The following is a 72089-nucleotide window of genomic DNA, read 5'->3' on the forward strand; positions in this document are numbered from 1 at the left end:
ACCATAAGTGCTTTCCCTTACCCTTTGAAGAGGTTGGAGTTGAATCCTTGGAAGTACTTGGCACTTGAATCTTGTTATTCCTTAGTAGGTTTTCCAACTCATTGATTCTTTTTTTCTTGCAATGATGCTCGTCATGATTTGGCTTTTTGCAATATGCACAAAAGAGTTTGTCCTTCTTTTCATTACTTCCCTTCTTGTTTGAAGAAGAATTACCTTGTTTAGAGGGGGATTGTTGTGTCTTAGATTGTGTTTTCTACTTCCACTACTTGTTGTTGTTGTTGCTTTTCCCCCCTTGACTTGATTTGTGCTCATCACTAGCCACCAAGGCTTTGGTCTTTGATGACTTGAGAAGTCTTAAATCCATCAAGTGAGATTTTTCAAAAATCAACATCTCTGTAAATGTGTCAAAGGAGGGCTTGTGGTAAGCAGATCCCATGGTCAACCTGTGAGTATTAAAACTTGAAACAAAGTTAGTGTACTCAAAAGGTAGCCTCTTTAGGATGTGATGAATCAACCTATCATCCTTCAATGGATTTCCACAATCTTTTAGAAGTGCCCTATACTCATTGGCTTTGATGATGTAATCCTGAATTGCGTCAAAATTCTTAGGATCCAAGAGAAGTAGATCATCCTCAATCTAAAATCCCTTTTTTTCATCCACCTTACCATACAACTGTTCAAGTTTATCCTAAGCTTCCTTGGATTCTGAACAATTTTTAATGTGAAAGAGAAGATCCTCTTGTACACAACTCCTGATAGCACCCAAAGTTTGTTGGTCTTGAGTTTTTCAATTAATGAGTTCTTTAGCATTAGTAGGTTTGGTAATTGTACCATCAACATAAAGAATATATCCTTTTTCCATTAATCTACTCCATGCAATATATTTCCATGTAGAATAGTTATGTGAAGTTAGAGGAGGACATTTAAAACCCATGATGCAGAAAAATGAAAAGAGTATAATAGAGAGACACAAAAACATAGTACACACCCCCCCTTTTTCACTCAATCAAAAGATCCCTCCAAAAAAGATTCTTTTGGCACTTTATAAGTAGTGTTTTTACAATGGGCCACTTGTCAAAATTAACAAATTGGACCTTTTGATTTTTCTTTTACAATTGCCTTATGAGGCTTAAATATGTCACTTAAGCAGTATAGCTCAGATTTACAACAATTCTGAAAAAGAGTCAAAGCTTTACAATGCCGAAAAAGGCCTAATTCTGAAAGTGAGATTTTGGTCCACACAACCCTAGAATCTAACTTTAGATCTAGAAAGTAGATGAAAAAATATGCACTTTCAAGAAAAGAAAAACCTAAAAAAGTAACTAGATGTGCTTGTACAGAGCATTTGAAGTTGCAAAACATAGGATTATGCAAGTACAATCGCCAAAAAATGCAATTTTTGCAAAATCTATGCACTAAAAAAAGAAAACAACACCACTAGAAAATTTAGAAAATTCTATCCAATTTCAAAAAAAATTGTAGCTGGATTGGTGTTCGTATGTCTAAGTTATGGATTGGCAAAGTTAGGCTACCAAACTAAAAAGCAATCTGGAGTAAAAATTGTCAATCTAAATTTGATGGTCAAACAACTATCATTGTAGTTAGTAAACACCTAGTTTTGACAATCAAATGACCATCAATTTTAACTTAGTAAAAGATGACATCAACAAAAAATTTGGGCCCCCTACTAACGTGTCAGGCTGAGTTGGCATATGTATGGATGTGTATGCAGTAAAATCTATATGGATGATGTGGCAATCTAGGTTGGAAAAAAAATTTGAGTTCCATGTGGTAATGTTGCAGTCTCGGCTAACATGTCAAAGTCTACACGTGTGTTTTATTGAGCTATACGTGAGTGCCGACATGGCTTCCAAGGATTTAATGACTATACTCTCACGTGTCCATAGGCACTGATGTGGTGCATACACATGTCAGTCGAGTGGGAGGTCAGCAGGTTACCACATGGCATTTTGTGGTTAGCAATTTGCTATCTACATAGCAGGGGCAGTATACATAGGCATAGGAAATTTGAAACCATATACCTAAAAATTAAAAGATGCTCGAAAAGAAAGTCATTGTCGGCGGGCAGCAATCCAAGCGCTAGGAAATGACTATTCTGTGCATGCCAAAAAAAGTTTAGATGTGCTGGAGAATTGGATGTGCATTCATTGGAGACAAAAAAAATACTAGCCAAAAAATACTGTGGCTAGATTCTTGCATGATCTCTAGAGTTCACAATGTCGTGGCTAGAGAAATTTATCCGCGTGGGTGGGAGGGAATATTCTGCCAAAAAAATGTGTACGCGTGTGCCAAATAGTCTGCAAAACATGCAAGAGTTTTTTTGTAGTCATTGAGTTTTGTATGGAGGCACTAAAATCAAGGAATATGCCACCAAATTTTAAAAGAGAATCCCACATGCAATGTGTGGGGAACATGACAAGGGTTTTAAAGAAGGAAACCACCAATTGCAAACAAACAAGGAGCTAACGGAGGTAGAGAGTGACCAATTTTGTGTTAAGTGGATGATGGTGACTTTCTGCCCGGGTTAATGATTTAGGTCATATATCAGACTTTGACTGTGTCAATAATGTAGCCCCCTAAAAATGTGCACAATTGCAGATTTCTCTATAGAATAAAATGTATTTCTCCTATGAAAAAAATAATAAATTCCTCTAAATGGTAGAGCTGGGATCTAACAACCCAATTTTGCAAAAAAGATTTCTCTGCTAGGAAATAAATCCAAAAAATTCTTTAAAATAAGAGAAAAATAGATCTGAATAATTAAATTATAGATCTAAAAAGGACCATACCTGAATTGCAAATCAAGGACTCTAGGTTCCAATTTGCAAAAAAAAATTGCCTCATGGTCAACTTTGGGCCAAGATAGCCAAGTTTATAGTCGATCTACATCGATTCAACATTTTGGACACAATGGCGAGGTCAGACCTTGCTCTGGATGCTCCTAATTTTTGTAGCACTCCAGATTTAGGCTGAGGTGATGAAGCAAGCGTGGTCTCAAATGGCTATGTGATGAGAATTTCTCCAAGCTCTTATACCACGTAAGAATTTTCCTAAGGGAAAAATTTAACCAGGAACTAAGAACTCAAACACAAGAACAACTATAGACCAAGAGAGAGAGTGTGATCAGAATGACAATATACTCAATATGCCAAGTTAAGAGTACACTAGGAGTGCTTGTATATAAAGGCCTCTAAGATACATCTAGAATGCCTTGTAATTAGCTACATGATAAGTCATACAACTAGGTAGATGTCCACTAGATATGATTTATCCTACATTAAGCATGAAAGTATGTGCGATGATGTGAGGATAAGCCTACAAGGGGGTCATAGGAAAATCAGTGTTGTAGACACCATGTGCTAAAATAGAGTTGCGTACTCTTGTACAGTCTACATGACAACTCAAAAAAGAGCACAAACTCCTAAGTGTCTCACAAACATAAAAAATTAAATAATGCATTAACCTAAGTAAACTTAAGTACGTGTAAATAGTGGATACTTATTTACACCAACAGTTATTATATCGACTTTTTTAGCCATATGGAGATTACTTTGTTGAGGAACATCATTTTAACATCATCTCTATCATCTAGAATGCAACTCATCTGGGACTTGGAGGGTGCTAGCAGGAAGAAAGATGTAGCAAGTTCCTATCTAGGAGTTGCAAGTGGGCTTGGGGACCCAAAATGAATTTGAATTGGGGAACAAGAGGAAACAAGGATGCATGATTGAAAATAGTCTTTGAGAACTGAAAGAGTAGTGAAAATATAAAATTGACATGGTATAAGAATTAAAAGAACTATTAACATGCATTCTAAAGCACTATCAATGCATGAAGAAGTAGAAAGAGCTCTAGACTTAGGAATGTGCCTTATTGAGTACTGAGAAGGCACATCTAGGAAGATGAGCACAAGCACCTATCAAGCCCTCACAGTGCACCATTGATGTTTTAGCGTTGTAAGACTAAGTCACCATGTTCCAACACTACATGACAAGAAAGTGACTTGAGGTACCCAAAATAGACTCAAGGACTGAATCAGGTTTTGGGATAGAAAATGGGGAACAAGACTAGAAGGGAAGATGCATGCTCAAAAAGGGCTTCAGAGAGGCAAAAAAAAAATGTAAGTAATACGGTTGTGAGACCAAAGATTGAAAAAAGGGTGCAACACTGGGACTTCCTGAGAGGTCACCCATCCTAGTACCAGTTCGGCCCAAGTGCACTTAACTGTTGAGTTCTGATGGGATCTGGTGCACTAACACTAGTATGATCACAAGAAACATCAAACTCTTACATCATCACCTTAGGACATGCATTTGGTTGCATGTCATCTAGGATGCACCTTATCCAACACTTTGAATGTCCCTTATGGAGCACCTAGAATGCACGAGCAAGTAAAGAGCACACTAAAATTAAGAACTCACCTTATCTGCCACTCAGAAGGCACTAATAGGAAGAAAAGTGTGAGTTTCTATGGGGATATCATCTCCTAATGAATCCACATTGAAAATTTTAAGAAGAGCAGAGGAGTAGGTCAAAAAGTTATGACCCTCGAAAGTTCTTGAATCAACTTTCGAATCTTATAGGCTTTTTTCCATCATAAGAAAACATTTTTATTATATCGACTGTTTTAGCCATATGGAGATTAATTTGTTGAGGAACATCATTTTAACATCATCTCTATCATTTAGAATGCAACTTGTCTAGGACTTGGAGGGCACCAATTGGAAGAAAGATGCAGCAAGTTCCTATCTAGAAGTTGGAAGTAGGCTTGGGGACCCAAAATGAACTTGAATTGGGGAACGAGAGGAAATGGGGACATGCGATTGAAAATGGGTTTTGAGAACTAAAAGAGTAGTGAAAATATAACAATGACATGATCTAAGAAGTTAAAGAAAGGTGCAACACTAGGACTTCCCACGAGGTCACCCATCTCAGTACTACTCCAACCCAAGCGTGTTTAACTGCAGAGTTCTGATGGGATCCGGTGCACTAATGTTGATATGATCACACCCAACATCAAATCCTCTTGCCCTAACCTTAGGACATGCATTAGAATGTATCTAACCTAGGATGCACCTTATTTAGCACTCTGAACGTGCCTTCTAAAGCATTATTAATGCATGAGGAAAAAGAAAGAGCTCCAGACTTAGGAATGTGCCTTATCGGGTACTAAGAAGGCATCAATAGGAAGACAAACACAAGCACTTATCTAGCAGTCAGAGTGCACCATTGACATTTTAGCATTGTAAGGCTAAGATGCCATTTTCCAACACTGCATGATGAGAAATTGACTTGAGGTACTAAAATGGACTCAAGGACCGAATCCAATTTTGGGATAGAAAATGGGGAGCAAGACTAGAAGGGAAGATGTATGCTCACAAAGGGGTTCTGAGAAGCAAAACAATTGTGTAAGTAATATGTTTGTGAGAACAAAGACTGAAAAAAGGGTACAATGCCAAGACTTCCTGGGAGGTCACCCATCTCGGTACTACTCCAACCCAAGCATGCTTAACTGCAAAGTTCTAATGGGATCTGGTGCACTAATGCTGGTATGATTGCACTGAACATCAAATTCTTACGTCCTCACCTTAGGGCATGCATTAGGTTGCACCGTATCTAGGATGCATCTTATCCATCACTTTGAATGTGCCTTGTGTAGCACGTAGAATGCACAAGCTAGTAAAGAGCACTCCCACATTAAGAATGCACCTTATCTTGCACTCAAAAGGCACCAATAGGAAGAAAGGTGTGAGTTTCTATGGGATAACATCTCCTAATGAATCCACGTAGAAAATTTAAAGAAGAATGAAGGTGCACGTCAAAAGCTTCGGCCCTCGAAAGTTCTTGAATCAACTTCCCAATCTTATAAGCTTTTGTCCATCATAAGAACACATTGTTGTTATAGTGACTATTTCAGCCATATGGAGATTACTTTGTTGAGGAACATCATTTTAACATCATCTCAGTCATCTAGAATGCAACTCTTCTAGGACTCAGAGGGCACCAGCAAGAAGAAAGATGCAACAAGTTCCTATCTAAGAGTTGGAAGTAGGCTTGCGGACCAAAAATGAACTTGAATTAGGGAACGAGAGGGATGGGGATGTGCGATTGAATACTGGCTCTGAGAACTAAAAGATTACTGAAAATATAACAATGACATGGTCTAAAAAGTAAAATAATGGTGCAACACTAGGACATCCTAAGAGATAACCCATCCCAGTACGACTCCGACCCAAGCGTGCTTAACTATGGGGTTCTGATGGGATCTAGAGCAGTAATTTTGGTATGATCACCTCCAACATCAAATCCTCTTGCCTTGACCTTAGAAAGTACACTAGAATGCATCTAACCTAGGATGCACCTTATTTAGCACTCAGAAACTACCTTCTAAAGCAATATTAATGCACGAGGAAGTAGAAAGAGCTCTAGACTAAGGAATGTGCCTTATCAAATATTGAGAAGGCACTGCTAGGAAGATGAACACAAGTGCCTATCCAGCACTCAGAGTGCACAATTGACATTTTAGCATTGTAAGGCTAAGATGCCATTTTTCAAAATTGTGTGATGAAAAATTGACTTGAGGTACCGAATTGGGTTCTAGGATAGAAAATGGGGAGCAAGACCAGAAGGGAGGATGCATGCTCAAAAAGGGGTTTTGAAAAGAAAAATAGCAGCATAAGTAATACAATTGTGAGACCAAAGGCTGAAAAAAGGGTGCAACACTAGGACTTCCTGGGAGGTCACCCATCACAGTACTAGTCTGGCCCAAGTGCACTTAATTGAGGAGTTCTGATGGAATCTATTGTACTAACACTGGTATGATTGCACCGAACATCAAACTCTTATGTGTTCACCTTAGGGCATGCATCGAATTGCACCTTATCTGGGATGCACCTTATCCAACACTCTAAACATGCCTTATGGAGCACCCAGAACACATGAGCAAGTAAAGAGCACTCTAACATTAAGAATGCACCTTATCTAGAGCTCAAAAGGCACCAATAGGAAGAAAGGTTCAAGCTTCTATGGGGATAACATCTCCTAATCAATCCACGTTGAAAATTTCAAGAAGAATAGAGGTGCGGATCAAAAGTTATGACCCTTGGAATCTTATAAGCTTTTTTCCATTATAAGAACAAATTTTTATTCTATCAACTGTATAAGCCATATAGAGATTACTTTGTTGAGGAACATCATTTTAACATCATCTTTGTCATGTAGAGTGCACCTTATCTAATAGTCAGAATGTACCTCATCTAGCACTTAGAATGAAAGGGCAAGTAGAAAGCACTCCAACATTAGGAATATAACTCGTCTGGGATTCCAAGGATACCAAAAAGAAGAAAGACACAACAAGTTCCTATCTAGGAGTTGGAAGTAGGCTCAGGGGCCCAAAATGAAGTTGAATTGTGAAACGAGAGGAAATGGGGATGTGTGGTTTAAAATGGGCTCTGAGAACTAAAAGAGTAGTGCAAATATAACAATGACATGGTCTAAGAAGAAAAAGAAGGGTGCAACACTAGGACTTCCCAAGAAGTCACCAATCCTAGTACTACTCCGGCCCAAGCATGCTTAACTATGGAGTTCAAATGGGATCTGATGCACTAACTCTAGTATGATCGCACCCAACATCAAATCCTCTTCCCTGACCTTAGAACTTGCATTACAATGCATCTAACCTAGGATGCACCTAATCTAGCACTCAAAATGTGCCTTCTAAAGCACTATTAATGCACGAGGAAGTAGAAAGAGCTCTAGACATAGGAATGTGTACCAAGAAGGCACTGCTAGCAAGATGACCACAAGAACCTATCCAGCACTGAGAGTGAACCATTGAAATTTTAGCATTGTATGGATAAGATGCCATTTTGAAACATTGTGTGATGAGAAATTGACTTGAGGTACCCAAAATAGACTCAAGGACCGAATTAGGTTTTGGGATAAAAAATGGGGAGCAAGTCTAGAAGGAATGATGCATGCTCAAAAAGGGGTTCTGAGAAGCAAAATATCAGTGTAAGTAATATGGTTAGGAAAACAAAGACTGAGAAAAGGGTGAAATACCAAGACTTCCTAAGAAGTCACCCATTCCAATACTACTCTGGTGCAAGCACGCTTAATTGTGGAGTTGTGATGGGATCTGGTGCACTAATGCTAGTATGATAACACCCAACATCAAATCCTCTTGTGCTGACCTTAGAACATGCATTAGAATGCATCTAACCTATGATGTACCTTAGCACTTAGAACATGCCTTCTAAAGCACTATTAATGCACAAGGAAGTAGAAAGAGCTCCAGACTTAGGAATGTGCATTATCTAGTACATAGAATGCACCACTAGGAAGGTGAACACAAGCACCTATCCAGCACTTAGAGTGCACCATTGACATTTTAGCATTGTAAGGCTAAGACACCATTTTTCAACACTGCATCACGAAAAATTGACTTGAGGTACCCAAAATGGACTCAAAGATAGAATTTTGTTTTAGGATAGAAAATGTAGAGCAAGACTAGAAGGGAAGATACATGCTCGAAAAGGAGTTTTGAGAAGCAAAATAATAGTGTAAGTAATACGGTTGTGAGACCAAAGACTAAAAAAGGGTTTCAACACCTAGACTTCTCATGAGGTCACCCATCCCAATACTACTCCAGCCCAAGCATGCTTAACTGAGGAGTTTTGATGGGATCTGGTGCACTAACGCTGGTATGATGGAACCCAACATCAAACCCTTACATCCTCACCTTAGGGTATGCATTGAGTTCCACCTTATTTGGGATGCAACTTATCCAACACTTTGAACATGCCTTATGCAAGACATCAGAATGCACAAGCAAGTAAAGGGATCTCTGACATTAAGAATGCACCTTATCTAGCACTCAAAAAGCACCAACAGGAAGAAAGGCATGAGTTTCTATAGGGATAACATCTCCTAATGAATCTATGTTGAAAATTTCAAGAAGAATGGAGGTGCAAGTCAAAAGTTACAACCCTCAGAAGTTCTTGAATCAACTTCCCAATCTTATAAGCTTTTGTCCATTATAAGAACAAATTGTTATTATATCAACTATTTCAGCAATATGGAGATTACTTTGTTGATGGACATCATTTTAACATGGTCTCTATCATCTAGAGTGTGCCTTATCTAGCACTCAAAATGTACCTCATCGAGCACTCAAAATGAAAGTGCGAGTAGAAAGCACTCCAGCATTAACAATGCAACTTGTTTGGGACTCAAAGGGCACCAACAACTAGAAAGACACTGCAACTTCTTATCCAATAGGTTGAAATAGTCTCAAGGGCCCAAAATGAACTTGAATTGAGGAACAAGAGGAAATGGGGATGCACAATTGAAAATGTGATCTAAGAACTAAAAGAGTAGTGCAAATATAACAATGACATGGTCTAAGAAGTAAAAGAAGGGTGCACCATAGGGACTTCCTAGGAGGTCACCCATCCCAGTACTACTCTGGCCCAAGCCCACTTAACTACGAAGTTCTGATTAGATCTATGCACTAATGATGGTATGATCACACCCAACATCAAATCCTCTTGTCTTGACCTTAGAACATGCATTAGAATGTATCTAACTTAGGATGCACCTTATCTAGCACTCAGAACATGTCTTCTAAAGTGCTATTAACACACAAGGAAGTAGAAAGAGCCCCAAACTTAGGAATGTGACTTATTGGGTACCGAGAAGGCACCACTAGGAACATGAACACAATAGCCTATCCAAAACTTAGAGTGCACCATTGAAATTTTAGAATTGTAAGGCTAAGACACCAATTTCCAACACCATGTGACAAGAAATTGGCTCTAGGTACCCAAAATGGACTCAAGGACTAAATCGAGTTTCAAGAAAAAAAATGGGGAGCAAAGACCAAAAGGGCGGATGCATGCTTGAAAAGGAGTTCCAAAATGTAAGACAACAACATAAGTAATATGATTGCAAGATAAAAGACTTAAAAAAGGGTGCAACATAGGGACTTCCCAGGAGGTCACCCATGTTAGTACTACTCTGGCCCAAGCGTGCTTAACTGGGAAGTTCTGATTGGATCCAGTGCACTAATGCTATTATGATCGCAACCAACATCAAAATCTTAGATCCTCACCTTAGGGCATGCATCAGGTTTCACCTTATCTAGGATGCACCTTATCCAAAACTCTAAACATGCCTTATGGAGGACCCAGAATGCATGAGTAAGTAAAGAGCACTCTCAGATTAAGAATGCACATTATCCAGCACTTAGAACGTACCTCTTCGAGTAATCAAAATGAAAGGGTGAGTAGAAAGCACTCTGGCATTAAGAATGCAACTTGTCTAAGACTTAAATGACACCAACAGGAAGAAAGATGTAGCAAGTTCCTATCTAGGAGTTGGAAGTAGGCTCAAGGACCCAAAATGATCTTAAACTAGGGATTGAGATGAAATGGGGATGTGCGATTAAAAATGGGCACTGAGAACTAAAAGAGTAGTGCAAATATAACAATGGAATAGTCTTAGAAGTAAAAGAAGGATGCAATACCAAGACTTCCTAAGAGGTCACCCATCCTAGTGCTACTTTGGTCCAAGCATGCTTACCTATGAAGTTTTGATGGGATCTATTGCACTAATGCTAGTATGATCAGACCCAACATCAAATCCTCTTGCCCTGACATTAGAACATGCATTAGAATGCATCTAACCTAGGATGCACCTTATCTAGCACAAAGAACATGCCTTCTAAAGTACTACTAATGCATGAGGAAGTAGAAAGAGCTCTAGACTTAGGAATGTGCCTTATCAAGTATCTAGAAGGTATCGCTAGGAAGATGAACACAAGTGTCTATCCAACACTCAGAGTGTACCATTGACATTTTAGCATTGTAAGGCTAAGATGTCATTTTCTAATATTGTGTGATGAGAAATTGACTTGAGGTACCCAAAACAGACTCAAGGATTGAATTGGGTTTTGGGATAAAAAAATGGGGAGCAAGACTAGAAGTGAGGATGCATGCTCAAAAAGGGGTTCTGAGAAGCAAAAAAATAGCATAAGTAATACAATTGTGAGACCTGTGTGCTAAAATGTTGTCACACTTCTATGAATCATTACATGTAAGAAAACTCAAGAATGAGCTCTCACAAATCGATCCATAGCTCTCTACTCATAGAGTGCAAGGGTTTGCAATGGAGGCCCTCAGTTTGACCTATTTTTGTGCCCATGCAAGTACACCATGAGATGAGAGATTCAAAGAGAAAAAGCAAGAATGCTAGTCTCCATGATCTTCAAATATGCATGAAAATAAGATCTAATCTATGAAAGCAAAATCTAATCTATAAATGCAAGATCTAAGCTAAAAGCCCATGATGGGTGCAAGAGAGAAAAAGACAAGAAAATAGAAGTTCTCCACAAAAAGCTTTTGTATTCAAACTCCTTCAAAAATTGGTTTTCAAACCTGCAGCATAACGATAGCATAATCATGGGTGTCTAACATGAGGAGAGGGCTCTCCCTTATAAAGGAAATTATGGAGGTGAGAGGCTTCTCACAACCAATATGGGATAATTGAGCTTGATCCATGTGAGACAAAATTCCACCAATGAGAAAAGAGGAGTGGTTGAGGAGAAAGTGGAAAGATAAATCCCACTTAGATCACATTTTTAAGTGTAGAGAAATTAAATAAAAAGAATTTATTTTATTTCTTTTTTTCATCAAAAGAGATATTTAAGTGGGATTTTTATTTAATTAAAAGGGAGCAAGTTCTTTTTAATTAAATAGAAGATATTTAATTAAATTAAAAGAGAGGTTTTTCTCTTAATTAATTAAATGTGGATGAACTGTTTAATTAAAAGAGAGGTTTTCTTTTAATTAAATGGGGATTTTATTTTATTTAATTAAAAGAGAAGATTTTCTTTTAATTAAATAAGACTTGGAATAAAATGATCAATCTTAGAAATGAAATAAATCGAATTTGATCAAAGAAATTGATTTGAATTGATTTAATAAAATATTACAAACCATTGATTCAGAAAATTTGATAAATTGATAAATTGAATAATGGGGGCCCATAGTCTAGGCGACCATTTTTGGGTGCATACATTTGCCCCTCTTTGACTAATGTGTGATCGATTCGGGAACACATGTAGTCAAAGAAAGAAATTGAAGTGTGAGGTCAATTTGGGATCACAAAACAACCCAGATGTGTGGTCGACTCGGGAACACATCAGGACAAAGAATACAAATAAATTTTAACTTGAAAAAGTTGAGGATAAAATTGATAAAACTGAATCAAGGATTGAAATTGATAATTACTGCCCCCTCGTGATCGAAATCGAAATGAGATAGAGGAGAAACAACAAATTGATAAATTTGATCAAATCGAACAAAAGATAAGGTTCTTGATGTAAGATGAAAGATATAAGAATCATAGAACCAAGGTAGATCATCAAGCATGAAATATTATGCCCCAAAGGTGATTTAGAAGAAAAGAAGTGGGGAAAAAGAAAATGGAAGATAGAAGTTTGAAAGATATGGAAAGAAATAGAAATAAGAAAAGAAAATGCTCCAAAAATCAATCAACTGTTTAAGATAGAAATTTTGATTGAGATCACGACAGAAAATAAGGAAATGAAGATCAAAATGTGATCACAATTGATTAAATGTCCACAATAAAGATGAAAGGAGAACCCTCTCAAACTCATAATGCAGCCTAAAAATGCAAACTAACATGAAGTCTAATAATGCAAGCTACATGAAATGCAATGGTGTACTTGCAAAAGAGCAACTGTAACATAGGATTTTGTGTTCATCATTCATTAGAGAATGTAAAAGAACTTATTTTCATCATTATTTTCTTTGATAGGAGAACTTAAAGCTTGAGAAGACTTAGGAAGAGTAGAAAGTGGAAGGGAACATGGTGTGGTAGAACAAGAAGATGGAAGACTTTGATCTTGACAAGGATCTTTGGATAACATAAGCATAGAATTTTTTTCTTGATTTTCAATAGGCTCAACATTGGAAGTAACAACATCATTTTTAATAACCTTAATGGAAGTATCATCTTTGGAAGGAGAAAGTGTACTAAGGCCATTTTTATTGTCAATAAGCTCAGTGGTGCAAACAGTATCTTGATCTTTCTTCGGAGAAGACTTAAGACATGGTGGACTGAATGAGAAAGGGCATAAGGGATCAAAAGAACCATGAAACATATCAAAGACATCGTGAAAATAATTGGATGACATTGAAGGTTCTTGATCTTGATCTTTCTTTATATTCTTTTCTTTATCATTTTTAGAGTCCTCTTGACATGAAGCCACTCCTAAGGAGAAGGAAGCATGTTGGAATTGTATGGAAGACTTTGGAATAGATGATGAAAGACTAGCTGAAGTAGGCATTATAGCGCAGGAAGGCTTAGGCTCTTTAGGTTTAGCATTGTCAAAGGTATTTGCATCCAAGTGAAGGTTAGCTTGAGTTTCTTTAAGAGGTAGACTTTGAGGATAACTATAGGGAACCAAATGAAAAGCATTAGAATCTTTGTTGGATGAAGGATTGGTAGAAGACTTGAGAGACTCAGAATCTTTAGGGGATGTATAGACCATGGAGGAAGTAGAAGATGGAAGAGAACTATCATGAGACAAAGGTTCAACATTAACATGATCTTGCTCAAGAGTGTAATCTTTATTTTCAGCATGAGGCTTCTTAGAAGAGGAACTCGTATCCCATTGATGTTGTATTTCAGCACAAAAAAATGCTTTCTCTTCATCAAAAAATGTAGATTTATCATTTAGGTATTGTTCACAAAATTTATCAATGTTGTTTTCAAGATTTGATTCATGTGAATTACCATCAATATCTTTTCTTGACTCATCCCCTTTAAGCACAAGCATAGGACTAGGAGGACTTTTAGGAACTGTTGGAATGTAATAATCATCACCATCATAATCATTGTCACTAGAAGAATTATAGATAGGCATATCACAAGACTTTTCATGTTGTTCATTATCATATGTCTTAATAAGAGGAACAAGACTCTTGGTAGAAGTAGAAGAAGAATGATATCGTGAAAAAGAGGTAGGTGAAGACCTAGATGGATGATATCTAGAAGAGTCATGGTAAGATTTAGAAGATGAAGTATGTGAATGATATTTAGAAGAATTATCGTAAGACTTAGAAGATGAAGAATATGAAGGATATTTAGAAGAATCATGATAAGACTTGGAAGATGGAAAATCTGTATGATATTTAGAAGAATCATGATAAGATTTGGAGGATGAAGAATCTGTATGATATTTAGAAGAATCATGATAAGACTTGGAAGATGGAAAATATTTGGAAGAAGGATATTGTGATTTGATCTTGCACATGATCCTAGAAAAGGTGTCTAATTTATCTATTTTTTTAATCATTTTTGTTGCAACGTTAGCATCCATGCATCTATTGGAGTGACAACACTTTTCAAATTCAAGAAGGAGGTGAATTTCATCTGAGCTCAAATGAGGATCCCTAAAAAGATATCCAAGATCCATGGTTCTAGAAGAAGAAGAATCAAGTATGGAAGAAGAGAAAGAATGAATAGAAGAAGGTAGACTATATGATAATAGGAGGAAAAGAATCAAGAAGACATGAAGAAGAGGAATAATGGAAATGAGAGACTAGAAAGACATGGAAGATGAAGAAGAAAGAAGACCAAGAGTCATTTTGAGAAATTTGATACCATTTGAGATCATTTGAATGTTGAGAAACATGTAATAGAACTTGTAATAAACATGAAAGAAAAGGTACTAGTTGATAGGATAACCCTAAGAAACGTTGGTACCAAACTAGGATAGTAAAAGCACTAACTTGTCCAAAAGAGATGTGATAAGATAGAATTTTGCAATAGGCATAAATCAACACTGCCACAGAGGTGCTCACAACTTTGGGTGAATACCCTAGCACATATGGACCAGGAGGATGATTTACCCAAATTATAAATAATTAAAATTGAACTTTGATGAAAGTGAATGGACAAGAGATTACTAAGACTCTCCAAGTGTAATATCTTTCTCAATAAGGACAATTTCTATCTTACCAACTCCAAACAAGGTCTCTTGTGAAATCAATGATCACTAATTCAAGAGGTCAAAGCACAATAACCCATGGTGCAAAAAAGCTTTTAACAATGAGAAAAGTAGCCTAATCCAAATAGGACCAACCTAGGGAGACTAGAAATAATGGGATAACAAAGTTATTCGATCGTAAAGTCTCAACTCAAGAACTCAGATTTTGTTCATTTTAAATATCCAACTAGATGTATCAATAGAGTCTTTATCATAAACCAAGCACACAAGATAGAAAATAGGGATTTCAAGCAAACAATCTTCAAACAATGAACAAGGGGCAAAGCAACCTCACGCATGAGCAATCAAGTGACTTAGTTTATGCTAATCCCTAGGAGAGCTAATTGTGTATGTTCTCAAAGAGTTTCACAATCATTGCATACATCCCTAGAAAATAAAAGTTGGCCTCTCTAAGTTTTTTAGTAATGGTTTGACTCTGCAACTTTTATGATTCACAGGGGTGACCTCCAATCCCGGCACACCAAGGTTTTGACACAGTCTGAGAACTTAATCTTCAAGAGCTACTAGGGAGATCTGACAACCCACAATGAACCATACCCCATGGAGATTTTTTCCACGAGGACATTTATATAGCGATTGTTGCAACCACGACAGAAGTGGCTATTACCGCTTGAGGTTTCGTCCACAGTTTTCCCTATATAGGGATTGTCTGCTATGGTTAACCCTCTCTAAAGGTGACCGACTCACAATAGTGGACCACAAGGGGACTTAGCTTTCAAATCCAAGGTTTTGACACCTTTTCACTTTTAGCCCAATCAAAGCAAGCAGATTAATCCGACATGCTACCTAAGATTATCTCAAGATCTATGATATCAACCCCTAGTGATCTATCAACCTCTCCGGAGAAAGGATGCCTCAATCACCAAGTTGAAGATTCATCTATCTAAGAGATTCTCAAAGTATCCTCCCCACCTACAAGGAATCTGTCTTTGAGAGGAGTTTCACTAGGAACTCACTCTCTCAAGATCCACGAATAGTATTCATGGGGCCTAATTACTATGTGTGTACAGATGTTAATTCCCCAAAAGCAAATCTATCCAAGAATAATCAAAAAGCACAAGGTGGTACACTTAACGCTTTAACTAATGCAAGGTGAGTCCAAAGATGTGGAACACTTAACCCTTCACACAAGCCAAAACGAGTCCACAACTCAAAGATTAGTGAGTTTTAGAAAGTAAAAGAGGGTTGCCAAGTGGAGCACTTAATGCTTCTATCCTATAGACCCCTCCCCTTTAATGTGGTGCTGATCTTGCAACCACGGGGTGGAATGAGGGGCCGGCGGATTCAGCGAGTCCAATAACCCAATATAGCTATCTAAATCTATCACTAATAATCAAGCTTGCTAAATAAAAATCAATGGAGATTACAACCTAGTATCAATTATGCATGTGTTTGAAAAATAAAAGCATAAGCAAAACACACAAGCTAGACACATGAGAGGTTCATTTTAAAGTTCCAAATCAAAGTGTTATCAGCCAAAGAAGAATACCTGAAGTCCTCGCAACGCGCTTAGTAGATCTTACCTATTTTTAACAACTTTAGCATGTTTTTTCAATAAAATCACAACTTGCTGCTATGCTATTCCAAAAAAATTAGAAAATACAGAAAAACCCAAAACAGTGAGTAGTTAGCAGAAAAAAACCAGAAAAACAGGAAAATCCCTGCAAAAAAAATACGAATAACCTAGTCAACATGATTAGACCTTTTTTTTTTTGCTATGATTTTGAATCCAAAAATAGAAATGAAAAGAAGAGACCCCTGCTAAAAACTAAAGAGCTTTCCAAAAATGTAAGAAATTCAAAAAAATTTCTTCATTTGTGCCCTAGGGACCCAATTTTTTAAAATAGGCCAGATTCATCAAATCAAGTTTTTGATCTTTAATACGGCCTCAAAATTCAAAACACAAAGAAAGAACCCCCCATTAAAATTCAAAAAGCTTTCTAAAAATGTAAATTTTTCCAAAAAATACGCTGATTTGCGATCAGAAATGACTTTTTATGAAAAATAAAGAGAAATTCATAACTCACGCAAATAATGTCAAAATGATCTGAAAATCGAACTGGGACATGTTGGGCACATAACCAACCCACAAAAAAAATTTCAGAACCAAACTCTAAGTGGTTTAAAAGATATGATTGAATCTTTAAACCAACTAGATTTTTTGCCTGCAAACCAATCTATATATGGGTTGGCCTTAAAACCAAAGTGAAAAATTTACAAGAGCACTTGATTAGATCCAATATGCTGCTGTAAAAAACCAGAGATGAAAAATAAAAGTAAATGGAGCTAGAAACTTGATTCAAGCCCCACGGTGGGCGCCAAAAATGTGTGCTAAAATGTTGTCACACTTCTATGAATCATTACATGTAAGAAAACTCAAGAATGAGCTCTCACAAATTGATCCATAGCTCTCTACTCATAGAGTGCAAGGGTTTGCAATGGAGGCCCTCAGTTTGACCTATTTTTGTGCCCATGCAAGTACACCATGAGATGAGAGATTCAAAGAGAAAAAGCAAGAATGCTAGTCTCCATGATCTTCAAATATGCATGAAAATAAGATCTAATCTATGAAAGAAAAATATAATCTATAAATGCAAGATCTAAGCTAAAAGCCCATGATGGGTGCAAGAGAGAAAAAGACAAGAAAATAGAAGTTCTCCACAAAAAGCTTTTGTATTCAAACTCTTTCAAAAATTGGTTTTCAAACCTGCAGCATAACGATAGCATAATCATGGATGTCTAACATGAGGAGAGGACTCTCCCTTATAAAGGAAATTATGGAGGTGAGAGGCTTCTCACAACCAATATGGGATAATTGAGCTTGATCCATGTGAGAAAAAATTCCACCAATGAGAAAAGAGGAGTGGTTGAGGAGAAAGTGGAAAGATAAATCCCACTTAGATCACATTTTTAAGTGTAGAGAAATTAAATAAAAAGAATTTATTTTTTTTTTTTTTTCATCAAAAGAGATATTTAAGTGGGATTTTTATTTAATTAAAAGGGAGCAAATTCTTTTTAATTAAATAGAAGATATTTAATTAAATTAAAAGAGAGGTTTTTCTCTTAATTAATTAAATGTGGATGAACTGTTTAATTAAAAGAGAGGTTTTCTTTTAATTAAATGGGGATTTTATTTTATTTAATTAAAAGAGAAGATTTTATTTTAATTAAATAAGACTTGGAATAAAATGATCAATCTTAGAAATGAAATAAATCGAATTTGATCAAAGAAATTGATTTGAATTGATTTAATAAAATATTACAAACCATTGATTCAGAAAATTTGATAAATTGATAAATTGAATAATGGGGGCCCATAGTCTAGGCGACCATTTTTGGGTGCATACAAGACCAAAGACTGAAAAAAGGGTGCAAGACTAGGACTTCCAATGAGGTCACCCATCCCGATACTTCTTCAACCCAAGCACGCTTAATTGTAGAGTTCTGATGGGATCCGATGCACAAATGTTGGTAATGTCACACCCAACATCAAAATCTTACATCCTCACCTTAGGGCATGCATCAAGTTGCACCTTATCTAGGATGCACCTTATCTAGCACTCTGAAAATGCCTTATGGAGCACCCATAATGCATGAAAAAGTTAAGAGCACTCTGAAATTAAGAATGTGTCTTATTTGGCACTTAGAAGGCACCAATAGGAATAAAGCCATGAGTGTTTCAGCCATATGGTGATTACTTTGTTGAGGAGCATCATTTTAACATCATCTTTGTCATCTAGAAAGTACATTATATAGCACTCAAAATGTACCTCATCAAGCACTTAGAATGCAAGGGCCAGTAGAAAGCACTCCAACATTAAGAATGCAACTTGTCTGGGACTCAGAGGGTGCTAGCAGGAAGAAAGATGCAAGAAGTTCCTATCTAGGAGCTGGAAGTAGGCTCAGGGACCCAAAATGAACTTGAACTGTGGGATGATATGAAATGGGGATGCGTAATTAAAAATGGGCTTTGAGAACTAAAAGAGGAGCACAAATATAACAATGACATAGTCTAAGAAGTAAAAGAAGGGTGCAACATTACAGTGACTTCCTTGGAGGTCACCCATAGCAGTACTACTCAGGACCAAGTGCGCTTAACTACGAAGTTCTAATGGGATCCGGTGCACTTATGCTGGTGTGATCACACCCGATATTAAATCCTCTTGCCTTGACCTTAAAACGTGCATTAGAATGTATCTAACCTAGGATGCACCTTATCTAGCACTCAAAACATGCCTTCTAAAGCACTATTAAAGCATGAGGAAGTAGAAAGAGCTCCAAACTTAGGAATGTTCCTTATCAGGTATCGAGAAGGCATTGCTAGGAAGATAAAACACAAGTGCCTATCTAGCACTCGAAGTGCACCATTAACATTTTAGCATTGTAAGGCTAAGATGCCATTTTCCAATAACATGTGACAAGAAATTGACTCGAGGTATTGAAACTAACTCAAGGACCAAATCAGGTTTTGTGACAAAAAATGGGGAACAAGTCTAGAATGGAAGATGCATGCTCAAAAAGGGTTTCTGAGAAGCAAAACGATAATGTAATTAATATAGTTGTGAGACCAAAGACTAAAAAAAGGGTGTGACATCGGGACTTCTTGGGAGGTCACCCATTCTAGTACTACTTTGGCCCAAGTGTGCTTAAGTACAGAGTTCTAATGGGATCCAGTGCACAAATGCTGATATGATCAAACCCAACATCAAACTCTTATTACCTTAGGGCATGCATCAAGTTGCACCTTATCCTGGATGCACCTTATCCAACACTGTGAATGTGCCTTATGGAGCACCTATAATGCACAAGCAAGTAAAGAACACTTTAACATTAAGAATGGACCTTACCAAGCACTTAGAAGGCATCAATAGGAAGAAAGGTTGGAGTCACTCATACCAGTACTACTCCGAGCCACGTGCACTTAACTACAGAGTTCTAGTGTGATCTGGTGCACTAACACTGGTATGATCACACCCAGCATAAAAATCTTAAGTCCTCACCTTAGGGAATGCATTTAGTTGCACCTTATCTAGGAGGCACCTTATCTAGTACTCTAAATGTTCCTTATGGAGCACCCAGAATGCATGAGCAAGTAAAGAATACTCTGACATTAAGAATGCACCTTATCTAACACACAGAAGGCACCAATAGGAAGAAATGCTTGAGCTTCTATGAGGATAAAATCTCCTAATGAATCCTCATTGAAAATTTCAAGAAGAACAGAGGTGCAAGTCAAAAGTTATGACCTTTGGAAGTTCTTGAATCAAATTCCCAATCTTATAAGCTTTTTTCCATTATAAGAACAAATTGTTATTATATCGACTATTTTAGCCATATAGAGATTACTTTGTTGAGGAACATCATTTTAACATTATCTCTATCATGTAGAGTGCACCTTATCTACTAGTTAGAACATACCTCATCTAGCACTCATAATGAAAGAACGAGTAGAAAGCATTCTGACATTAAGAATGTCACTCATTTCGGATCGAAAATGAAGTTGAATTGTGAAATGAGAGGAAATGGGGATGCAAGATTGAAAATTGGCTCTGAGAACTAAAAGAGTAGTGCAAATATAACAATGACATGGTCTAAGAATTAAAAGAAGGGTGCAAGACAAGGACTTCCCATGAGGTCACCAATCCCAATACTACTCTAGCCCAAGCATGCTTAACTGTGGAGTTTTGATGGGATCCGATGCACTAACACTAGTATGATCACACCCAAAATCAAATCCTCTTGCCCTAACCTTAGAACTTGCATTACAATACATCTAACGTAGGATGCACCTTATCTAGCACTTAGAACGTGCCTTCTAAAGCACTATTAACACACGAGGAAGTAGAAAGAGCTCTAGACCTAGGAATGTGTACCGATAGGGCACTGCTAGCAAGACGAAGACAAGTGCCTATCCAACACTAAGAGTACACCATTGACATTTTAGCATTGTAAGGCTAAGATGCGAATTTCCAACACTACATGATGAGAAATTGACTCGAGGTACCGAAAATATACTCAAGGACCGAATCATGTTTTGGGATAGAAAATGGGGAGCAAGTCTAGAAGGGATGATGCATGCTTGAAAAGGGGTTGCGAGAAGAAAAACATCATTTTAAGTAATACAGTTAGGAGACTAAAGACTAAAAAAAGGGTGCAACATTGAGACTTCTCAGGAGGTCACCCATCCCAGTACTACTCTGGTGCAAGTGCACTTAATTATGGAGTTGTGATGGGATTCAGTGCACTAACACTGGTATGATAACACCCAACATCAAATCCTCTTGTGCTGACCTTAGAACGTGCATCAAAATGCATCTAACCTATGATGCACCTTATCTAGCACTTAGAACATGCCTTCTAAAGCACAATTAATGCACAAGGAAATAGAAATAGCTCCAGACTTAGGAATGTTCCTTATCTGGTACAGAGTATGCACCACTAAGAAAATGAACACAAGTGCCCATCTAGCACTTAAAGTGCACCATTGACATTTTAGCATTGTAAGGCTAAGATGCCATCAACACTGGGTGAAAAGAAATTGACTCAAGGTACCCAAAATGAACTCAAGGACTGAATTGTGTTTCAGGACATAAAATAGGGATTAAAACTAGAAGGGAGGATGCATGCTCAAAAAGGGGTTTTGAGAAGAAAAACAATAGTGTAAGTAATACAGTTGTGAGACCAAAGAATAAAAAAAGGTTTCAACACCGAGACTTCCCATGAGGTCACCAATCTCAATACTAATCCGGCCCAAGCACACTTAACTGCGGAGTTCTAATGGGATCTGGTGCACTAAGGCTAGTATGATGGCACCCAACATCAAACTCTTACGTCCCCACCTTAGGGTGTGCATTGGGTTCCAACTTATCTGGGATGCACCTTATCTAGCACTCTGAATATGCCTTATGTAGCACCTAAAATGCATGAGCAAGTAAAGGGATCTCCGACATTAAGAATGCACCTTCTCTAGCACTTAGAAGGCACCAATAGGAAGAAAGGTGTGAGTTTCTACTAGGATAACATCTCGTAATGAATCTATGTTGAAAATTTCAAGAAGAATGGAGGTGCTAGTCAAAAGTAACAACCCTTGAAAGTTCTTGAATCAACTTCCCAATCTTATAAGCTTTTGTCCAATATAACAATAAACTGTTATTATATCGACTGTTTCAGCAATATGGAGACTACTTTGTTGATGAACATCATTTTAACATGGTCTCTGTCATCTAGAGTGTGCTTTATATAGCACTCAGAATGTACCTCATCGAGCACTCAAAATGAAAGGGTTTGTAGAAAGCACTCTGGCATTAAGAATGCAACTTGTTTGGGACTCAGAGGGCACTAGCAAGAAGAAAGACACTACAAGTTCTTATGTAGGAGTTTGAAATAGGCTTGGGGACCCAAAATGAACTTGAATTGGGGAACGAGAGGAAACAAGGATGCACGATTGAAAATGGGCTCTACGAACTAAAAGAGTAGTGAAAATATAATAATGACATGGTCTAAGAAGTAAAAGAAGGGTGCAACATAGGGACTTCTTGGGAGGTCACCCATCCTAATACTACTCCAACCCAAGTGCACTTAACTGCGATGTTCTAATGGGATTTGGTGCACTAACGATGGTATGATCACACCCAACATCAAATCCTCTTGTCTTGACCTTAGAATGTGCATTAGAATGCATCTAACCTAGGAAGCACCTTATCTAGCAATTAGAATGTGTCTTCTAAATCACTATTAACACACGAGGAAGTAGAAAGAGCTCTAGACTTAGAAATGTGACTTATCAGGTACCCAAAAAACATGGCTAGGAAGATGAACAGAAGCAACTATCCAACACTTAGATTGCCCCATTGACATTTTAGAATTGTAAGGCTTATACACCAATTTCCAACAATGTGTGACAAGAAATTGGCTCTAGGTACCCAAAATGGAATCAAGGACCGAATCGGGTTTTGGGACAAAAAATAGGGAGCAAAGACCAGAAGGGAGGATGCATGCTCAAAAAGGCATTTCGAGATGCAAGACAACAACATAATTAATATGGTTGTGAGATGAAAGACATAAAAAAGGGTGCAACATAGGGACTTCCTGAGAGGTCACCGATCCTAGTACTACTGTGGCCCAAGCATGCTTAACTGCAGAGTTTTGATTGGATCTAGTGCACTAATGTTGGTATGATCGCAAGCAACATCAAACTCTTACATCCTCACCTTAGGGCATGCATTGGGTTACATGTTATCTAGGATGCACATTATCTAACACTCCAAACATGGCTTATGGAGAACCTAGAATGCACAAGCAATTAAAGAGAACTCTTACATTAAGAACATGCCTTATCCAACACTCAAAACATACCTCTTCGAGTACTCATAATGAAAGGGCGAGTAGAAAGCACTCTAACATTAAGATTGCAACTTGTCTAGGACTCAAAGGGTACCAACAGGAAGAAAGATGTAGCAAATTCCTATCTAGGAGTTAGAAGAAGGCTTAGGGATCCAAAATGAACTTGAATTAGGGAATGAGATGAAAAGGAGATGCATGATTGAAAATGCGATTTGAGAACTAAAAGAGTAGTGCAAATATAAAAATGACATAGTCTACGAAGTAAAAGAAGGGTGCAACACCAGGACTTCTTGGGAGTTCACCCATCCCAGTGCTACTCCAGCCCAAGCGCACTTAAGTACAGAGTTTTGATGGGATCTGGTGCACTAACACTGGTATGATTGGACCCAATATCAAATTGTCTTGCCCTAACCTTAGAACATGCATTATAATGCATCTAACCTAGGATGCACCTTATCTAGCACTTAGAATGTGCCTTCTAAAGCACTATTAATGCATGAGGAAGTAGAAAAAGCTCCATAATTAGGAATGTGCATTATCGGGTATCAAGAAGGTACTGCTAGGAAGACAAACACAAGTGTCTATCCAACACTCAGAGTGCACCATTGACATTTTAGCATTGTAAGGATAAGATGCCATTTTTTAATACTGTGTGATGAGAAATTGACTTGAGGTACCCAAAAAAAACTTAAAGATCAAATTGGGTTTTGGGATACAAAATTGGGAGCAAAACCAAAAGGGAGGATGCATGCTCGAAAAGGGGTTCTGAGAAGCAAAAAAAAAATGTAACTAATATGGTCTCGAGACTAAAGACTAAAAGAGGGGTGCAACACTAGGACTTCCAAGGAGGTCACCCATCCTAGTACTTCTCCAACACAAGCGCTCTTAACTGTAGAGTTCTAATGGAATCCAGTGCGTGAATACTAGTATGATCACACCCACCATAAAACTCTTAAATCCTCACCTTAGTGCATGCATCGAGTTGTACCTTATCTGAGATGCACCTTATCTAGCACTTTTAATGTGCCTTATGGAGCACCCATAATGCATGAGCAAGTAAAGAGCACTCTGACATTAAGAATGTTCTTTATTTGGCATTCAGAAGGCACCAATAGGAATAAAGGCACGAGTTTCTATGGGGATAACATCTCCAAATAAATCCACATTGAAAATTTCAAGAAGAATAGAGGTGTGGGTCAAAATTTATGACCCTTAGAAGTTCTTGAATGAACTTCCCAATCTTATAAGCTTTTGTCCATTATAAGAATTTTTTTTTATTATATCGATTGTTTCAGCCATATGGAGATTACTTTGTTGAGGAACATCATTTTAACATCATCTCTATCATCTAGAAAGCACCTTATCTAGCACTCAAAATGTACCTCATTGAGCACTTAGAATGTAAGGGCTAGTAGAAATCACACTAGCATTAAGAATGAAACTTGTTTGGGACTCAGAGGGTGCTAGCAAGAAGAAAGATGCAGTAAGTTCCTATCTAGGAGTTGGAAGTAAGCTTGGGGACCCAAAATGAACTTGAATTGGGGAAAAATATGAAATGGGGACGCGTAATTGAAATTGAGCTTTGAGAACTAAAAGAGTAGTGCAAATATAACAATGACATAGTCTAAGAAGTAAAAGAATGGTGCAGCAACATAGGGACTTCCCTAGAGGTCCCCCATCCCCGTACTACTCAAGCCCAAGCACACTTAATTATGAAGTTCTAATGGGATCTAGTGCACTAACGCTTGTATGATCACACCCAATATTAAATCCTCTTGCCCTAACCTTATAACATGCATTAGAATGCATCTAACCTAGGATGCACCTTATCTAGCACTTAGAACATGCCTTCTAAAGCACTATTAATGCATGAGGAATTAGAAAGAGCTCCAGACTTAGGAATGTTCCTTATTGGGTATTGATAAGGTACTGCTAGGAATCTAAAATAGAAGTGCCTATCTAGCACTCAAAGTGCACCATTGAAATTTTAGCATTGTAAGGCTAAGATGCCATTTCCAACACCATGTGACGAGAAATTGACTCAAGGTATTGAAACTAACTCAAGGACCGAATCAAGTTTTGTGACAAAAAATGGGGAGCAAGTCTAGAAGGGATGATGGATTCTCAAAAAGGGATTTTGAGAAGCAAAACAACAATGTAAGTAATATAGTTGCGAGACCAAAAATTGAAAAAAGGGTGTGACACCGGGACTTCTTGGGAGGTCACCTATTCTAGTACTACTTTGGCCCAAGCGTGCTTAACTACAGAGTTCTAATGGGATCTAGTACATGAATGCTGGTATGATCACATCCAACATCAAACTATATTATTCTTAGATTAGGGCATGCATCAAGTTGCACCTTATCTAGGATGCACCTTATCCAGCACTCTAAATGTGCCTTATGGAGCACCTAGAATGCACAAGCAAGTAAAGAGCACTATGACATTAAGAATGCACCTTATCAAGTACTCAAAAGGCACCAATAGGAAGAAAGGCATGAGTTTCTACGAGGATAATATCTGTAATGAATACACATAGAAAATTTCAAGAAGAAAGAAGGTGTGGACCAAAAGTTATGACCCTCAAAAGTTTTTAAATCAACTTCCCAATCTTATAAGCTTTTCTCTATTATAAGAACAAATTGTTATTATATCAAATGTTTCAGCCATATGGAGATTACTTTGTTGAGGAACATCATTTTAACATCATCTCTATCATCTAGAGTGTGCCTTATCTAGCACTTAGAACGTACCTCATCGAGCACTCAAAATGAAAGAGCGAGTAGAAGTCACTCCGACATTAAGAATGCATCTCATCTGGGATTTGGAGGGGGTCAGCAAGAAGAAAGACACAACATGTTCCTATCTAGGAGTTGGAAGTAGGCTTAAGGATCCAAAATGAACTTGAATTGGGGAAAGAGAGGAAATGGGGATGCATGATTGAAAATTGGCTCTAAGAACTAAAAGAGTAGTGCAAATATAGCAATGAAGCAATCTAAGAAGTAAAAGAAGGGTGCAACACTAGGACTTCCCAGGAGGTCACCCATCCCAATACTACTTTGGCCTAAGCATGCTTAGCTATAGAGTTCTGATGGGATCCGGTGCATGAATGCTGGTATGATCACACCCAACATCAAATCCTCTTGCCCTGACCTTAGAATGTGCATTAGAATGCATCTAACCTAGGATGCACCTTATCTAGCACTCAGAACATGCCTTCTAAAGAATTATTAATGCATGAGGAAGTAGAAAGAGCTCCAGATTTAGGAATGTACCCTATCGAGTATTGAGATGGCACTGCTAGGAAGATGAACACAACAACCTATCTAGTAGTCAGAGTGCACCTTTGAAATTTTAGCATTGTAAGGATTAGACACCATTTACCAAAATCACATGATGAGAAATTGACTTGAGGTACGCAAAATGGACTGAAGGACTGAATCGAGTTTCAAGATAGAAAAGGGGAGCAAGACTAGAGGGGAGGATGCATGCTGAAAAAGGGGTTCTAAGTAGCAAAACAATAGCATAAGTAATACGATTGCAAGAGCAAAGATTCAAAAAAGGGTGCAACACAAGGACTTCATGGGATGTTACCCATCCTAGTACTACTCCAACCCTAGCGCGCTTAACTGCAGAGTTTTGATGGGATCTAGTGTACTAAGACTGGTATGATCACACCCAACATCAAACTCTTATGTCCTCACCTTAGGGCATGTATCGTGTTGCACCTTATCTGAGATACACCTTATCTAGCATTCTAATCATGCCTTATGGAGCACCCAAAATGCATGAGCAAGTAAAGAGCACTCCCACATTAAAAATGTGCCTTATTTGGAACTTAGAAGGCACTAATAGGAAGAAAGGCATAGGTTTCTATGTGGATAACATTTCCTAGTGAATCCACATTGAAAATTTCAAGAAGAATGAAGGTATGGGCCAAAAGTTATGACCCTCAAAAGTTCTTGAATCAACTTATGAATCTTATAAGCTTTTGTTCATTATAAGAACAAATTTTTATTATATTGACTATTTCAACCATATGGAGATTACTTTGTTGAGGAACATCATTTTAACATATTCTATATCATCTAGAGTCTAGCTTATCTAGCACTCAGAACGTACCTAATTAAGCACTCATAATGAAAGGGTGAGTAGAAAGCACTCCGACATTAAGAATGCAACTCATTTGGGACTCAAAGGGTGCCAATAAGAAGAAAGATGCAACAAATTCCTATCCAGGAGTTGGAAGTAGGCTTGGGGAGCCAAAATGAACTTGAATTGGGGGAATGAGAGGAAACGGGGATGTGTCATTGAAAATCAACTTTGAGAACTAAAAGAATAGTGCAAATATAACAATGAAACATTCTAAGATGTAAAAGAAGGGTGCAACACTGGGACTTCCTGGGAGGTCACTTGTCCTAGTACTACTCAAGCCCAAGTGCACTTAACTACAAAATTTTGATGTGATTCGATGCACTAACGCTGGTATGATCCCACCCAACATCAAATCCTCTTGCCCTGACCTTAGAACATGCAATAGAATGCATCTAACCTAGAATGCCCCTTATCTAGCACTCAGAACGTGCATTCTAAAGCACTATTAAATCACAATGAAGTAGAAAGAGCTCTAGACTTAGGAATGTGCCTTATCGAGTACCGAGAAGGCACTCCTAGGAAGATGAACACAGGTGCCTATCTAGTACTCTAAGTGCACCATTGATATTTTAGCATTGTAAGGGTAAGACACCATTTTCCAACACCATGTGACAAGAAATTGGCTCCCTATACCCAAAACAGACATAAGGATTAAATTAGGTTTCTGGAAAGAAAATGGGGAGCAAGACCAAAAGGGAGGATGCATGCTTGAAAATGGGTTCTGAGAAGGAAAATAGTAGTGTAAGTAATATGATTGTGAGACCAAAGACTAAAAAAAGAGTGCAACACTAGGACTGCCTAGGAGGTAACCCATCCTAGAACTACTTTGACCCAAGCACACTTAATTGTGGAGTTCTAATGGGATCTAGTGCACTAACGTTGGTATGATCATACCCAACATCAAACTCTTATGTCCTAACCTTAGGGCATGCATCATGTTGCTCCTTATCTAGGATGCACCTTATCCAACAATGTGAACATGCCTTGTGGAGCACCCAGAATGCATGAGCAAGTAAAGAGCACTCTGACATTAAGAATGCACCTTATTTGGCACTCGAAAGACAACAATAGGAAAAAAGGTGTGAGTTTCTACGAGGATAACATCTCCTAATGAATCAACATTGAAAATTTCAAGAAGAATAGAGGTGCAAGTCAAAATTTACGACCCTTGAAAGTTCTTGAATCAATTTCCAAATCTTATAAGCTTTTGTAACTTATAAGAACAATTTTTTATATTATCAACTATTTTATCCATATGTAGATTATTTTGTTGAGGAACATCATCTTAACATCATCTTTGTCATCTAGAGTGCTCCTTATCTAGAACTCGAAATAAAAGGGTGAGTGGAAAGCATTTTGGCATTAAGAATGCAACTTGTTCGAGACTTGGAGGGTGCCAGTAGGAAGAGAGACTCAACAAGTTCCTATCTAGGAGTTGGAAGTAGGCTCAAGGATAAAAAATGAACTTGAATTGGGGAACAAGAGGAAACTGGGATGTGTGATTGAAAATGGGCTCTGAGAACTAAAAGAGTAGTACAAATATAACAATGATACAGTGTAAGATGTAAAAGAATAGTGTAACATTGAGACTTCATGAGAGGTCACCCATCCTAGTATTACTCTAGCCCAAGCATGCTTAACTAGAGAGTTCTGATAGAATCTAGTGCACTAATGTTGGTATGATCACACCCAACATCAAATCCTCTTGTCCTAACCTTAGAACATGCATTAGAATGCATCTAAGCTAGGATGCACCATATCTAGCACTTAGAACATGTCTTCTAAAGCACTATTAACACACAAGGAAGTAGAAAGAGCTCTAGACTTTGGAATGTACCTTATCAAGTAAGTAGAAGGCACTACTAGGAAGACGAACACAAGTGCCAATCCAGCACTCAGAGTGAACCATTGATATTTTGGCATTGTAAGGTTAAGATACCATTTTCCAATATTGCATGATGAGAAATTGACTCGAGGTACCCAAAATGAACTCAAGGATCGAATTGGGTTTTGAGATAGCAAATGGGGAGCAAAGACAAGAAGGGAGGATGCATGCTCGAAAATGGTTTTCAAGAAGAAAAACAACACCATAAGTAATATGGTTGTGAGACCAAAGACTGAAAAAAGGGTGCAACACTGAAACTTCCTGGGAGGTCACCCATCCCAATTCTACTCTAGCCCAAGTGCAATTAACTATGGAGTTGTGATGGGATTCGCTACACTAATGCTGGTATGATTGCATTGAACATCAAACTCTTACATCCTCACTTTAGGGCATGCATTGTGTTTCACCTTATCTAGGATGTACCTTATCCAACACTCTAAACATGCCTTATGGAATAGCCAAAATGCGCAAGCAAATAAAGAGAAATTCAACATTAAGAATGCACCTTATCTGACACTCAAAAGGCACCAACAGAAAGAAAGGAATGATTTTCTACATGGATAACATCTCCTAATGATTTCATGTTGAAAATTTCAACAAGAATGGAGGTGCATGTCAAAATTTACGACTCTCAGAAGTTCTTGAATTAACTTCCCAATCTTATAGGCTTTTGTCCATTATAAGAGAAAATTATTATTATATTGACTGGTTCATCCATATGGAGATTACTTTGTTGAGGAACATCATTTTAACATCATCTTTGTCATCTATAGTGCATCTTATCTAGCACTCAGAATATACCTCATCGAGAACTTAGAATGAAAGGGTGAGTAGAAAGCATTTCGACATTAACAATGCAACTTGTTTAGGACTTGGAGGACACTAGTAAGAAGAAAAATGCAACAAGTTTCTATCTAGTATTTGGAAGTAGGCTTGGGGACCCAAAATGAACTTGAATTGGGGAATGGGAGGAAACAAGGATGCATGATTGAAAATGGGCTCTAAGAACTAAAAGAGTAGTGCAAATATAACAATGACATGGTCTAAGAAGTAACAGAAGGGTGCAACACTGGGACTTCCTGGGAGGTCACCCAACCCAGTACTACTTCATCCCAAGCGTGCCTAACTGTGGATTTCTGATGGGATCTAGTGCACTAAATTTGTTAATTTCACCCAAGATCAAATCCTCTTGCCCTCATCTTAGAACATGCATTAGCATGCATCTAACCTAGGATGCACTTTGTCTAGCACTAAGAACATGCCTTCTAAAGCACTATTAATGCACAAGGAAGTAGAAAGAGCTCTAGACTTAGGAATGTGCCTTATCAGGTATCAAGAAGGCATTGCTAGGAAGATGAACACAAGTGCCTATCTAGAACTTAGAGTGCACCATTGAAATTTTAGCATTGTAATGCTAAGACGCCATTTGCCAACACTACGTCATGAGAAATATACTCGAGGTACCCAAAATGCACTCAAGGATCAAATCAAGTTTTGGGACAAAAAATGGGGAGCAAGACTAGAAGGGAGGATGCATGGTCGAAAAGGTGCTCTAAGAAGCAAAGCAACAACATAAGTAATATGATTGTGAGACCAAAGACTAAAAAATGGTGCAACACTAGGACTTCTCTAGAGGTCACCCATCCTTGTACTACTCCAGTGCAAGCATGCTTAACTATAGAGTTTTGATAGGATCCAGTGTACTAACACTGGTATGATCATACCCAACATCAAACTCTTACATCCTCACCTTAGGGCATGCATCGTGTTGCACCTTATCTGGGATGCACCTTATCCAACTCTCTGAACTAGCCTTATGGAGCACCCAGAATGCACAAGCAAGTAAAGAACACTCTGACATTAAGATGAACCTTATTTGGCACTTAGAAGGCACCAATAAGAAGGGGTGAGTTTCTATGGGGATAAAATCCCCTAATTAATCCACATTGAAAATTTGAAGAAGAACGGAGGTGCGGGTCAAAAGTTATGACCCTCAAAAGTTCTTGAATCAACTTCCCAATCTTATAAGCTTTTGTCCATTATAAGAACAAATTGTTATTATATCGACTATTTTATCCATATGGAGATTATTTTGTTGAGGAACATCATTTTAACATTGCCTTTATCATCTAGAGTGTGCCTTAACTAACACTTAGAATGTACCTCATTGAGCACTCAGAATGAAAAGGTGAGTAGAAAGTACTTTGGCATTAATAATGGAACTCATCTGGGACTCAGAGTGTGCTAGTAGGAAGAAAGAAGTAGCAGGTTCCTATCCAGGAGTTGAAAGTAGGCTCAAGAACCCATAATGAACTTGAATTGGTGAACGAGAGGAAATAGGGATGCATTATTAAAAATGGGCTCTGAGACTTAGAAGAGTAGTCCAAATATAACAATGACATAGTCTAAGAAGTAAAAGAAGGGTACAACACTAGGACTTCTTAGGAGGTCACCCATCCCAGTACTACTCCAACCCAAGCACTCTTAATAGTAAAGTTCTAATGGGATCCAGTGCACTAATGCTGGTATGATTGCACCCAACATCAAATCTTCTTGCCCTAACTTTAGAATGTGCATTAGAATGCATCTAACCTAGGATGCAACTTATCTAGCACTTAGAAAATGCCTTCTAAAGAACTATTAATGCATGAGGAAATAAAAAGAGCTCCAAACTTAGGAATGTGCCTTATCGGGTACCAAGAAGGCATTGCTAGGAAGATGAACATAAGGACCTATCTAGCACTCAGTGTGCACCATTGAAATTTTAGCATTTTAAGGCTAAGATGCCATTTTCCAACACTGCATGATGAAAAATTGACTCGAGGTACCCAAAAAAGACTCAAGGACCGAATCAGGTTTTGGGAAAAAAATTGGGGAGCAAGACCAGAAGGGAGGATGCATGGTCAGAAAGGGGTTCCAAGAAGCAAAACAATAATGTAAGTAATACTATTGTGAGACAAAAGACTAAAAAAGCGGTGTTGTACATGTTAAGAACACATATTCATGAAACCTTACTGTAGAAAGAAAATGGATTGATGACAAACTATACTAGACCCAAGATATCATTAGTAGAATGTAATCTCTACAAGTGTCTCATGTCTCCCTAACTACAACCACTAAAATAGCTCTCAGACTAGTATCTTGGTAAGAGTTCTAGAATGTGATATTGCTAAAAATGCAAATCTACAATGAAACATGCAAGATCTATGACTAAAATGTGGATTATATGTGAAATACAACTCCTAAAAATGCTCTTGAAATGATCATGCTATTAACTTTGCATCGAAATCTCCTCATCATCAACCATGATTTTTGTTTGTCATTGGATCGATTAGAGGAATTGCACATTTGTGTGGAATTGTTGGAGAAACCTTTACCATCTTTAGATAATTTAATTATGTCATTGTTTACCAAGGTTTCTTCCACCTTAGCCACATTTTCTAAAGTGGTTTTAAAATCTTTAGGCCCTTGGAGCTGGAGCAAATAATTCATTAGTTTCAAGAGAGTATTGATGAAGATATCTATCTTCTTCTTATCTAGTATGTCTCTATGATATTTAGCAAACATGTGCCTCCACCATTGTAGGAAGGTCTTGAATGATTCACTTAGGAGTTGTTTTTTGTTACATAGATCAATCATTGTAACCACTCTTTCAATGTTATAAGAATATTTGGTGATAAAAATGGAGGCCAATTGATCAAAGGTTTTAATATTGGAGGGTAGTTTAGGGAACCACTCCATGGCTTGTCCCCTGAGGCTTTTAGGAAATAGATGCATTAGATATGTTGTGTCATGGACAAACTCCATGCTCAACATATAGAATTGCCTCAAGTGACCTTGTGGATCCAACGTGCCAAAATATTTATGATACTTTGGTATCTACACATTTGGAGGAAAAGGTGTAAAGGTAATGTTTATATTGAATGGTAGGGGACACACCTTTTCAAGGCTAAACTCCAGGGGTTGTATTTTTCCTCTTTCTAACTTTTCCATTTCTAGTTGTAAGTCTTGCAATTTTTATTTGACTATGTATAAAGGTGATTCTTCTTCATCTTGTTTCAAATTGGTCACATCAAAATTAGATGGGAATTTTGCACCTTGTTGTGCTAATGTGAGTATGTATCATTCTTTGTGTTTTTCCTAAATCTTTCGCATGATGTTGACAAGTTCAGGATTTTTCTGAAAATCGTCAATTTTAGATTCAATGATTTTGTCATCACATATATGAAATGAGCCCATTGTGGCTAGGGATTCTTAATTTTGATCAAACAAGGGTGAGTTAGGAGTAAATTCATTCTGTGTGCAATCCATTGCTATAGTAGATTTGAGGAGGTTTAAATGTTCTCTGTGTTTGATGGTTCTACTTGCTATCCTAGCACTCACTTGTATGGGCGACCATTTTGATTTTTTTGGTACAATTATTTTGTGTAATGGCATGATGGGTGAGTTGGATTCTTTTAGTTTTTAGGCATTTTTCAAAAAGTGAAAGTTTTTTTTTACTGTGATTTGTTCATAGAAACAAGCTAATTTGGACAAGGTGTTTGCCAATGTTGATAGGATAAGGTCCACTTTCATGAATTCAGGTGTGGATGTGTATTTTTGAACATTCATGGCTTGATGTGAAAAGTGAGGTAATGGTAACTGTTGGGTTGATGATGATGTAGCCTTACTTGTTTCAAAAGATGTTTTCGGTTAGACATGAAATTTTTTAGACTTTGTAAAATGCCAGCACGGAAAAGGGTATCCAAATTTATAGTTTGTTTGCAAGTATCATGTTTGCAGATGGCCTCTATTTCATGTTTCTACTTAGATGCATCATAGAAATGTTTAGATGCATTGTTTTGTTGCTCATATGTGCTATTTCAATGCTCAGATGCATTATTTTAACTTTTATATGCATTGTTTCCTAAATTAGATGTGTTGTTTTAAGTATTAGATGCACTATTTCATAGGTATATGTGTCATAGTAGTAGTTAGAAGCATTACAAGAATGTTCAAAAGCACCATTTTATGTAGTGTATGCACTATTTCAAGGATTGTTAGCAATGTCTTCATTTTAAACTTGGTTTCTCAATACCGGTTTGAGGTTTGTCTTTTTGGAAGGTTTATGATCCACACTGATGTTCATTATTAAATTTTAAATCACTCAAGCACAATAGTAGTGAGATCAAAATGAAATGAAAAATCACACACACCTAGAAAAAAAGATGGCTTCCTAGCAAGGTTATCTAAGGCTGGTGACTAGTGGGTCTTAGTGTTCCAACTGTGTTTGAATTTACCTCTCCTATAATAGAGAGCTTCCCATCAACACTAGGGATTTTTGGTGCAATTCCTTGTGGGACTACTAGAGGAAGGCTATGCACCGAACAAAGGAGGCTTGCATTCAATTAAGAATACAAGATTGGGAGGTAGCCCTTCTATGGCTAGATTATCCTACCTAGTGAAAAACAAAAAATTGAAGTCACAACAGGTCTAGGAATTTGATCACTCGAGAGAGTGAGAGCATATCCCTACTATTTTTGGCTCCCCAAACATGATAGACACAAAGATTTGATTTCCAACCCTTATACTACTAAAGACCAAGGGGCTCCTAATTAGACTATGTGTGGGTTCTTTTTCTCATTCAACTATAACCAATCTTTATAGAAGGTCAAGCATTCTGATCAACTCAAAGGAGTTGAGAGCATAGGCCTACTTCTTTATCAAATCAGTGAGATTGAACATTCTTATTAAACTATGTTTGAAATCTTAGAAATGCCACCCTCTTAATTGACAAGAGTCGAGGTCCACCTACTTGATTTAGAGCTAGCAAAGGCTAGGTGCATTTACGAGGGTCTTCATTCTTGTTGTGTGCTATCTATAATCTAAAGGCTTGTTTGTTAACTCAGAAGGGACATGTGAGAAAAAGATATTTGGATCATGCAAATGAGCTATTATATCATGAAAATGCACTATTTTATCATGCAAATACGTTATCTTAGCATGCAAATGTGCTATCTTATCATGCAAATGCACTATCTTATCATGAAAATGCATTATAAGAAAATCAAATGCGCTATAAGATGCTTCATATGCTCTACAAAAATGATCAAATGTATCAAAGGACCCTTAAAGGCACTATAAGAATATGCAGATGCATTATAGAATAAAGAAAATGTGTTACAAAATATTGTATAAGCGCTACAATAATATTAAATGCATTAAAATAGAGTTCATAAGTGTTAAAATATCTCTCAAAAGTGCTGAAATGGAGCACAGAAGCATCAGAAGACTCAGATCAGGCCCTTCTATGCTTATGAAAGACTTTGGAATGTTGTTCTTACTGATATGAGGTCTCTTAGACATAGTAGAACTTGTATTTGATTAAATCTACAAGAGAATAGCCAAAAAAAACATAGATCTATACTACAAATGAAAGATTAGACTAAAAAACTTGAAAATAGAGAGGCTTTTAGTTCAGCCCCATGGTGGTTGCCATTTTGTACATGGTAAGAACACGTATTCATGAAACCTTACTATAGAAAGAAAATGGATATTTTCTTTCTCTCATCCTGATGATGGATCACGGAGTGTGATCTGAAATGTTGATGATAAAAATCCTTACACAATCAAATCCAGAAGCATCATCATAGAAAGCAAATGGACTGATGACAAACTATAATAGACCCAAGATATCATCAACAAAATGTAATCTCTACAAGCATCTCATGTCTCCCAACATCAAACTCTTATCTCCTCAACTTAGGACATCCATCGCGTTGCACCTTATCAGGGATGCACCTTATCTAGAACTCTGAATTTTCCTTATGGAGAACCTAGAATGCACGAGCAAGTAAAGAACACTCCAACATTAAGAATGCAAATGAGCTATTATATCATGAAAATGCACTATTTTATCATGCAAATGCATTGTCTTAGCATGCAAATATGCTATCTTATCATGTAAATGCACTATCTTATCATGAAAATGCATTATAAGAAAATCAAATGCACTATAAGATGCTTCATATGCTCTACAAAAATGATCAAATGTATTTGGATCATGCAAATGAGCTATTATATCATGAAAATGCACTATTTTATCATGCAAATGCGCCATCTTAGAATGCAAATGTGCTATCTTATCATGCAAATGCACTATCTTATCATGAAAATGCATTATAAGAAAATCAAATGCACTATAAGATGCTTCATATGCTCTACAAAAATGATCAAATGTATCAAAGGACCCTTAAAAGCACTATAAGAATATGCAGATGCATTACAAAATAAAGAAAATGTGTTACAAAATACTGTATAAGTGCTACAATAATATTAAATGCATTAAAATAGAGTTCATAAGTGTTAAAATATCTCTCAAAAGTGTTGAAATGGAGCACAGAAGCATTAGAAGACTCAGATCTGGCCCTTCTATGCTTAGGAAAGACTTTGGAATGTTGTTCTTACTGATATGAGGTCTCTTAGACATAGTAGAACTTGTATTTGATCAAATCTACACAAGAGAATAGCCAAAAAAAACATAGATCTATACTACGAATGAAAGATTAGACTAAAAAACTTGAAAATAGAGAGGCTTTTAGTTCAGCCCCATGGTGGTTGCCATTTTGTACACGGTAAGAACACGTATTCATGAAACCTTACTGTAGAAAGAAAATGGATATTTTCTTTCTCTCATCCTGATGATGGATCACAGAGTGTGATCTGAAATGTTGATGATAAAAATCCTTACACAATCAAATCCAGAAGCATCATCATAGAAAGCAAATGGACTGATGACAAACTATACTAGACCCAAGATATCATCAACAAAATGTAATCTCTACAAGCATCTCATGTCTCCCAACATCAAACTATTATGTCCTCACCTTAGGACATCCATCGCGTTGCACCTTATCAGGGATGCACCTTATCTAGCACTCTGAATTTTCCTTATGGAGCACCTAGAATGCATGACCAAGTAAAGAACACTTCAACATTAAGAATGAAAATGAGCTATTATATCATGAAAATGCACTATTTTATCATGCAAATGCGCTATCTTAGCATGCAAATGTACTATCTTATCATGCAAATGCACTATCTTATCATGAAAATGCATTATAAGAAAATCAAATGCACTATAAGATGCTTCATATGCTCTACAAAAATGATCAAATGTATTTGGATCATGCAAATGAGCTATTATATCATGAAAATGCACTATTTTATCATGCAAATGTGCTATCTTAGCATGCAAATGTGCTATCTTATCATGCAAATGCACTATCTTATCATGAAAATGCGTTATAAGAAAATCAAATGCACTATAAGATGCTTCATATGCTCTACAAAAATGATCAAATGTATCAAAGGACCCTTAAAAGCACTATAAGAATATGCAGATGCATTACAGAATAAAGAAAATGTGTTACAAAATACTGTATAAGCGCTACAATAATATTAAATGCATTAAAATAGAGTTCATAAGTGTTAAAATATCTCTGAAAAGTGTTGAAATAGAGCACAGAAGCATCAGAAGACTCAGATCTGGCCCTTCTATGCTTAGTAAAGACTTTGGAATGTTGTTCTTACTGATATGAGGTCTCTCAAACATAGTAGAACTTGTATTTGATCAAATCTACACAAGAGAATAGCCAAAAAAAACATAGATCTATACTACAAATGAAAGATTAGACTAAAAAACTTGAAAATAGAGAGGCTTTTAGTTCAGCCCCATGGTGGTTGCCATTTTGTACACGGTAAGAACATGTATTCATGAAACCTTACTGTAGAAAGAAAATGGATATTTTCTTTCTCTCATCCTGATGATGGATCACAGAGTGTGATCTGAAATGTTGATGATAAAAATCCTTACACAATCAAATCCAAAAGCATCATCATAGAAAGCAAATGGACTGATGACAAACTATACTAGACCCAAGATATCATCAACAAAATGTAATCTCTACAAGCATCTCATGTCTCCCAACATCAAACTCTTATGTTCTCACCTTAGGACATCCATCGCGTTGCACCTTATCAGGGATGCACCTTATCTAGCACTTTGAATTTTCCTTATGGAGCACCTAGAACGCACGAGCAAGTAAAGAACACTCCAACATTAAGAATGCACCTTATTTGGCACTTAGAAGGCATCAATAAGAAGAAAGGCTCGAGTTTCTATCGAGACAAAATCTCCTAATGAATCCATGTTGAAAATTTCAAGAAGAATGGAGGTGCAGGTCAAAAGTTATGACCCTCAGAAGTTCTTGAATCAACTTCCCAATCTTATAAGCTTTTGTCCATTATAAGAACTAATTGTTATTATATTGACTATTTCATCCATATGGAGATTACTTTGTTGAGGAACATCATTTTAACATCATCTATGCCATCTAGAGTGCATCTTATCTAACACTTAGAACGTACCTCATCGAGCACTCAAAATGAAAGGGCAAGTAGAAAGCACTCTAACATTAAGAATACAACTCATCTAGGACTTGGAGGGTACCAACAAGAAGAAAGATGCAGCAAGTTTCTATCCAGGAGTTGGAAGTAGGCTCAGAGACCCCAAGTGAACTTGAATTGGGGAATGAGAGGAAACTGGGATGCATGATTGAAAATGTGCTCTAAGAACTAAAAGAGTAGTGCAAATATAACAATGACATGGTCTAAGAAGTAAAAGAAGGGTACAACACTAGGATTTCCTAGGAGGTCACCTATCCTAGTACTACTCTGACCCAAGTGAGCTTAACAGCGGAGTTATGATGGTATCTGGTGCACTAATGCTAGTATGATCGTACCCAACATCAAATCCTCTTGCCCTGACCTTAGAATGTGCATTAGAATACATCTAACCTAGGATGCACCTTATCTAGAATTTAGAACATGCCTTCTAAAGCACTATTAATGCATGAGGAAGTAGAAAGAGCTCTAGACTTAGGAATGTGCCTTATCGGGTACTGAGAAGGCACCGCTAGGAAGATGAACACAAATGTCTATCTAGCACTTAGAGTGCACAATTGACATTTAAGCATTGCAAGGCTAAGATGTCATTTTACAACACCGCATGTCGAGATATTGACTTGAGGTACCCAAAATGGACTCAAGGACCAAATTAGGTTTCGGGATAGAAAATGGGGAGCAAGACTAGAAGGGAGGATGCATGCTCGAAAAGGGGTTTTGAGAAGGAAAAAAATACCATAAGATAAATAGTTGTCAGACCAAAGACTGAAAAAAGGGTGCAACATTGGGATTTCTAGGGAGGTCACCCATCCCAGTACTATTCCAACTAGAGCACGCTTAACTGTGGAGTTCTAAGCAGATCCAGTGCACTAACTTTGGTATGATTGCACCCAACATAAAATTGTTACATTGTCACCCTATGGCATGCATTGTGTTGCACCTTATTTGGGATGCATCTTATCTAGTACTCTAAATGTGCCTTATGGAGCACCCATAATGCATGAGAAAGTAAAGAGCACTTGGACATTAAGAATGCACCTTATCTGACACTCAAAAGGCACCAATAGGAAGAAATGTGCGAGTTTATATGGGGATAACATCTCCTAATAAATCTACATTGAAAATTTCAAGAAGAACATAGGTGTGGGTCAAAAGTTACAACCCTCGGAAGTTCTTGAATCAACTTCCCAATCTTATAAGCTTTTGTCTATTATAAGAACAAATCATTATTATATTGATTATTTCAGCCATATGGAGATTACTTTGTTGAGGAACATCATTTTAAAATCATCTCTGTCATCTAAGTGAACCTTATCTAGCAGTCAGAATCTACCTCATTGAACACTTAGAATGAAAGGGTGAGTAGAAAGCACCCTAGCATCAAGAATGCAACTTGTCTAGGACTTGGAGTATGCCAGTAGGAAGAAAGACGTAGCAAGTTCCTATCTAGGAGTTGGATGTAGGCTTGGGGACCAAAAATGAACTTGAATTGGGGAACAAGAGGAAACAAGGATGCGTGATTGAAAATGGGCTCTAAGAACTAAAATAGTAGCACAAATATAAAAATGGCATGGTCTAACAAGTAAAAGAAGGGAACAACAATGAAACTTCCTAGGAGGTCACCCATTGTAGTACTACTTTGGCCCAAGTGTGCTTAACTATAGATTTTGATGGGATCTAGTACACTAACGCTGGTATGATCACACCCAACATCAAATCCTCTTGCTTTGACCTTAGAACATGCATTAGAATGCATCTAACCTAGGATGCACCTTATCTAGCACTCAGAACATGCCCTCTAAAGCACTATTAATGCACATGGAATTAGAAAGAGCTCCAGACTTAGGAATGTGCCTTATCAAGTACCAAGAAGGCACTGTTAGGAAGACGAACACATGCACCTATCTAGCACTTAGAGTGTACCATTCTAATTTTAGCATTGTAAGGCTAAGACACCAATTTCCAATAGTGTGTGATGAGAAATTGACTGAAGGTACCCAAAATGGGATCAAGGACCGAATTGGGTTTCACAATAGAAAATCAAGACCAAGACCAAAAGGGATGATGCATGCTTGAAAAGGGGTTCTGAGAAGAAAAATAATAGCATAAGTAATATGGTTGTGAGACCAAAGATTGAAGAAAGGGTGCAACACCAAGACATCCTAGGAGATCATTGATCCCAATACTACTCTGACCCAAGTGCGCTGAACTGCAGAGTTCTAATGGGATCTGGGGCACTAACATTGGTATGATCCCACCCAACTTCAAACTCTTACGTCCTCACCTTAGGGAATGCATCATGTTTCACCTTATTTTGGATGCACCTTATCCAGCACTCTGATCGTGCCTTATGGAGCACCTAGAGTGCACAAGAAAGTCATATCCTAATAAATCCATATTCAAAATTTGAAGAAGAACAGAGGTGTAGGTCAAAAGTTACAACCCTTGGAAGTTCTTGAATCAACTTCCCAATCTTATAAGCTTTTCTCCATTATAAGAACAAATTGTTATTATATCAACTATTCCATCCATATGGAGATTACTTTGTTGAGGAACATCATTTTAACATCATCTCTATCATCTAGAGTGCAACTTATCTAGCACCTAGAACGTATGTCATCGAGCACTTAGAATTAAAGGGTGAGTAGAAAGCACTCTAACATTAAGAATGCATCTTGTTCTAGACTTGAAGGGAGCTAGTAGGAAGAAAGACACAACAAGTTGCTATCCAGGAGTAGGAAGTAGGCTCGGGGACCAAAAATGAACTTGAATTGGGGAACAAGAGGAAATAGGGATGCATGATTGAAAATGGGCTCTGAGAACTAAAAGAGTGGTGCAAATATAACAATGGCACGATCTAAGATGTAAAAGAAGGGTGCAATACTGGGACTTCCTAGAAGGTCACCCTTCCTAATACTACTCCAGCCCAAGCGTACTTAACTACAGAGTTTTGATGGGATATGGTGCTCTAACACTTGTATTAATGTACCCATCATCAAATCCTCATGCCCTGACTTTACCACATGCATTAGAATGCATCTAACCTAGGATGCACCTTATCTAGTACTCAGAACATGCCTTCTAAAGCACTATTAACACATGAGCAAGTAGAAATAGCTCCAGACTTAGGAATGTGCCTTATCATGTACTCAGAAGGCATTGCTAGGATGACAAACACAAGCACGTATCCACCTCTCAAAGTGCACCACTAACATTTTAGCATTTTAAGGCTAAGAAGCCATTTTCCAATACCGCATGATGAGAAATTGACTCGAGGTACCTAACACAGACTCAAGGATCGAATTGGGTATCAGGACAAAAATTTGGGAGCAAGACCGGAAGGGAGGACGCATGCTTAGAAAGTGGTTTCAAGAAGGAAAAAAATAGCATAAGTAATATGATTGCAAGAGTAAAGACTAAAAAAAGGGTGCAACACTGGGACTTCCTAGGAGGTCACCCATGCCAGTAGTACTCAAGCCCAAGTGCGCTTAACTATAGAGTTCTGATGGGATCTGGTGCAGTAACGCTAGTATGATCACACCCAACATAAATCTCTTATGTCCTAACCTTAGGGCCTGCATTGTGTTGTAGCTTATCTAGGATGCACGTTATCTAGCACTCTAAACATGCCTTATGGAGCACCCAGATTGCATGAGCAAGTAAAGAGCACTCTGACATTTAGAATGCACCTTATCTAGCACTCAGAAGGCACCAATAGGAAGAAAGGCCTAAGTTTCTATGTGGATAACATCTCCTAATTAATTCACATTGAAAATTTTGAGAAGAATGGATGTGTGGGTCAAAAGTTATGACCCTCCAAATTTCTTGAATCAACTTCCCAATCTTATAAGCTTTTTTCGATTATAAGAACAAATTATTATTATATCGACTGTTTCAGCCATATGGAGATTACTATGTTGAGGAACATCATTTTAACATCATCTCCGTCATCTAGAGTGTGCCTTATCTAGCACTCAGAATGTGCCTCATCGAGCACTCAAAATGAAAGGGCAAGTTGAAAGCAATTTGACATTAACAATGCAACTCATCAAGGATTTAGAGGGTGCCATTAGGAAGAAAGACACAACAAGTTCCTATCTAGGAGTTGGAAGTAGGCTCGGGGACCCAAAATGAACTTGAATTGGGGAACGAGAGGAAATGGGGATGCATGATTGAAAATGGGTTCTAAGAACTAAAATAGTAGTGCAAATATATCAATGACATAGTCTAAGAAGTAAAAGAAGGGTGCAACACTACAACTTCTTGAGAGGTCATCCATCCCAATACTACTCTAGCCCATGCACTCTTAACTTTGGGTTCTAATGGGATTTGGAGCACTAATGTTGGCATGATTGTACCCAACATCAAATCCTCTTGCCTTGACCTTAGAACAAGCATTAGAATGCATCTAACCTAGGATGCACCTTATTTAGCACTCATAACGTGCCTTCTAAAGTTCTATTAATGTACAAGGAAGTAGAAATATCTCCAAACATAGGAATGTGCTTTATCAGGTATCAAGAATGTACCACTAGGAAGATGAACACAAGAACTTATCCTGCACTCAGAGTGCAACATTGAAATTTTAGCATGATGAGAAATTATCTCGAGGTACCCAAAATGGACTCAAGAACTGAATCAGGTTTTGGGATAGAAAATGGGGAGCAAGACTAGAAGGGAGGATGCATACTCGAAAAGAAGTTCTGAGAAGCAAAAAAATAATGTAAGTAATACAGTTGTGAGCCAAAAGACTAAAAAAAGGGTGCAATACCGGTACTTCTTGGGAGGTCATGCATCCTAGTACTACTTAGGCCCAAGCATGATTAACTGCGGAGTTCTGATGGGATCTGGTGTACCAACACTAGTATGATCGCACCCAATATCAAAACTCTTACATCCTCACATTAGGGAATGCATTGTGTTGCACCTTAAATAGCATGGACCTCATAAAAAATTCTAAACATGCCTTATGGAGTACCCAGAAGAAACAAGCAAATAAAGAGCACTTTGATATTAAGAATGCACCTTATCCAACACTTTGAAGGTACCAATAGGAAGAAAGGCATGAGTTTCTATGGGGATAACATCTCCTAATGAATCTACATTGAAAATTTCAAGAAGAACGGTGGTGTAGGTCAAGAGTTATGACCTTGAGAAGTTCTTGAATCAACTTCCCAATCTTATAAGCTTTTGTGCATTATAAGAAGAAATTTTTATTATATCGACTGTTTCGACCATATGGAGATTACTTTGTTTAGGAACATCATTTTAACATTGTTTTTGTCATCTAAAGTGTGCCTTATATAGCACTTAGAACATACCTCATTGAGGACTCAGAATGAAAGGGTGAGTAGAAACACTCTAGCATTAAGAATGCAACTCGTCTGGGATTCAGAGGGCACTAGTAGGAAGAAAGATGCAACAACTTCCTATCTAGGAGTTGGAAGAAGGCTCAAGGACCCAAAATGAACTTGAATTGGGGAATAAGAGTAAACAAGGATGCATGATTAAAAATGGGCTCTAAGAACTAAAACAGTAGTGCACATATAACAATGACATGATCTAAGAAGTAAAAGAAGGGTGCAACACTAAGACTTCCCAACAGTTCACCCATCCCAATACTACTCTGGCCCAAGTGCACTTAATTGTAGAGTTATGATGGGATCTGGTGCACTAATGCTGGTATGATTGTACCCAACATCAAATCCTCTTGCCCTGACCTTAGAACATTCATTAGAATGCATCAAACCTAGGATGCACCTTATCTAGCACTTAGAACATGCCTTCTAAAGCACTATTAAAGTATTAGGAAGTAGAAAGAGCTCTAGACTTAGGAATGTGCCTTATTGGGTACCAAGAAGGCACTGCTAGGAAGATGAACAAAAGTGCCTATCTAGCACTTAGAACATGCCTTCTAAAGAACTATTAAAGTATTAGGAAGTAGAAAGAGCTCTAGACTTAGGAATGTGCCATATTGGGTACCAAGAAGGCACTGCTAGGAAGATGAACAAAAGTGCCTATCTAGCACTTAGAGTGCACCATTGCCATTTTAGCATTGTAAGGCTAGGACACCATTTTCCAATGTCGCGTAATGAGAAATTCACTCAAGGTACCCAAAATAGATTGAAGGAATGAAAAAAGTTTCAGGATAGAAAATGGGGAGCAAGACCAGAAGGGAAGATGGATGCTTGAAAAGGGGTTTTGAGAATCAAAACAATAACATAAGTAATATAGTTACGAGACCAAAGACTGAAAAAAGGTTGCAACACCAGGACTTCTCAGTAGGTCACCCATCCCAGTACTACTCTAGTGCAAGCACGTTTAACTACAAAGCTTTGATGGGATCCAATGCACTAATGTTGGTATGATCGAACCCAACATCAAACTCTTATGTTGTCACCTTGGGGCATGCATCATGTTGCACCTTATCTAGGATGCACCTTATCTAGCACTCAGAGTGTGCTTTATGGAGCATCCAGAATGCATAAGCAATTAAAGAGCTCTCTAACATTAGGAATGTGCCTATCTGACACTCAAAAGGCACCAATAGGAAGAAAGGCTCAAGATTCTATGGGGATAACATCTCCTAATTAATCCACATTGAAAATTTCAAGAAGAATGGAGGTGTGGGTCAAAATTTATGACCCTTGGAAGTTCTTGAATCAACTTCCATATCATATAATCTTTTGTCTATTATAAGAACAAATTGCATATATATTGACTATTTCAGCCATATGGAGATTACTTTGTTGAGGAGTTGGAAGTAGGCTTAGGGACCCAAAATGAACTTAAATAGGGGAATGAGAGGAAATGGGGATGCATGATTGAAAATGGTCTTTGAGAACTAAAATAATAGTGAAAATATAACAATGATATGGTCTAAGTAAAAAAAGGGTGCAACATCAGGACTTCCTAGGAGTTCACCCATCCCAGTACTACTCCGGCCCAAGCACGCTAAACTATGGAATTCTGATCTGATTCGGTGCACTAACATTGGTATGATTGTACCCAATATCAGTTCATGTTTTCTTAACCTTAGAACATGAATTAGAATGAATCTAACCTAGGATGCATCTTATCTAGCACTCAGAACATGCATTTTAAAGCACTATTAATGCATAAGGAAGTAGAAAGAGCTGCAAACATAGGGATGTGCCTAATTGGGTACTGAGAAGGCACTGCTAGGAAGATGAATGCAAGAACCTATCCAACACTCAGAGTGCACCAATGAAATTTTAGCATTGTATGTCTTAGACACCATTTTTGAACACTGAATGATGAGAAATTGACTCGAGGTACCCAAAAAATGGACTCAAGGACTAAATTGGGTTTAGGGATAGAAAATATGGAGCAAGACCAGAAGGAATGATGCATGCTTGAAGAGGGGTTATAAGAAGCAAGACAACAACATAAGTAATATGGTTGTAAGAAAAAAGACTAAAAAAGGGTGCAACACTAGGACTTCCCATAAGGTCACCCATCCCTGTACTACTTTGGTCCAAGCACGCTTTACTGTGGAGTTCTGATTGGATCCGGTGCACTAACACCAGTATGATCGCACCCAACATAAAACTCTTACATCCTCACCTTAGGGAACAAATCATGTTGCACCTTATCAAGGATGCACCTTATCCAACACTCTAAACATGCCTTATGGAGCACCCAGAATGCACAAGCAAGTAAAGAGAAATTTGACATTAAGAATATGCCTTATTTGGCACTCAGAAAGAACCAATAGGAAGAAAGGCTTGAGTTTCTTTATGGTTAACATATCCTAATGAATCCACATTGAAAATTTCAAGAAGGATGGAGGTGCACGTCAAAAGTTATGACCCTTAGAAGTTCTTGAATCAACTTCCTAATCTTATAAGCTTTTGTCCAGTATAAAAACTAATTGTTATTATATTGACTATTTCAGCCATATGGAGATTACTTTGTTGAGGAACATCATTTTAACATCATCTTTGTCATCTAGAGTGGGTGTTGTCTTGTACTCATAACATACCTCATTGAGCACTTAGAATGAAAGGGTGAATAGAAGGCACTCTAACATTAACAATGCAACTCATTTGGGACTCATAGGGCACTAGTAGGAAGAAAGATGCAAGTTCCTATCCAAGAGTTGGAAGTAGGCTCAGGGACCCAAAATGAACTTAAATTGGGGAATGAGAGGAAATAGGGATGTGATTGAAAATGAGCTTTGAGAACTAAAATAGTAGTGCAAATATAACAATGACATAGTCTAAGAAGTAAAAGAAGGGTATGAAATTGGACTTCCTAGGTTGTCACCCATCCTAGTACTACTCGGGCCCAAGCACACTTAACTGTGGAGTTTTGATGGGATTTGATGTACTAACACTGGTATGATCACACCCAACATCAAATCCTCTTGCCCTGACCTTAGCACATGCATGAGAATGCATCTAAATTATGATGTACCTTATCTAGCACTTAGAACATGCCTTCTAAAGATCTATTAATTCATGAGGAAGTAGAAAGAGCTCTAGACTTACAAATTTTCCTTCTTAGGTACGCATAAGGCACTGCTAGGAAAACAAACACAAGCCCCTATCCAACACTCAGAGTGCACCATTGATGTATTAGCATTGTAAGCCTAAGACACCATTTTCCAACACCACATGATGAGAAATTGACTTGAGGTACCCACAATGGACTCAAGGACTGAATCGAGTTTTAGGACAGAAAATGGGGAGCAACACTAGAAGGGAGGATGCATGCTTGTAAAGGGTTTCCAAGAAGAAAAAAAACATCATAAGTAATATGGTTGTGAGACCAAAGACTAAAAAGAGGTTGCAACACTAGGACTTGCTGGGAGGTCACCCATCCCACTACTACTCCAACCCAAGTGCACTTAACTATAGAGTTCTGATGGGATCCGGTGCATTAATGCTGCTATAATCGCACCCAACCTCAAATTCTTATGTCCTCCCCTTAGGCCATGCATATTGTTACACCTTATCTAGGATACACCTGATCCAACACTCTGAATGTGCCTTATGGAGCACCCAGAATGCATGAGCAAGTAAAGAGCACTCCAACATTAAGAATGCACTTTATTTGACTCTCAGAAGGAACCAATAGGAAGAATGGTGTGAGTTTCTATGGGGATAACATCTACTAATCTTATAAGCTTTTGTCCATTATAAGAACAAATTATCATTATATCGACTATTTTAGCCATATGGAGATTACTTTGTTGAGGAACATCATTTTAACATTGTCTGTATCATCACCTTATCTAGCACTCAGAACATACCTTATTGAGCACTCAGAATGGAAGGGTGAGTAGAAAACACTCTGACATTAAGAATGCAACTCATTTGGGACTTGGAGGGTGCTAGTAGGAAGAAAGATGCAAGTTCCTATCCAAGATTTGGAATGAGTCATTGACTTTTTGCTACTGCAAGGCTGGGACAACATCTCTTTAATGCCTGGAAGATGAGAAGGAGGCTTAGGGACCCAAAATGGACTTAAATTAGGGAACAAGAGGAAATGGGGATGCATGATTGAAAATGGGCTCTAAGAACTAAAACAATAGTGAAAATATAAAAATGACACAGTCTAATAAGTAAAAGAAGGGTGCAACACTAGGACTTCTTGGGTAGTCACCCATCCTTGTAGGACTTTTGCCCAAGCACACTTAATTGTAGAATTCTGATGGAATTTAATGCACTAACACTAGTATGATCACACCCAACATCAAATCCTCTTGCACTGACCTTAGTACATGCATTAGAATGCATCTTACCTAGGATGCACCTTATGTAGCACTCAGAGCATGCCTTCTAAAGCACTATTAACGCACAAGGAAGTAGAAAGAGCTCTAGACTTAGGAATGTGCCTTATCAGGTACCAAGAAGGCACTGCTAGGAAGATGAACAGAAGCACCTATCCAACACTTAGAGTGCACCATTGAAATTTTAGCACTATAAGGCTAAGATACCATTTTCTAACACCATGTGATGAGAAATTGACTTGAGGTAACAAAAACAGACTCAAGGATCAAATTGTGTTTCAGGATAGAAAATGGGGAGTGAGACCAAAAGGGAGAATGGATGCTCGAAAAGGGGTTCTAAGAGGCAAAACAAAAATGTAAGTAATATAGTTGTGAGACCAAAGACTTAAAAAAGGGTGCAACACTAGGACTTCCTAGGAGGTCTCCCATCTCAGTGCTACTCTAGCCCAAGCGTGCTTAACTCCAAATTTTTGATGGGATCCGATGCACTAACACTAGCATGATTGCACCCAACATCAAACTCTTACTTCCTCACCTTAGGGCATGCATCGTGGTGCACCTTATCTATGATGCATCTTATCCAACAGTCTAAAAATACCTTATGTAGCACCCAGAAAGCACGAGCAAGTAAAGAGCACTCTGACATTAAGAATGCACCTCATCGGCCACTCAGAAGGCACCAATAGGAAGAAAGGTGCAAATTTGTACAGGGGATAACATCTCCTAGTGAATCCACATTGAAAATTTCAAGATGAACGGAGGTGCGGGTCAAAAGTTATGACCCTCAAAATCTCTTGGATCAAATTCCCAATCTTATAAGCTTTTGTGTATTATAAGAACAAATTGTTATTATATCGACTATTTTAACATCATCTCTATCATCTAGTGTGTGCCTTATCTAGCACTTAGAGTGTACCTTATCAAGCACTCATAATGAAAGGGAAAGTAGAAAGCACTATGACATTAAGTATGCAACTTGCTTGGGACTTGGAGGGCACTATTAGGAAGAAAGGCACAAGTTCCTATCCAAGAGTTGGAACAAACCATTGGTTTTTTGCTACTACAAAGCTGGGACAACATCTCACTAATGCCTAGGAGACAAGAAGTAGGCTCAGGGACCCAAAATGGACTTAAATTAGTGAACGAGAGGAAACAGGGATGTGTGATTGAAACTGGGCTCTAAGAACTAAAACATAGTGCTAATATAAAAATGACATGGTCTAAGAAGTAAAAGAAGGTTGCAACACTAGGACTTCTTGGGAGGTCACCCATCCCAGTACTACTCCAGCCCAAGCGCGCTTAACTATGGAGTTTTGATGGGATCTAGTGCACTAATGCTAGTATGATTGTATTGAACATCAAATTCTCTTTCCCTGACCTTAGCACATGCATTAGAATGCATCTAACCTAGGATGCACCTTATCTAGCACTTAGAACATGCCTTCTAAATCACTATTAATGCACAAGGAAGTAGAAAGAGCTCCAGACTTAGGAATGTGCCTTATTGGGTACCGAGAAGGCACCACTAGGAAGATGAACATAAGTGCCTATCCAACACTCAGAGTGTACCATTGAAATTTTAGCATTTTAAGGCTAAGATGCCATTTTCCAACATCGCGTGATGAGAAATTGACTCAAGTTACCCAAAATAGACTCAAGGACCAAATCAAGTTTCGGGATAGAAAATGGGGAGCAAGACCAGAAGGGAGGATACATGCTTGAAAAGGGGTTTTGAGAGGAAAAAAAAAATGTAAGTAATATGATTGAGGGACCAAAGATTAAAAAAATGGTGCAACATTGGGATTTCCCTGGAGGTCACCCATCCCAATACTACTCCAGCCCAAGTGTGCTTAACTATGGAGTTCTAATGGGATCTGGTGCACTAATGCTGGTATGATCGCACCCAACATCAAACTCTTATGCCCTCACCTTAGGGCATGCATCATGTTGCACCTTATCTAACACTTTGAACATGCCTTATGGAGCACCTAGAAATCCAAAACTCAAAAGCCACTATTAGGAAGAAAGACACGAGTTTTTATACAAATAAATTGTCCTAATGAAGTTAGAAACAAGTTTCTATGAAAATAACTTCACCTAATGAAGCCAGTTGTAAAATTTCAAGAAGATTATACATGTGGGTCAAAATTTATGACCCTTAGAAGTTACTAAATCAATTTCCCAATCTTATAAGTTTTTTCTCATTATAAGAATTAGTTATTATATCATACAATTTTGATCATATAAAGATTATTTCACTGAGGAAAATCCTTTTTACATCATCATTGGTATATGTAATGCACCTTATCTATCACTCTAAATGTACCTTATTAGCCACTCAAAAAAAAAGAGCAAGTAAAAAAGAACTTTGACATTAAGTATGCACCTCATCTGGCACTCAAAAGGCACAAATTGGAAGGAAAACACAAGTGCATATCCAACACTTAGAATGAGTCACTGAATTTTTCTATTGCAAGGATGGGACAACATCTTCCTAACTCTTGGGAGATGAGAAGTTGGCTCAAGAACAAAAAATGGACTTGAATCAAGGTACAAGATAGAGAATGGAGAATAGGAGGAAAATCGGATGTGTGATTGGAAATGGGCTTTGATAACCCAAAAACAAGGTTAAATGTAAAAAAAGGGTGCAAAATTGAGACTTCTCAAAAGGTCACCCATCCTAGTACTACTGTGGCCCAAGCACCCTTAACTATAGGTTTCTGATGGGATCTAGTGTACTAATACTAGTATGATTAGACCTAATATCAAATCCTCTTTCCTTGACCTTAGCATGTACATTATAATGCATCTTGACTAGGTTCTACCTTATTTAGCACTAGGAATGTACCTTATAGAGCACTATTAATGCACAAGGAAATAAAAAGAGCTCCAAAATTAGGAATGTGCCTTACCGGATACTCATAAAGCACCGTTAAGAAGATAGACACAAGTGTCTATCTAGCACTAAAAGTGCACCATTAACTTTCAAACATTGTAAAGCTAAGATGTCATTTCCAAAGTGGACTTGAATTGTGGTATGATACATTATTTTCAATCAAAAGGTTCCAGTAAGAAAAAATACATGAGTTTCTATACAAATGACTTCTCCTAATAAAGTGATGCATGAGTTTCTATAAATATTTCTCATAATGAATCCACCTAGAAAATTTCAAGAGGAATGGACATGTGGGTGAAAATTTATGACTCTTGAAAGTTCTTAAATTAATTTTCCAATCTTATAAGCATTTCCTCATTATAAGAATCAATTATTATATCAATGGTTTTAACCATATGGAGATTATTTTATTGGGGAACATCCTTCTTTTATCATATTTAGTATTTAGAATGAACTTTCTTTAGCACTCAGAGACACACATTATCAAGAAGTCATATTATATGTTATTAAGCACTTAGAATGAATGAGCAAGTAAAATACACTTTGACATTAAGAATGCACATCATCTAGCACTCAAAAGGTGCCAATAGGAAGAAAGATACAAGTGCTTATCAAACACTTGGAATGTTTTGTTGACATCTTCCTATTATAAGGATAGGAAAAAATCTCCATAACATTTGTGAGATGAGAAGTAGGCTTGGGGACCTAAAATGGACTCGAGTCAAGGTACTAACAAAGAATGGGGAATGATAGAAAAAGGGGATGTGTGATTGAAAAAATATTTTTAGAACCAAAATAATAGTGTAAATACAACAATGGCATAGCCAAAATCTCTAAAAATAAAAATAAAAAGTGATTTATCAAATGGTCACCCAACCTAGTAGTATTCTAGCCTAAGCATAGTTAACTTTGGAGATCTTATGGGATCTAGTGCACTAAACATGGTATAATTGTATCTAAGATCAAATCCCCTCACTCTAACCTTAGCATGTGCATCAAAATGTATTTTATATAGGATAAATGTTATCTAGCATTTAGAATGTGTCTTTTAAAGAACTATTAATGCATGAAAAAATAAAAAGAGCTCCAAAATTAGGAATGTGTCTTATTATAGACTAGAAAGGCACCATTCCAAAGATGAGCATAAGTGTCAATCTACCAGTTAGGGAACATCATTAAATTTTTAACATTACAAGGCTAAGACATTATTTTCTAAAAGTTGCAAGATGAAAAATAGACTTGAGGGACCCAAAATGGGCTCAAGGATTGAATTGGATTTCAAGATAGAAAATGGAGAGAAAGACCAAAAGGGAAGATGCATGATTGAAAATGGGTTCTAAGAAGAAAAATAGTAGTGTATGTAGTACAATTCCCAGACCAAAGAATAAAGAATGGTACAATATAAAAATTTCTTGAGAGGTCACCCATTCTAGTACTACTCCAACCCAAGTGCACTTAACTGCAGAGTTATAGTGGAGTCTGGTACATTAACTTTGGTATGATTACATCCATCATGAAACTCTTGCATCCTAAAGTTAGTGTGTATATCATAATATACCTTATCTAGGATGCATGTTATTGAGCACACAAAATATAACTTATCATGCACTCATAATACATGAGAAAGTAAAAATCCTTTTGACATTAAGAAGGCACCTTATCCAGCACTTAGAAGGCACCAATAAGAAGAAAGACACAAGTTTCTATACAAATAACTTCTCCTATTCAAACCAAACATGATTATCTATAAAAAAAACTTTTCCTAATGAATCTACCTAGAAATTTTGAAGAAGACTGAACATGCAGGTCAATATTTATGACCCTTGAAAGTTCTTGAATCAACTTTCCAATCATATAAGTTTTTTTTCATAGTAATAATCAAATATTATATCAATGGTTTCAACCATATAGAGTTTATTTTGTTGAGGAATATCCTTTTTGCATCATCTTTAGTATATAGAATGTACCATATTTAACACTTAGAATATACCTTTTTGAGCACTCAAAATGTATCTTATTGAGAACTCATAATGAATGAGTAGGTAAAAATCACTCTAACATTAAAAATGCACCTCATATAGCACTCAAAAGGTGCTAATAGTAAGAAAGATAAAATTTCTTATCCAACACTTGGAATGAATCGTTGACTATTTCCTATTACAAGGTTAAGATAACATCTCCCTAACACCTTGGACATGAGAATTGAGCTTGGGGACCCAAAATGAACTTGAAATGGGGGTAAAAGATAGATAATGGGGAATGGGAGAAAAATTGGATGCATGATCAAAAATGGGCTTTAAGAGGAAAAAATAGCACTGTAAATATAAATTTGACATAACTAGAGGCTCTAATTTTTTTTAAAGGTGCAACACTAGGACTTCTTGGGAGGTTCCCTAACCCATTACTATTATACAAAAATATGGTATGACCACATCCAATATCGAATCCCCTCATCTTGATTGTTAAACAACTAAAAGTGAGAGGGGCATGAATCAATTATGTTCAGTTATCATATAGTCCCTTCAAATACTTTTAGTACCAATACAACTTCATCAACTTTAACAAAAATCACTCAATGTAATCATTCAACTTATTAGGTAAGTCTTTCAATAACTTTATTCCAAACTATTAATGTACTATTATTTACTTTATTGAGTGTCTGTAAAAGATACTTAGTTATTACATTAGAATTACTTAGTTATAGTAAACTATAAAACACATAAAACAAATAAGAACATAAGTAACATTCACAAATTTGACATTATGAAGGGAAAAACCACTTGGGACTGGAAACTCAAAAATATTCACTCTTCAAAAGTGATCTCTACTAGGAGCCAACCTTGTTAAAGGCTACATACACATGGTTAATGTGACCTTATTAAAATATTTTTCCAAAATATCATCTAGACCTTATCACTCCTTGATCTTGTCTAAAGAATGACATACTCAAAAGGACTTACAATTACCACCAATCAATGTTACTAAGTAGGATTTCAAAAAATTGTTAAGACCACTCATTTTTTTAAGGATTTTTTCTACAATGGTTAAAAAGTGATAGTAGAAATAATATTTTAAAAATAGAAATTACCTTTGCTTGTTTAGATTTGTGTTTTGTTCTTGTCTCTGTTTGATCTCTCACTTCGATCTCCTTTTACTATGTACTTTTGACTCACTAATTTATAACTTCTATTTATTCTTCCTTTTCTTGGTTCATCTGGTTCAATTATCTTCTATTACCTTCTTCAACAGTTTAGACTTTGATCTCCTCTCTTAGATTTGATCAATAATATCAGTATCATATAAACTAGTAACTAAATCAGTAGCCTAAAATTATCTTGACCTCCTTCTTAAATACTCATCTCCAATCTTCCAAATTATTCTATCTATTTCTATTCAATCATAATCATAGATTTTAGGTTCATACCAAATTTGTAGATTCAAAACTCCATACAATGAATCTAGACACTTGGAAAATATAACTTTCAGAGAAATTTGTGTTCTCCTTATTTTTCTTGAATCTCTATCATTAGATCCTTATTCAATTTTTGTAGTCATTGATCTTGTTATAAACAATGACTCGTGCCATAGACCATGTCAAACTTTCCAAATTTCCATCATAAGTTGGCCTTGGACTCCAATTCTAAATTTGTTCATCTAGTTATTACTTCATAAACATAACATTTACTTAGGTAATATAGAACCTAGTTATTACTAGACTTTCTTAGGAAATACTATGTTTCTCTTTCACTTTTCCAATCACTTGAGCAACATTGTAGTCACTCGATGAATATAGTTTTCCTTCATTAACCTTGTCACTTGGTTAAGTGTGTGTTATTCAATAAATTACAAAAATAAATGACTGTAAAATAATCAAACCAATATTACATTATTACTATCCAACTCATTCAAGTACCCATTGAATACCATACTTATCAATTATGTCTTAATCTTATTTTCTTCAAATCCTCTTCATCAATCAAATGATATGGCACTCTATTGTATTAGCATATTGTCTAGCCAACTAAGACTTTGATATCAATGATAATATAACAAAAAATATGAATCTTTGTCATACATTCATAGCATTACATATTAAATTATTAGTTGGGGCTAAAACTAACATTAGCACATAAGTGGGGAAGTAAAAAGAGCTCTAGAATTAGGAATGTATCTTATCTAGCACTCAGAATAAATTGGTAAGACAAACATAGGTGTCTAAGATGTCATTTTCCAACACACAAGATGATAAATAGACTTGAGGGACCCAAGATGGAGTCAAGGACCAGACTGGGTTTTGGGACAAAAAATGGGGAGCAAGACCAAAAGGGAGGATACATGATATAAAATGGGTTTTGATAAGAAAAACATTAGCATAATTAGTATAATTCCCAAACCAAAGGCTAAAAAGGGTGTAATATGAGGATTCCTAGGAGGTCACTTGTCCTAGTACTACTTTAACTCAAGTGCACTTAACTATAGATTTCTAATGGAAACTGATGCATTAACATTGGTATCATCATACAAAACATCAAATTCTTACACCCTAACCTTAGCACATGCATCATAATTCACATTATCTAGGACACACATAATTCAACACTTAGAATGTACCTTATCAAGTTCTTAGAATGCACAAGCAGGAAAAAGCACGTGACATCAAGAATGCACCTTATCTGGCACTTAAAAGGAACCACTAAGAAGAAAGATAGAAGTTTATATACAAATAACTTCTCCTAATGAAGCTCGACATGATTTTCTATAAAACTAAATTCTTCTAATGAATCCACTTGGGAAATTTCAAGAATAATAGATATGCAGGACAAAATTTATGACCCGCAAGATTTCCTGCATCAATTTCCCAATCTTATAAGATTTTCCTCATTATAAAAATAAATGATTGTATCAATGGTTTCAACCATATGGAGATTAATTTGTCAAATAACATCCTTTTCCACCATCTTTAGAATCCATAATGTTCCTTATCTAGCACTCACAGTCATAATGTACCTTATCAAGCACTCAAAAATAATGAGCAAGTAAAATGCACTCCAACCTTAAGAATGCACCTCATCTAGCACTCAGAAGGCACCAATAGGAAGAATGATACAAGTGTCTATCCAACACCCATAATGATTCATTGAAGTTTTACTATTACAAGGTGAGGACAACATCTCCCTAACACTTAGGAGACAAGAAGAAGACTTGAGGACATAAAATGAACTTGAAATAGGGTATGGGACTAGAAAATGGGGAATGGGAGAAAAAGTGAATGCATGATTGAAAATGGGCTTTGAGAACCAAAATAAAAATGTATATATAACAATGACATAACTAGTAGCTCTAAAGGTTAATAAAAATTTGCAACACCAGGACTTCTTAAGAGGTCACCCATCGTATTGCTACATAGACCAAAGTGTGCTTACCTATGGAGTTATGATGGGATGCAGTGTACTAGTATTGGTATGATCACACCTAGCATCTAATCCTCTCTCCTTGCCCTTAGCACATGCATTAGAATGCATTTTATCTAGGACAGAACTTATCTAACACTCACAACTTTTCTTATAAAGCACTATTAATGTATGGGGAAGTAAAAGCCACCACAAAATTGGGAAAGTGCCTTATCTGATACTCAAAAGGCACTATTAGGAAGAAGAACACATGTGTCTATCAATCACTTAGAATGGACCATTTTTTTAAACATTTCAAGGCTAAGATTAAAAATATATTTGAGGAACCCAAAATGGACTCAAGGACCAAATCAGCTTGTGGGATAGAAAATGGGGAGAAAGACCAAAAGGGATGATGCATAATTGAGAATAGGTTCTAAGAAGAAAAGAGTAAAGTAAGTATTATATGCCTTAACCAAAGACTTAAAAAGGGTGAAACATAGGGACTTCTTGTTAAGTCACCCACTTGAGTACTACTTTGGCCCAAGTGTGCTTAAATCTAGAGTTCTTGTGAGATTCAATGCATTAACATTGGTATGATTACTAGGGAAAACTTTTAAAAACCTCTTCTAGGAATAATATGTAAAATTTTGATGAATCCCACATTCCTATGGGCATAGTAATATCTTTTTGAGGGAATTTTTTTTATTCCACATACGGAAAAAATATTATCTATTGCTGACTTTTTTATTGCTCTATCAAAATTGAATAAAAATGCTGCAAATTAGAAAAACAAGGTTTTTGTTGGCACATAAATAAATTCAAACAATAATTTTGGTTAGCTACAAAATAATTTTGTAATATGAGAGTTGAATTCAATTTTTCATGTGTAAACAAATAATAGATTTTTTTGCTAATCATTGGTCGTTACATAAAAATTATTTAATTTTATTGAAAATTTACCAAGCATAGTCTACCAATCCATTAAAACTCAAGTAATAATGTTTCCTTTATGTTTTCCAACTTGTCTTTCCTCACTTTTCTATGGTGTAAGTACCTTAAAATAATTTATTATTCTTTACCATTGATTAATTAGAGATTCACAACTGAAGATATATTTTGGTCTGGTTACTTAAAAATAATGGGAGTTGTATGAACTTCTTCAGAATGGAAACATGTAGCAAGTTTGGCATTGCAACACATAGATGGATGTAACCAAAATCTCATCAAGGTTAAAATAATAAATGATGGTTTTCCACTAACAAACAATATATTCTAAGTTATAGAAACTCTAACATCAATGCTACTACATTTCCCATACATGTTCATTAATTGGAAAACCAAAACTAAATATATGAAAGATCACAAAAAATGAATGCAACTACTATTTAAAGAGGTTCTTTGATTGCTCTTGTTATAATGATTTAGAATTAATTGGGGGGGCGGGGAGTGAATCAGTTATCATCAGGTCCAAATATATCAATTCAACTTTTACTCACTTCAAACATATTAGTCTATCTCAAATATCCACCTACTCTATATAGTATATCATTAGCATTTTCACATTTCATGCAATATCTTAATTCTCTATCTTTATATGTGTTGACTACCAATAAATAAACTATTGTAAAATATAGCGTACAAAAAAATAACATCCACACATGAAAGTGACACTTTTGACACTAGGATTTTAATATGGAAACCCAAATTAGGAAAAACTACCAAGTAACATGCTATCAGTTTTTCACTCTTCTGAAGTGAGATTTGTTAAGAGCCAATAGTGTTAAAGGTTATACAAAAAAAATTTAAATGTGACCCTATTAAAGTATTTAATCACCCTATTAGGATTGGCCTTGTTAGAGGACTTTAGAGCATTCCATTAGTATGTCACCTTGATTAAAATGTTTACAAAATTATTGTTAGGTCAACCTTGTGTTGGAGCTCAAAATTGCTTTCTCATTTTGAGCATCCATTTAAAATTTTGAATCAAGTCAAGCCTATGAATGCCCATAATTGCATGTGTACCCGACTGTACCTATGAGGCCCCTGAGGTGTTTAATGTTTCTAACACCCTCCATGCAGCCTATTTATGCATTCCATGAAGATCAATTGTCATTCTGAGTTATTTGGCAAAGTCTTGTTTTGAGCAAATGTCAAATCTGCATTTTCACCTAAGTGTCAAACAGTGACAGTAAGCTATGTTTTCCATTGAATATCTCGCACCCAGAAAGGTTTTGTGACTTTTCACTTTTTGCACCCAATATCTGCTATGGACGCCTGCACTTCAAAGAAGGGGTGGTTTTCACTTTTATCCCATATTTGTCGTGGGATGGATCTTTTAAGGTTTTAAATACCAAAAGACATAGTACTTATGTTGTCTTAAAAGACACCCAGATTTCACATGCCATAGGTTGTGCTGTGGGCCCATCCGGCTGGTAGATGTGCAAAGTCAAGCGTTGTTTCGACTTCGAACTCCAAATGCCCGTCGTAAGACCAAAGACAGGAAGGAAATAACTTATGTTGGTATGTCAATGTAAGGTTGGGAGGGTGGAATATGAAGTTTTATGATGCTATGGGAATTCTTCCACTGTGTGGCTGTAAAATAGGTTTAAAACACTCAAGACGCTATGCCAACGTAAGGCCAACATGTGGGTGTAAGAAAATTTTTTGAGCTCTTCGATATTATGCGGACTGCAAGAAAGTGTATAGGAAATTGGCACTCATAAGAGCATAAGAAATTTTTTAAGGGTCTCCGATGCTACATCTTCAGCGTAAGGTTGTAAAATAAATTTTGAAGGGTCCTGAGGATACGCTTGTGAGTGTATGAACGTAAGGGAAAATTTAGAAGCTTCCGGTGGTCTGAAAATGGAGTTCTCATATGAGCATAAAGGTGAGGTTGAGCATGAGAACATAAAGGGAGATGGAGATGATGAAATTAATTAATATTAACTTATTAATTAATTTAAAATGTCTTAAATGGTGCAGAGCTAATTGGATTTTGATAAGTGGCAAATAAGGATTTGACACATGGCAGGAGAAATAAGAAGAAAATTGAATTCAAAAAGAAAATTCAGAGAAGATCAACGCATAAAGTGAAATTTCAAATAAATTTAAAATTTTTATATAGTTCTAACTATATAATGTTTTAAATTTTTCATTTTAATGCCTGTTCATGACTCAAGACCCTGATTTTCAAATTTCTCTAACAAGGGCATTTTTTATCAGAGATGGGTAGTGCAGTATACCGTTGGAACCGAGAGAAGATGAATTTTCCAAATTTGGGGTCAAATTTTACACAGGTCTTCACCAGTTCAAGCTATAAGAACATTTTCATTTTTCAAAGGCTTTCTCAGTGGAATGGGCAGAATTCATCATGGGATGTCAGAATCAGTTGGGGAACGTATATTAATGTTTGTTGATGCTTAAAATGAATTTTGGAAATGTTTTTACCCTTCTTGAGTTCATTTTTAACCAAATTTTACTGTTCCAGATCAAGAATCAAATCAGTTATTTGTTCAATCATAGTTTCAGATATTTGATGCTTTTAGAGCCATAACTAAAAGGGATTTGATTCATCATTGGAGGGAAAAGATCTGAAGGTTGTTTTGAACCTGTTAAGAAGGTTTTTTTAGGTGGACAGTTGGTAGTTGCATATCAGATCTAGGAATTTTGTCTTCTCCTATATCTTCTTTTCTTTTCCTCATTGTAAGGGTTCCAGTTTTTTGTTACTGTGAGACCATTGTTGTTAGGAAAGTTGCAGTCATTCTGTGAGACCACTTTTTGGATCCAGAACTATGATTCCACCTCCTTTCTTCAGCATTTCTCTGTTGTATTGAGCAGCATGTATGTTTTATGCAGATAGTTCTTTTTTGTTAGGTGATCTATGAGTTATTTTCTGTATGTCTTTCATGTATTCATTTTCAAGGAGAATGAATAAAATACAGCAAAGGTTTCCAAATTCAATTTGAGTCTTGTCTCCTATTTATGGATCTGTAATCTTTCGAGTTTGTGATAAAGGATCATAGATTAGGTTGCATCTCATTTTGGAATGTATGTGGTTAAAATGTCTTGCATATGGATCAAAGAGCCATGTAATTGCTTGGTATTTATCACAGGGTTTGTAGATTTCATGGTGGGATATTTCAAGTATGAGATTCAAATTTGAAGCAGATGTCTGTTCACAAGGTGAAGGATAGATCAGGGATCTAGATGTAGTAATGTGTCTCAGATTTCCAAAATATGTATGGTTATAATTCATTTAATTTCCCAATAGATAAGACACTGATCAGAAATAGGATCACTAGATTTTGTTGCTCATATTTGGGTCTTGCTGATATCAACATTAAATATTCAAACGCTTTTCCCTTTCATGTTGAAGAGTTGTATTAGAATGCCCTCACTCAGCTTATGAGGTTCTTAGATCTGCATTTAGCTACTGTAGATTGATGATTATTTCATGAGTTATCAGGAGAAATAAGGGTTTTATCTGCTTCATATTAGATTCAGTGTATGCTTTGATAACTAGTACCATATAAAGAATCTACAGGTCTACCCGCCTAGGTTTTGCAGAGCCTAAAGTAGAAGAAGGGTCATGCCTTATAGTTAGCCCTGTGTCTAAAATGATATGTTGATAATGGGAGTTAGCTGCCCTTAGATGTGTCATATTCTCATGGGGATAATTGGAAATGGGTAATGTTTTCAAACACCAACAAAATGGTGACTCTGTTGGGGAATTGTATTGAATCTGTATGATAGACAAACCTTGAGAAGTTGAAGAAGATTCAATACAAAAGGAAGGATATGCTATACTAGCAGAGTTTGGTGAGGTGTTTACCATTTCTCTGTTGATGTATTATGTTCCCCAGTTAAGTTTTATCCATTTGCAGCAGTAACTATGAGGTTGAATGAAAATTATTTTGCTAAAAGGTGTTCATCTTCAGTCAATTCAGCCAGTTGTTATTTTCAAAGTACTGCTGTCAATACAAAGTCAAAATTGTTAAAAAAAAGTTTTTTCTCTTCTAAGTGTTTAACGGTTTGCAAATCATTCAAGTTGGAATTTCAATTCAGATATGTTATGTTGTAAATTATGTTTAAAATATTTCTCACAATAGTGAGTGGCAACTCTTTCAAAAGGATCTCTAAATCAGTATAGATTGGTTGTATAAATGTTTTTAAGAGTTTTCAATTGAATTGAACAAATTTGAAAGTTGTGTGATTTTTCAAGCAAGAAGAGAGATCTGTATAAGTTTCTAAAAAATAAGTTTCAAAGTTTTGTTTGATCTATTGTCATAAGAAATTGTAATGATAAAGATGAATCACAACTATGATTTCATTTCTCTCTTCAAGGAGATGGAGACTCTGTAAGGTTATGATCAGTGGTGTGAGGAATTCATGTTAGCACCAAGCCAATCAGCAGATTAGTGGTTTCATATAGCAACACTTAAGGTATTTTGTGCTTTCATATGATTTATTTTCAATGAAAGTAAGTTTTACATATGTGTTCTCCATCAAGTGAAATTTCAGCACTAAGAAGAGGAGAATAGTTTGAAAAGTTTCATACACTTCATTAGATCAAGTTTTAGTAGTTTTTTAAAAAGTTTTTGAAGTTTATTTGAAGAGGTGAAATTGGTAGAAGGGTATAGATCCACTGAAAATTTCAAATCAAAAGTTATTATAGGTGAATGAGGTTAAATTTTTTAATAATGTCAAGATTCAGTTCACCTTGGATGTAGCCGGTTAGTGAAGTTCCTAGATCCATTTCTACCAAGTGCTATATGCCATTAAATTTTGATGGTATTCATTATTTCCTAAATAATATGCCTTATGATCTTAGAAATTATTTGCCTAAGTTTAGTAGAAACCATGAAAATTCAGCCAGTCATCATGTTCAATTGTTTAGTGACTTGGTTGGTGATTTTGAAATTTCTCATGAAGACGTTTAGATGAAGTTGTTTGTTTAGACTTTAGAAGATGATGCTAGGGACTGGTTTTCATTTTTAATAGCATGTTCAATTTCATCCTGGGATGAGTTACTATCAGCCTTCATGATGCAGTTCAAGAAAAGAATAAGCATCTCTGATTATTTTCATAAGTTTTTGAATATCCAAGTCAGGAATGGTGAGTTAGTTCCTAATTTTAATATTTATATTTGCAAAGGTTTTTAATGAAATTCCTGAAAGTTACAAGCTGGATGATCAAATGTGTTTAGTGGTTTATCTTGGTGCATTTGATAAGAAGATGAGTTATCTGTTAAGAGATAAGGAACCTAAAACTTTGCATCAGGCATTCATGATAGCGATAGGGATTGAAAATAACATAAAATAAGGCTTAACTAGGAGTCACTTCTCTAGAAATGTTTGCGAGCAAGATGAGGTGCAAAGAACAAATCAATGTCATATAGAATGTTTAATTTCAGATCAGCAAATAAGTACCCCTATTGTTGTAAATAATTTTGTTGAAGATTCAGAAATAAAAACATGTGAACATGAAATCTCTTTGTTGCAAAAAAGAAATGATTCCATTCGTGCTGAATTGAATGCACATGTTTATGGTATTACAACAGCGAATGATATAGTTGATTCACTTGATGACTTATGCATGCAAGATATAAACCCAGTCATTCATTTTCCCATAGATGATTTGCATTGTGTTGAAAACATAATGAATCAGGAAGAGGAAAGGTATTTATCTTAGTATGAGGATGAAGAACCTGGAAGTGATGTATCAAGTGATAAAGATGAAATTGCTGATCCGACATATTGTGAAGAAGCATCATGTGAAGAAAATGGTGACACTTGTTGCTCAAGTCAAAAAGAGGATTATGATAGTACATATGCGTCTTCATGTGAATTAGATGTTGATTGGGAAGAAGAGAGCAATGACAGAAGTGCATGTTCTTTTTCTAGTAAAGGTATGAGTACTATTTCTAAATCTGAAAGTGAGTGTCCATTTCAGAATTGTGTAAATCAGTTTGAGATTGAGAGTTATGAAGAAAATGTGTCTACACAATATGAAGAAAAAGAGGTTATCTATAAGGACATATTACCTAATTGTGTAGAAAAATGTTTTGAAGATGCATATAGTGATGATCGGTATATGATTGATCTTGAGTTTAATGCATCAACACCTATTGATAAAATAAAAGATGATTTACTTGCAAGACATTTTTATCACCTATATGAAGACAGTGAGAATTACATTGATTTGATTTCTACATGCTTCATTGATAGAGTTAATGGTGTGTCTTCGGGTGATGGTTCTGATTTTTCTTCTTCATATGTTGAAAGTGTTCATGACAATGATGTTAGAAATGATTTTAAAGTTTTCAATAATCCATTATATGGTGAGGATTTTGATGTTGATCAGCACATCACTTGTCTTAATGTCTATGAAGGCACTTTGCATGGAATTATCAATCCTCTTTTTGAAGAACACATGGACAATTCAAATTTAGTTGAGAATGAGTTTGATGATGATACTTGGTCTTACTACTGTAAGAGGTCAGACTATTCTTCTTCCAAATATGACAGTGAATATGATCATGATGTTGCATCTGATTATGATAACAAGGTGTTTGATGAGACGGTTATTGAAAATCTACCTATACCTTGCTATGATTTTTATGATGAACTCTCTGATGTGAAGACTAATCTGTTCGTTGATTGTGAAGAACCATTTGAAGGTTGTAGATTAACTTCAGATTCTGACGTTGATGACATGTGTGAGTACAAGTCAGAGTATTCATTTGAGTATCACCCGGTTATGCATAAGGAAACACATTTTCAAGGTATGTGTGATCCTTTTCCCCAAGTTGAATATGAAGCCTTCATATTCGAAAATGGTAGCATGCATGATACATTGAATGAAGAGAGTTTTCAGTTTGAGTCTGATAGTTATAAGCATACTAATCAGAACATTCATAATGAGCAAGTGTTTGAAGATGAACATAGTTTTTATTTGCATTGTGAAAGTCAAGGTTTAGATTCAGTTTTGCTAAATGAGTTGATTCAGAATGATAATCTAATTGGTGAGACTGATATGAGTGGAAATTTTAGTTTACCTCATACAAGTTTAGATCAGAATTATGTTTATGACAGAGGTAAATATCTTTGTTAATGTCCGGTGGCCCAGGGCCATCGTGTGTACATAATCTTGGTAGTAGTAGTAGTTTCCTTGCTTTCAACAAGTTGTTCGAGAGAAGTTTTGTTGTTTTAGGTGTGTGGTCTACTTCTTCCAGAGATATAAAATCTTGTCATGCCCACAAGGGACATGCATCCCCAGATAGAGCCACTGTTGGAGCTCAAAATTGCTTTCTCATTTTGAGCGTCGATTTAAAATTTTGAATCAAGTCAAGCCTATGAATGCCCATAATTGCATGTGTACCTAGCTGTACCTATGAAGCCCCTGAGGTGTTTAATATTTCTAACACCCTCCATGCAGCCTTTTTATGTGTTCCATGAAGATCAATTGTCATTTTGAGTTATTTGGCAAAGTCTTGTTTTGAGCAAATGTCAAATCTGCATTTTCACCCAAGTGTCAAACAGTGATAGTAAGCTGTGTTTGCCATTGAATATCTTGCACCGAGAAAGGTTTTGTGACTTTTTGCTTTGATCATATCTAGTGTCCATACCTAAAAACCTATGTTTCATATTTCGAGTCGTTTCGAGTCCATTTGACTAGGTTTTGAATCCCTCAAAGTTGGTCAGTTACTATTTTCATGTTTTGAAAAATATTCAAAATTCTGGGAAGCCCTGTTTGACATGTTGTAACTTTTGACCAGTTGACCCAAATGTTGAAATTCCTTTTGTGTTGCATTGTAGACTTCAGAGACTTGTCATGTTTCAAGTTTTAGCTCTTGAAAAATCCATTTGATCAATTTTCAAACGTGATTCCAAATGGAATTTCTAAAGTTTTACTAATGTCAGTATTTGCAGATTGATTGGAACCCCTGTTCATGACATCATATCTCTTGATCTGTGATAGGTGAGATCAAATGGATGGTTTCCCTATGTTCTATACTAAAAATACTTCAAGTGTGTCAGTCTACAAGTCATGACGAATCCATATGCACTCTTTTCTAGGTCAATTTCGTTTGCCAAAATCACTTTTAAGTCAGTGTTCCTAGTTGCAAAATTCTGAGTAGCCCACTTTGAAAGTCTTCCATTTGCGTCCAATTATTCATAATGAGCCTAAATTGTAGATCCATAATGTCCTCATGACAAAGAATGAGTGCCCCAGTTTTCATTTCCTCATGTGCTCATTTACCCAATTTTCCAAGCCAAATCCAAACCCAGTTTGTTGTTTTCTGACATGTTTTCCTACAGGTAAATTTGAGAAGGCAATTTTGACTGTCAATATCTTTTGACCTTGAATTTTTCATTAGACGAGATTCGACAGGGTACAAGAATGCAGAGAAAAGACTCAGTATATTCAATTTTAGGGCATGATCAGTTGATTTGTTCAGTTTTCAAAGCCAGTCAATGAACCTCCTGGTGCATATTTGACAGTTGATTGAACAATTGAAAAATAAGTTTTAAAAGTAGTTTTCAGTGGTCGAACTTGATACTGATCAGCATCAGATGGTCAATGGTTTGATTTTGAGTATCAGTTGTTCAGAAACAAAAATTTTTTTAGTCGGACCCACTTTGGGGCCCGACTGATCACATCAGATTGATGGACTTCTGTCAAGATGGAAGAAGCTCATGTTATAATTAGTAAACATAAAGGGTCCCCATGATTTTGAAAATGCATTCCACATCTTTGCGTGCCAGGAAGAGTGCATAGATAACACATTGATTTTCATTGTTTTAGTTTTCAATATGTGCCTTTGTACTTACGATTGAAGATGTCAGATGGATAATTAGATTGAAGTTGTGGCTTGGATCATTAATCATGTTGCATATATAGTCATTATTCCCAAAGCCTAGAATTTATTTTAGAGGCTCCCAAGATCCGTCTCACCAACCTTGGAGGTTTAAAACTTATGGGAACACTGGATCTAGCAATGGAAAGCTCATGGATAGAGCACACCAAGTTGGAAATGAATGGTGAAAAGTAAGAAAAGGTCTCCACACACATCCAAAGTTGCTTAGCATTGCAAGTCAAACCTGTGCCAAATGATATAAAAAAAAGACACCCACGTTTGAAAGGGGGCACAACATAGAATGAAGTTGTAGAGGATAAAGGCAACACACGCCATTAATGGGAGCTCAATGCATTTGAAAAGGCACAAACCAAACAAGAAAAATAGAGCAACAACCAAGGAAACCCATGTATGATTAAAGGAGGCACTTTTTAAAGGAAAGTTTCTGTAGGAAACCCATGATGGAGTGCAAAGAGGGATACATGGAAGGTATGAGCTATTAAAGGTGTTGAAGGCAGAGTTTGCAAGGAAGATCATGCCTTTTAGAAGGAACACCAGTGCCAAGAGTTGAAGCCCACACATGAGATAACAAAGAAAGAAAGTCAACACCAGGGGAGACCAAAAGGAAACCTCGCGCAACATTAGAAAGATGAGCCCCCATGTTGGTCAAAGTAGAACATGTCCAGGCATATAAAGACAAGCTGCCAAATTAAACAAAGTGCAGTCAAAGCTTTTAGCAGCGTAAAGAAATCACATGTTTTATATAGAGGGACCAACCTGTAGATTTCAATTGAAGGGCGGTAGACAATACAAAGAATAGGCATCCGCAAAATGGAGTAGGGGACAATAATTGATGAAGAAAGGAGTGATTCTATGTCTTTTGAGCAGAACAGATATATAGAGGGAGACACCATCTACATCCACATCTATAGCAAAATGAGGGAGGAATTCTCACATAAAATAGTGCCAGCACCCAAATAAGTCGCCCACTTCAATGAAGGACTTTCAAACGTAGAGTGAACCCCACCATGATTAGAAAACTCTGCAGTCAATCCTAAGCAAGGAACTTGTTTGGATAGGACAGGAAGTCACGCCATGGAAATGGAAAGCAGGCAAGAAACTCAACACTTGAAATCAGAAGGAGAGGTGGCAAGTAAGCAGGGGAGCCTCATGAAATGATGAAAATTAAAGCAAAGAACACGCCAGTTAAAAACTAGGTATCTTTTATGGGAAGCAATAATTATGGCATATCCTCAACAAAGGAAGAGACTGTCTGAAGGCCCTCACAGTCCTTCAAAGCCCAATATCTACTATGGATGCCTACACTTCAAAGAAGGGGTGGTTTTCACTTTTATCGCATATTTGTCATGGGATGGATCTATCAAGGTTTTAAATACCAAAAGACACAGTACTTATGTTGTCTTAAAAGACACCCAGATTTCACATGCCATAGGTTGTGTTGTGGGCCCATCTGGCTGGTAGATGTGCAAAGTCAAGTGTTGTTTTGACTTGGAACTCCAAATGCCCATCGTAAGACCAAAGACAGGAAGGAAATAACTTACGTTGGTACATCAACGTAAGGTCGGGAGGGTGGAATATGAAGTTTTACGATGCTACGGGAATTCTTCCACCATGTGATCGTAAAATAGGTTTAAAACACTCACAATGCTATGCCAGTGTAAGGCCAACGTGTGGGCGTAAGCAAATTTTCTAAGCTCTCTGATGTTATGCAGAATGCGAGAAAGTGTAAAGGAAATTGGCACTCGTAAGAGCGTAAGCAAATTTTTAAGAGTCTTTGATGCTACGTCTTCAACGTAAGGTCGTAAAAGAAATTTTGAAGGGTCCCGGGGATACACTTGTGAGCGTATGAACGTAAGGGAAAATTTAGAAGCTTTTGGTGGGCGAAAAATGGAGTTCCAGTATGATCATAAAGGCAAGGTTGAGCATGAGAATGTAAAGGGAGATGGAGATGATGAAATTAATTAATATTAACTTATCAATTAATTTAAAATGTCTTAAATGGTGTAGAGCTAATTGGATTATGACAAGTGGCAAATAAGGATTTGACACATGGTAGAAGAAATAAGAAGAAAATTGAATTCAAAAAGAAAATTAAGAGAAGATCAATGCATAAAGTGAAATTTCAAATAAATTTAAAAGTTTTATATAGTTCTAACTATATAATGTTTTAAATTTTTCATTTTAATGCCTGTTCATGACTCAAGACCCTATTTTTCAAATTTCTCTTATAGGGGCATTTTTTATTAGAGATGGGTAGTGTAGTATACCGTTGGAACTGAGAGAAGATGAATATTCTGAATTTTGGGTTAGATTTTGCACAAGTCTTCACTAGTTTGATGGGGAGGATCTTGAACAAGGTTCTAGCCTCAACTACTAGAACTCACTTTAGGCTTTCTCCTAGCCTCTTAGGGTATTTATCCTATACCCTACTCCAAGGGAATCTTCTCTCTATTCCCTTATTACACTAATCCTCACCAATCAACTCAAAACTCTATTTCACCATGGGGTCTCCCTAGTGCTCTCATTGCACCGTTCTTGACAATTGGCTTCCAGGAGTGCATTCTTGGCTATATTTAATTTCAAGGCTTGTATTAGGTCTCATTCAATAGTTTTTAGGATCACTAAGTGAATTGGAGTATTGGGTTTCCAATCGATTTGAAGATTGCATAGTTAAGAGGGCTACCAAGACTAATAACAAAATTAGGCCTCCAAAACTGATTTTTGGCTTATATCTCCTCAAACCCTTAAGAAGTACTCAAAAAAATTTATGATTTGGATACCCTTTTGGCTCCCCTTGAAGATTTTTCAAGTCTGCAACACCCAGGTCATCCGTACAAGGGATTTCCAAAAATATGTCTATTTACAAGGGTTTCTTGTTTGTATGAACAAGAATATAGAGAGTTCTTCCTTCCACCACTCAAATGGACTCTAAATGACTGAACTCCTGGAATTAACTTCCTTCACTCACCACTCTTTCCTTCCATGAATTTGTATTGCACCCAACACCCCATTCTATGCCCCTTTCAAACACTTATTTGTTGATTTCATTGCCTAGCCGGGTATGCAAACTCGCCTAGGGCCTCTTGGAAAAAACAACAAACCTCTGCAAAACAAGAAAAAAATACATATTTACATTGTTTATACAGTCTAGTACTTGATTCCAAAAGGCCATCATTGGAATTCAAGTTATAGAGATTTCTTTGCTGATTGCTGTGTACAGACCAGCGAACTGGCAACTTTAAAAAGATTTTTCAAACTAGTAATGAAACTGATCAAAAAAACTCCTAATCTTTACCAAAGCATCTACATTCCATACACTATAAAATCACATGAAAACAGCAACCCTATCAATCCATTAAAGGTGTGGATGAAGGGTGAAATCAAAAAACTGTCATCAAAATGCTCAGTTTGCTCTTCATTCCAATGCCAAAATTCATACAAAAGCATATGCCAACCCTCAAACTAACTTGGATTGGTCTTAAATACCTCTTACCCACGTGAATCAATAGATCCCATAGGTTTCCAACTGATTCTTGAAGCCCTTATAAAGTTTTAGCACTTTTTGTCAATGTTGTCAAGCAACTTTGCAAAGTTGCAAAGTTGCCAAGTGCAACTTTTGCACTATTGTGCATTTAATGGCTCCATGATGTCAAACATGGTTAAATGAACCTATTTCCATGTAATTACAACTTTTAACATATTTTCCATGTTTCCCATCCTCCTGGGGTCTTGGTCAGTGTTTGACCATTCTAGGCTCTAACAAGCAATTTAAGCAATTTTGCCAACATAGAAGCAACTTGGAAACTCAAACACAACAAAAACCTATTTGCAAACACAAATCACACCCTTGGGACTTTATCCCATAGCCCTTATTCATGTGGTCTAGCCAAGACCACTACAAGCCAAAAACAATTTAGGAAACTTGGCATATTTCCTAGGTGCTCCTGCACCATTCTCCCCCTATGACAAAAAAAAACTTAAGGTGGGTCAGTATTCAAGAGATCTTGACTGATACCTCTCTTTTTGAATTCATGTTCAGCTACCCATGTCGCTTCAGATTCAGGCTGGTTCTTCCATTTTACTAAATGCTCCATATAAATTCCATGCCTAGTCTTCTTCTTTACTCTTGAATCTAGAACTTTTTCAGCTTGAGGCTTGGTTTGGAGAGGAATACTGATTTCTGGAATATTCTTATCTACCTCTTTGATGTGTTCCTCTTCCATGACATTAGGACCCTTGTATTTAACCAAATCTTGAATGTTGAAGATGGGAGAGATGGCTAGATTGTTTAGCAACTCAATCTTGTAGGCATTTGGGCCATACTTAGCTAGAACCTTACAAGGCCCTATCCTCCTCATTTGAAGCTTGCTTGGAACACCTTTTTGAAGTCTAGCCTTGTTCAAGTGTACCATCACCAAATCTCCTACTTCAAATTGTAAATCTCTCCTCCTTTCATCTACTTTAGTCTTTAACCTTTGAGTAGCCTCTATCAAGGACTTCTTGACCTGCTCATGTACCTCTCTCATGGATTGGGCAAAATCATCTGCATGTCCACTAATCTCTTCTTGATTCTTTAATTCTCGTAGCTCACAAACTCCTCTTGGGTGATAACCATAAACAACTTGAAAAGGGCTCTTACCGGTAGTTCTATTTGTGCTATCATTGTAGGCAAACTCAGCTTGTGGTAGGACTTGATCCCACACTTGGCCATACTCCTTTGTTAAACAACTTAGAAGGTTTCCAAGCACCCTATTAATTACCTTAGTTTGACCATCAGTTTGGGGATGGTAAGCTGAACTATGTGCCGAGTTAGTACCTAGCCTTCTCCACAAGGTCTTCCAAAAGTGCCCCATGAATTTAACATCTCTATCTGAAACTATACTGATTGGTAAGCCATGAATCCTTACAACTTCTTTGAAAAATAAGTGAGCAATATAGCTAGCATCATGAGTAGTCTTACAAGGAATAAAATGACTCATTTTGCTAAATCTGTCCACAACTACAAACACACTATCCAAACCTGATGTTGTTCTTGGTAAGCCCACTATGAAGTCCATGCTGATGCATTCCCATGGCCTATTTGGAATGGGTAAGGGCTGGTACAATCCTGCATTTGTAGAAGTTCCCTTGGCCTTTTGACAAATCATGCATTGTTCAACATACTTCCGGATATCTCTTTGCATCCTAGGCCAATAGTAGAATCTTTCCACCAACTCCA

The 72089-nt window shown here is 36.8% G+C and overlaps 13 pseudogenes; all 13 read right to left on the reverse strand.

Moving 5' to 3' along the window:
- Positions 1–4914: 4914 nt before the first annotated feature.
- On the reverse strand, positions 4915–5033 carry LOC149529818 (5S ribosomal RNA; annotated as a pseudogene).
- A 432-nt stretch (positions 5034–5465) lies between these two features.
- On the reverse strand, positions 5466–5584 carry LOC149529819 (5S ribosomal RNA; annotated as a pseudogene).
- A 1945-nt stretch (positions 5585–7529) lies between these two features.
- LOC149529820 (5S ribosomal RNA) lies at positions 7530–7648 on the reverse strand (annotated as a pseudogene).
- Positions 7649–8618: 970 nt separating this feature from the next.
- On the reverse strand, positions 8619–8737 carry LOC149529821 (5S ribosomal RNA; annotated as a pseudogene).
- Positions 8738–24282: 15545 nt separating this feature from the next.
- On the reverse strand, positions 24283–24401 carry LOC149529822 (5S ribosomal RNA; annotated as a pseudogene).
- A 1253-nt stretch (positions 24402–25654) lies between these two features.
- Positions 25655–25773, reverse strand: LOC149529823 (5S ribosomal RNA; annotated as a pseudogene).
- A 698-nt stretch (positions 25774–26471) lies between these two features.
- On the reverse strand, positions 26472–26590 carry LOC149529824 (5S ribosomal RNA; annotated as a pseudogene).
- Positions 26591–31921: 5331 nt separating this feature from the next.
- LOC149529825 (5S ribosomal RNA) lies at positions 31922–32040 on the reverse strand (annotated as a pseudogene).
- A 10329-nt stretch (positions 32041–42369) lies between these two features.
- LOC149529826 (5S ribosomal RNA) lies at positions 42370–42488 on the reverse strand (annotated as a pseudogene).
- Positions 42489–43704: 1216 nt separating this feature from the next.
- On the reverse strand, positions 43705–43823 carry LOC149529827 (5S ribosomal RNA; annotated as a pseudogene).
- Positions 43824–46389: 2566 nt separating this feature from the next.
- Positions 46390–46508, reverse strand: LOC149529828 (5S ribosomal RNA; annotated as a pseudogene).
- Positions 46509–47753: 1245 nt separating this feature from the next.
- On the reverse strand, positions 47754–47872 carry LOC149529829 (5S ribosomal RNA; annotated as a pseudogene).
- A 2616-nt stretch (positions 47873–50488) lies between these two features.
- LOC149529830 (5S ribosomal RNA) lies at positions 50489–50607 on the reverse strand (annotated as a pseudogene).
- Between the last annotated feature and the right edge of the window lie 21482 nt (positions 50608–72089).

This window comes from Cupressus sempervirens, chromosome 11 (assembly GCF_028749045.1).
Source record: "Cupressus sempervirens isolate cs-2001-9-10 chromosome 11, ASM2874904v1, whole genome shotgun sequence".
Lineage (NCBI taxonomy): Eukaryota > Viridiplantae > Streptophyta > Pinopsida > Cupressales > Cupressaceae > Cupressus > Cupressus sempervirens.